The sequence below is a fragment of the Phragmites australis genome, chromosome 13 (genome assembly GCF_958298935.1).
Source record: "Phragmites australis chromosome 13, lpPhrAust1.1, whole genome shotgun sequence".
NCBI classification, from domain to species: Eukaryota; Viridiplantae; Streptophyta; class Magnoliopsida; order Poales; family Poaceae; genus Phragmites; species Phragmites australis.
The window spans coordinates 93,977-166,065 of NC_084933.1; the positions used below are offsets into that span (position 1 = coordinate 93,977).

Sequence of the window (72,089 nt, forward strand, 5' to 3'; positions counted from 1 at the left end):
TGTTTGAAAAAGATTTTGAAAAGGTTTTTACAAAACTCTGTAGTAAATTAGTTAAGGGTCTTAATGGTTGGAATTAAAAATCTTTGAATTCATCATGTATTCAATCCTTGATTATACCTGATCCTTTTCTAGTTCAATTGAAATCTTATCCAAATCCTTGTTTAAAGCCAATCTCTCCTCTTTCTCAAATTCTACCCAAATTCAAATTCAAATTCCGTATCTACTCTCATTCTTGTTCAATCTCATTTTTTTTCGTTTCTCTCAAATTCACTCAAGCTGAATTCAAATTCATATCCTATTCAAATTTTTTTCGTAAAAGTTTCTTTTCTAGAACCCTAGATATGCCTAAGGTGCCATTGAACCCAATCCTGCCCAAGCCTAAGCTCTTGGGCGGCACACAAGTCATCTAGGTGGCCCAACACAAAAGATCTCCAAAATCTGTGGATATTCGCGAATTCCTGGATAGCCTCATCTTCCGATGCAGTTTCAGAGTTCACGATGGTCTCATCGTTGCTGATTATATTGTTGATCATCGTATTGATAGTGATGCATTGGTTAGTTTGATTAGTATGTGTCCATGGAAATTATACTTTAATGGCTTAGCTTGTAGAGAAGGTCAAGGTGTTGGCATTATTTTAATTTCACCTAGAGGTATTATTTTTGAAATATTGGTTTGCTTAGAATACTTTTGTACCAACAATCAAGCCAAGTACGAAGCTCTTTTGTTAGGAGCAAAGTAAAAATACTATGGGTGAAGTACATGAAGGTATTTGTGGAACACATCAGTCAGCTCACAAAATGGTATGGTTGTTAAGGAGAGCTGGATTTTATTGGCCGACTATGTTTGATGATTGCTCTACATATTACAACGGATGTGAAGCATTTCAAAAGTTTGGTGATATACAGTTAGCTCCTGCTTCTATGTTGAATCTTATCATCAAACCATGGCCATTCCGAGGATGGGCTTTGGATTTCATTGGCCAAATTCATCTTTCATCTTTCAAAGGTCATCGCATTGTTTTGGTTGCTACGGATTACTTCACAGAGTGGTCCGAGGCTGTTCCCTTGAAGAACATGACACACAAAGAGGAGACAAGATGCCTCGCGCTATTAATGGGAAATACTTGAAGAAATATTATCGAAACATTTGGCAAGATACTTGAGAAGGTATCTATACATGGTTGATGTAATTTACTATCGTTCTAAGATATATCATTGTATGTGGCCGGTGTGAATATCATCGCCCTTAGAACATGCACATATGGCCGATATGTTGTTTGTATCGCCCTAAGTCATAACTTAGAGTAGAAGATGAGGTATTCATGATTATCCAGTGTAAAAATATTTTTTGGTGCGCAAGCTTTACCAAAAAAATAGGGGGGAATGTGTTGATGGTAAAAAATAGCACGGCCAGATTTTTTGTGTACACCGGATAGTCCGGCGATAATGCCGTGTCATCGTCAGACTATCCGATGCTTATAGTTCGATTTCGGCCAGAAGATATACTTCCTAGAAAAAATAGTCCCGTGAAGGGCTCATTGAATGTCAGACTATCCGGAGAGTGGGATGAGAATTTGGTGCAGCAAATCATGCTCTCTGTATAAAATAGTCCGGTGAATGATCTAGTGAAAACACCGGACTATCCGGTGTGTAGAAGGTCAATTTGCACCAAAAACATACTCTCTGGAAGAAATGGTCCAGTGGAGATTCTAGGGTATCACTGGACTATCTGGTGAGAAGAAGAAGGTTTTTAGCTGAAAAAATGTTCTCTGGTGAAAATTGTCCGGTGAGGTCTTTGATGATCGCCGGATCATCCGGTGCGTTCAAAAGGAAAACTTTGCAAAAAAATTGCTGTCTGCAAATATTGTTCCGTTGACATACTCCGGTGAGTATAAATGTGACATCGGAATATCCGGTGTGTGTAAGACCGAGTCTTAGAGTTTCAGCCGAGTGAACTCCCCGGATGGTCTGGTGTTCTGGAGTTTGTTCTCACCGAATCATCCGGTGTTCAGTCCGAAACAAAATCAAAGTGGATTCGTGGATTTTTTTGGATCTCTTTCGTGATTTTGGCCGAACAGACCATGTTTACGGTTAGAATAGAGTCATACTTCGATTCCCTAGGGTCAAGACCATTTATAAATAGTCGAGGGGTGGAGGCCGATTGCATATCCATCAGTAAATCGCATGTATTGCATCTACTTTTCGTTTTGTCTTTACTTTCTTGCATTTTAGGGTTAGTTCTTCACTGCTACTTCAAATCTTTGTGTTTCGAGTGGTAGCTCTTTGTCGATTTGCTCGTAAATTGTCTGGGCAGCGATCCCCAAGGTTGTCGGCCGAAACCTTTGCTTGTTTGCTTGTAAACAAGTCGTGCGTCGCTGAGAAAAGCAACAAGTATCCTTGATGGATCCATGTTGGCGAGGTGTTGCCTCCTCTCCGCACCAACACAATCATCAAAGCAAGGTGAGGACTCCTCCTTATCCTTTCTTACCCCTATTTTACCATCATACTAAGTCCCTAGCCAAGCCCTAGCCTCAGCCAAAGCCCGATCTACGCCGCCACGGTCGTCGCCGTCACGGACAGCCACGCTATCACCGATTGGCATCGATGTTCCCGGCTAACCAAAGGTCAAATTACCATGCCCTTTCACCAGTGCATGACTCGTGATGTTGCCCATGCTCTCACCAACCGAGTCGTCTAGTAGATCAGCCAAACCGTCAGGATCAAGGTCGACATGCCTGCTGTCTGATTTTTGGACACGTTCTGCGCGTGCATCAAGTTTGCTGTCGCGTTCCCCATCAATCCGCAAGCTGTATGGATGTGCCATCTGCTTTTAAGAATGTCCCATGAAGTCTTCTACATGACCCTAGAGCCTTTCACCGGTTGTGCAGTGACACGACCGGAACCATAGCATATGGCAACCGCCACCAATCTCATCTCCGCTGATCGTTCTTCCTCTCAGGGGGTGATCTACCCAAACCCATGATATAGCATTGTGTTCCCAGGACATATGAACGTCTCTATTCAAACGGTTTCTCAAATTTCATAGCCAATCTCCTGGAATGCGAGCGTCTTCGTTGCTGCGTCTGTTCGCGGTCACCACCAAACCTAGCAGCAGCCATTGTTGTTTTGCCGCTACCTCGGATGACCCCTTCCAAAACCGATCATGCCTTTGAGTTATCCTTTCTATGTTTTACACCATGTGTCCCTCATTTCGCTAAAACACCACTGATGCCCAACATCGATGTCAGTGGCCACGTGCCCTATCGCCATCTCTGACGAAACCCAAGCCGCCGCTGCGACGCAGAGTCACTGGTAGTATCTTTAACCCAGAAGCGTAACCTCTAGCCTTTTTGATCCATCATAGGTGGTCGAGACTAGATCTCAGCGTACTCCTTCTTTAACGCAAGATGGTGCTTGCATATCATGCCAAGTCAGCATCACATCATCCTCCTTAGCCAGTCAGCAAAGTCTAGTTAGCCCTATACTTCTTGAACCTTGTGCAATGATGTTGTCAAGCTTGACGTAATGATTGCATGATAATGCCAATTCCCATAGGAAGATAACTCCAGTAAACTAGCCTTTCCTTTTCAACCTAATCCATCTTCCAAAAGTTCATTCTCTTTCATTCTAACTCTTATTTAGGTGATTCTTGCGTCTAAATTCTTCTAAAATCATGCTTATCCAACCATAGTATTGTTAAAGTGTTTTAATATGTTTGGTGTACTGTTCTTAGTTAGTTTTGTTGTGTGCTTTTCTGGTGTGTTTCGAGAGCAGACAAAGAGCAATTCGAGAACCTCTAGGACCAAGTCTTTGAAGAGTCTGAGCAGCAAGTTGGAAGAGGCAAGTGTCCTTGAATATTGTAATCCTAGTTTTTCAAATGCGTTCTTTATTTCAAACATGGATGTTGTTAATTCTGAATCCTATTTATGTAGAGTACCCTGTTCCATGTATTCCTTGTCACCTAGTTGTCGATAGTGGATATGTTGGGTAGCTTATGCTTAGCTTCACACAAGGGTATGGATGGTTTGTTGGTTAAACATGACTAATGAACTATGCAACTATGAGTTAGAAATTCTAGTAATAGTATAGCAATATGGAACCTTAGGCCTTGAGTAAAGTGGTGTTGTTGATGATGATGGTTATGTAGTTGGTTTAGTGTTTGCTCAAGTGACCTAAGTGAGGACCGGTTCGTGGAGCGACAACCCAAGAAATATCGTACCAACCACGAGATCTGGTGGGACAGGTTTGGCCTATTAATTAGTGAATTCTAGTTTTGTGCATGCCAAACGGAAGAGTGGATGTGTGGGGACGGCTAAGGCCAGGATGATTTGGTTAGTGGTATGAGATGTTTAGTGGAAGGGAAGGGTTAAAACTTGCTGAAAACTACAAGGCGCAAAAGGGGGCTTCTCGGTGGAGTGAATACCACTTTGACGGTGGTGAAACGTAGCAAGCATGCACATACCGGATGAAACTTTGTAACGGCTTTGTAGTGATCTCCGGGCGACATACCATAGGCATGTGTTAAGTGCTTGGTCGGCATGGCAACAAGGAAATCACGACCTCTGGGGAAAGCTGTACAACCTCTGCAGAGTGTAAAATCTGATATATCAACAGTGCTCACAGTCATGAGAGACTTGGATCCTCACATGATTAGTTGGTTTTGTTTACTTGGTTTGGTTGGATGGTTCTTGGTTACCTGTGGAGGGTATCAAGTCAGATGGTTTAGAAATCTGAAGTGGTTTTCGAGTTGTTGAGAACCATATGGAGATGTTTCTCAGAGTTAGAAGTCTAGTGATGAATCACATAGTTAAATAAGATGCTTTTATAACTCTTCATTAGCATAGTTGGTATTTATGAAAATTTAACCCATTACAGCTTGTTCCTTTATTTAAGCTTGCATGTTATTTATTTATCACACTTGCGGAGTACGATATGTACTCACACTTGCTATTTCCATCCAAATGTACATCAAACATTTCTCAGACAATAAAGAAGAACTAGACTTCATCGACGAAGATGAAGATTGCTAGGCTGGTGGACCCCCGGTCGAGTGCCTGTGGAAGATGGGAGCTTCGCTGTGTTTTGCTAGTGTATTTTAGTTAAAGACTTTGAGGTCTTTCTATTTTGTTTAAGTTAAGCATTGTAATAACGACACTGTGTGTGATACACTGATGAAGTTGCTGCATGTATGAAACTTGATCCTAGCATACATGTGGTTTACATCTGGTTTTGTCCTTTTATAAAATCGGATATTTCAGACTTGTATGAACTGTACAAGGAAGATGCCCTCGATGTGGCTATAGTCAGAGTGTGGACTCTGTAAGTGACTTATGCATATAAATCATGTTATATGATCTTGTACCTTGAAATTGCACGGCTAACTTCTCTATTTCATATAATAGAGATCCGCGCATGCAGACAACAATTTGATCATAAAGTAGGATTCATCGATCCTGAGCTTGTGAACCAAACACTTGTAAGGGAGAATCCAGACTTCACCAAGAACTACTTATCGAAATATCTTCTTCACCACCAATACAAGAAATTCATACACTTACCCTATAGCTATGAGTACATGCTTGCAAGCTAGGGCATTCTATTTTTATGGGCAACTCGATTCTAGTACTAATTTGCTATGGTGACATAATATTCCTGCAGCTTTCATTGGATCCTCCTTGTCATCCACCTAGACTTGAGCATGACCATTGTCTTGGACTTACAAAAGAGAGCTCAGATGATTTACCAAAACCTCATCAACATGCTAAACAGGTAAACTCGATCATTTCATCGTCTCGACGATTGCATCTAAGTTTAATTGATATTTATATTCACGTAGTACACAAGATACCGTAAAAAGAGTTGTATTCACTTTCCATTCAGGAAGGAGTATAATGTAAAAACTGACTTTTCGGTACCCACGGAATACTCATGTCTTGCATTTCCTACTGAATAAAAATGTTGAATTCATTCCACTGACTAGTCATTTCCTCTTGAAGTGTATGAGGCAGCCACCGACAAGAATCTATGCATGTTTTATGTTCTAACCTTCATGTACGGATTCAGCCCAGACGGAGACACTGTCAGGTTCAATGATCTTGAGGTATAAAATAACATATCAATGCCTTATTTTCAATTTCTACACATGTTCAAGGACTAATTCTGTCGATTCTTCAAATGCAGTGCTCCAAACTACGCACAAAAGAGTTACAACCTGCAGAAATAAATGCCCTTCTAGAACAAATCATCGGGATCTTCATGGAACATGTTATCAACCCAAATGGCGATTTTCATGAACCGATCATGCCGTCGACTGGTGACAAACCTTCCGATTACACCGTACCTTCTGGTACAGAGTATGCAACAAGGAGGAAGTGTACTAGAAGGTTAGACGACTTATATATCGCCAAATGACACCGTTTTAATGAAGGATATTAATTACTATGTATTAATATAGGACATGAATTACTATGTATTAATGAAGGTGTATTTCGGAGTTGGTACCATCAGATGACTCTTCAACAGAATGCCCTTCCAACGATGATGCGAAGGAGGAGCAAGAAGCGGTGGCCTGTCAGTGCGCCCAACAGGAGTTGGAGGAGAGGTTGGCCCGTTAGATGTACGCTACGGAGGAGCAAGAAGCAGTGTCCCGTAAGTGTGCTCAGGAGGAGGAGGACGAGAGGGTGGCCCGTTAGTGCGCTGTGGAGGAGGCCAAATGCTCAAACCATACTAGCATTCAATGATGTACTATTTTGTAGTGATAGTCCTCTACAATCACTACCTGTTGCCCACTGCTGGCTCCAAAACCGGCAGTGAAGGGGGTTTTGGAGCCTGCAGTGATGTACTATTTTGTAGTAGTGATAGTACTTTGGCAACATTAAACTGGATATTTTATTTGTTCCTAGCTGGAAGTAAAATGTCACATTTCGCTCAGTGACACTAGAGCAGCACCTTTCTTATGCTAACTTGAATTTATGATTTTTTGTTGTTGTATTGTATATTTCAGAGATAAATATAATAATTAAGTAATTGTGTAGATTTTGACTGGTGTTGTATTGACTAGAAATTTTCTTTTTGATGGTCATATTTCGCAAATTGGTGGTTTGTCAAGAGCCCACATACATTTTATTTTAAGAGTTCACATACATTTTATTAAGTAAGTCTATAACCATCATGTTGACTTAGCTCTTACAGTAAGGAGTAGATGGTGTTCTGCTGAAGCCATCAAGCTTTTGATTGAAAAGTACTGTAGAGAAATGCCATACTTCGTTGATATCTTGGACTTTTGGTATGATGCCACCAACCATATCTGAAATGCTATAACTGATCTATAACTTATAGGTCAATAGTATTGTTTGAAGGGCCTGTACTGATAACTCTGCAGACTTTTAGAAGATGGTTGATATTTGGCAAAAAAACTGGAGTAGATGATCATGAAAAATACTTATTCGAGGTTATGTAATTGATCTAATTTCTTTAATAATAATATGGTTTACCTTTTTTTCTTTTCCATGCATGTGTGTCGTATTGTAAATACAAGACATCTTAGTACCTTTCTTATAGTCTTACCTCCTTTTATGTTCTGAAATTCAGAATTTCTCTTCACTTCTGAACTAAGAGGATATGCATCTGGTCCCCTGCACCAGAATCATACCGCCTCCTCTACTCGAATAGGGGAATGCCTCCTCTGTTGCAAAACAAAATTTGATTTCCATGTACTTTCATTAAATACTTGCGTGGCATAGTTGGAAAATAAAAGGAAATATCGAGAATTATTACTGTAGTTGATGGAGCCTTACATGGCTTAGTGCTCTTTTTTGTTATAATCCCCCAAAAAAAATACGGCCACGATCCTAGGTGATTGGTGATTTCATGGTTGATTACACGGCTTGATTAGTGCTCTTTCCTTATATGGCTGCACTAGTGCATGTGAAATTCTTATCTTTTTCCTTCTATTATGTGGACATCAATTTTCATAGTATCAATTAGTTGATTTTTTAACTTTATGATTGGTTATTTCACGGTTATCCTTCCATCTAATTTGTGTGCTCCTCCACTACAGCGAGTTGCAACACCACGGCAACCGGATCCATGGTGACTCAGATCCATGGTAGCGGTGACTAGGGCGTGGAGCTCTGGAGGTCAACGATGACACCAATCATTTAGAGATGATATCCGACAGCTGCTCGTCCATCTCAAAGAAGGGTACCCGCCGGACAAGGGCCAAGTAAAGGTGTTGCTTTCCTCCCTCCTCTCCGTGCCTCCGCCGAACCTCCTGGTAACTGCCAAACCAATTTCTCTTCTATGAAGAATCTTGAGTAGCCTTGTAATATATTTTGTGCATGCATTGTGGATCTAAATCTTGAGTAGCTTCTTTGCCTCCTGGTAAAAATCTCTACAAGAGTAGTGCATTACTAGCAGCTCCAATGTAGTAGTACATGGGAAAGCTAGGCAGTGGCCAATTTAATCCTATAGTAGCCTATGCATTTGAAGATATCTTGATTCAATTTTTTTTTCCAAACATTCAAATTGGATTTGTAAGGCCACATGCAAGTGCACTTGGGCTAGCTACTTGATGGGACACCTCGTAAATTTAAAGCACATTGCACCAAATGCAAATTAGAACTTTGCTAAAGGCCAAGAGGAATGCATATGACACTTGAAATCGAGACAATGTGCCACTGTCATAGGGTGTTGTTTCTATGCAGTTCTAATGAAAACTATAAGCCTTTTATGTCCACTTATAATTGTTTTTACTAAAAGCTGGTTTCAATGTGCATTTGTACCTAAGCTTCTAAAGATTAATCTCAGATTTTCCATTTTTCTTTTCATTCTCATATACTTCAGTAAAAAGGTTGGATTTAAAAGAGTGGTCTATGGCATTTGAAGCTCTTGGCAAGGTTTGAGAAAAGGCAGCCTATCACAAGGAAATATTGGAGTAGCTGCTGTAAGTTATTAATTGGTTCTGTTGGACAAACCTTTGATATCTTCTGACTTCACTTGAACATGCCAGTGGTATAATATTACGAGATCTCTCCAATTAATTATTTTATATGAATTATTTCAATTCCCAGTTCCTTTGACTTTATTTGTCAATAATTCAAATTTTGCTATCTGTAAGACAATGCTTATGACTCAGTTGATCAATGGTCTGTATTGTCATTCAGGTCTGTATTGTCATTCAGATATATGCTATTTGGCATTCCCTTTACAAACTATAAAGTCTCTCAGAACATCTTTTGTCAATTGGTACTTTAGCTGATCTGATATACTGCACACAATGATGAGGGCACGGCTCCCTCGGATACACACAAGGTGAATTCATCCCTTATTGTTTATATTTTCTTCATAAAGAATAGAATACTACTAAGTTTTTGTGTTATTTTTAGGAATATGGGAGAAGCATCATAATCCCTCGTCATCACTCGAAGGCCAAGTCTACTTGCAATCAAAGTCGAGTCCTAGTCGAACTCCAAAGTCTACTCGGAGTCCCAGGACATTAAGTCAGTAAAACAGGCATAACTCTCGCATACGAAGTCCGATTGAGACGATCTTGGATATTTTGGAAAGCTTATGACGATCCCTTTCCAACGGCGAAGTCGGAGTCCAGGTTGTGTACGCCTCTTTCCACGGCTGCACAACCCTAGATCGACCTCCTCACGTCCCCCATATGTATACACAGTAGCCATCGTAGTTTAGGCTCGGATTTATCTTAGATTATTCTGTTTTAGACAGTTTCACTGTTTATCAGTTTGTTGAACCCTAACTCGAGTACTTCATTAGTAATTAGCAATATTCAGATTGCATCTACCTATTCTTGCTTGTGTTCTTGATTTGCTTGTAGAAAAAGCCTTCTTGGCGAGATCAACCATGTCTTGGCATGGTTGATAACCATAGAGTAGTAGTGTAGTAGTTGCGAGGGTTCATGATCTGTTATGTTCGGAGTCTTTCGATCATCAACGTTGAAGCTCCACCAATTGACATATCATATTACCTTTCAGAAGATCGGACAAACGTGCAGCAAGTGGTATCAGAGTCTCGGTTGCCTGTTAGGTAATCTCAGTTATCCCCCTTGTTTCGTCATTTTCCATTACCTAGAGTTCAGAAAATTGCCCCACAAAAATATTTATATCTTAGTTTTTCCACTGTCCAAACCACTTTGAGCCTTCACAATTTTGTTTTCGGTATTCGTGTCGTTGAGTTTGAGTCCATCGTCGGTGTCTTTGTTGGTGGTCGAGTCATCATGTTCTAGTTTCTAGTGTCGAGTCTTGCTGCTTTAGTCGTCATGTATCTCAGTCAGGCCTTGTTTGCTATAGCCGAGGCCGTGTATTTACTCGAGTTCGACCGCTAGTCGAGTTGACCATCAAGTCATGTTCGACCACTGGTCGCTTTAACCATCTACTCGGGTTCGACAACTATTTGAGTCGACCATCAAGTTACATTCGACCACTAGTCGCTTAAACCATGTACTCGAGTTCAACCACCAGTCGAGTCGACCATCTACTCGGGTTCGACCACTAGTCGCTCCGACCACCCACTCAGGGTCATGACCAGTTATTCCGACCACTCACTCGGGGTCCTGACAAGTCACTTCGACCACCTAGTTGGATTCAACTATCCACTCATTTTTGCCTCCACAACCTAGTCGGAGTCTATCTATTTCTAGCTGCTCTCGGACATCCTATGAACTCATCATATCGAGCATTGTCCGACAAAGTTTTAGTATCACTCGATAGCCCAAACAGAGGTAGCCAAAGTTTGAGTATCATCATATCTTTTTATTACCTTTATACCCCTGCTCTCCAGAAAAAGTTTGTGACCCACATACCTCACTGATCTTAGAAAAAGCAGTAGAAGAGTTTTTAAGTTTGTTTCACATTCAAAAAAAAAGAAAAAAAAGCAAGCAAGAAGCAAAGAGTGCCAAAAAAGAAGAAGCAAAGAGTGCAAAAAAAAGAAGAAGCAAAGAGTGGAAAAAAAGAAGAGAGAGAGAATTAAAAAAAAGAGAATTAGTTTGCATTGCGAATTTTGTTCTATTGTGCTTGTGTCTATTATAGTTTTTGACTTGCTTGAGCTAGTTCTAGGAACATGTTCGAGCCAGCAACTGTGATGAGTATTTGGACTTTTATTTAGCTTTACTAATCTGATTTCAATTATTGTCATTCCTTGCTACTAAATATTGCCTATCCAAGCTACACCTTCTCTTGATCAGAACGGTTTCTCCCCTTGCAACTACTTCGCTTGCACCCGATAAGGTATCACGAACCAGCCACCAGTTGTGCCAACTGCAATGATTGGTAAGAACACTTGGAAGAGCGTGGTAAGACACTTGAGAGTGCGTGGCTCCACCTTCACCACCTAGTAGTCGATAGGGATAATTTATCTTTCATTGTTTTCTATTTTCGTCTAACCATGGCAGGAGAAGCATCGAATGCGAAAGAGTGTGTTTTGAGGGAAGAACTCACAATGTTGTTGGATGATCATCAACAAATTATTAATGAAGACATCGACAAGAAGCTTGTGGGAACCAATATTGCATTGCAACGACTTAATGAAACCATTGCAATGCTCAATACATGCTTTGATCGATTGGTTAATCCACCACCGAATAATAGTCGAGTGGATCCTCATGGTGCAGCTGATGAACAAGAGGAGTCTATCGCGGATGATGAAATTTTGAGACAAGAACGTGATGAATGACAAAGGAACCGATTGAACTTCAATCATCAAGATATGAGAGATAATAATTTTTAGCAACATAACCCACATATTAATGATGATCCATTTGCTAAGGTTAAGTTTACTATACCATCTTTTGAGGATGCTTATGATGCTGAAAGGTATTTAGATTGGGAGATGACAAAGGAACCGAGGACTATATATTGAAGTGTATTCTGGAGCTACAATTGAAGAAATACATATGTTTGCTCTACCACTTTGGGTATGTGTTTCCCTTCATGAATATTCTACTCTTTTTGAGCAATACATAGTTAGAAATTAGGACCAACTAACCTATGGTGACCTATGTGCAGTTATCACTGGATCCTCCTTGTCATCCAGCCAGACACCAGGAAGATCGTTGTTTTCGACTCACAGAATAATCCAAAAGAAACCTACCAACCTGTCATTGACTTGCTACAAAGGTAAAACCCGACCATTTTGTTATTGCTCTTGTAATATTTGATTATATTGAATCTAAATCTACTTACAGTAATAATCACACACATGCAGAGTGTACCTACAATACATCAAGAAGAGTGTCAGACATCGGCCATGCACGAAAAAATGGATTATTCGATATGACTTTCCTTGTAGGAAGCAGGGCCTCGACAATAATTTATGTGGTTTTTATGTAATGGAATTCATGCACGGATTCAATGGAGATGTGTCGTACCACGTGGTCGATGCTGAGGTATGCGACATACATCTTGATGACTAATTTTCAGGTCCGACACGTGTTCATAAGGATTGATTTCTTCAATTGTTGAAATTGCAGCTCCTCGCGCTATCCAGAGATCGACTCATGGTCATTGAAGTCATCGCACTTCAAGAACAATTTGTCAGGTTCATCAATGAGCAAGTCATCAGTCCAACCGGTGGGTTCCATGAATTTGGCTCCTCTCTCTCGTTACCTTCATCCAACAAGAAAAGGCAGAGTTCGGAATCTTCCATTAGCAAGAAACCTTAAACTCTTTTTCATTTTTTAATGAAACCTCACATGTATACGGTGTATATATATATATTGTGATAAGACTTATGTTCTAGGAATGAAATTTATATGTGCTTGTGTATATATGCTGTGATAAAACTCGACGTCTCGTAAATTAAATTTATATATGTGTCTATAAATATACCATATACTATTGCCAGCAACTGCCAAAATTTGAAAATGCCACGGAATTGGCGGCAACCGCCACATTTTGAAAATGGTGGGAAGTACCTTTCAGTGCCAGTTTGTGGATCGAACCGGCACTGATAGTGATTTTTAGTGCCGGTTCCATACTCGGCATTGATAGTCACGGATTATCAGTGTCGAGTCCAAAACCGACACTGATGAGGTTTTGGAACCGACACTGTTTACCTATCATGTAGTAGTGCTAGTTTCTCTTTTACACACACCCACACACACATACACACACACACACACACACACACACACACACACACACACACACACACACACACACACACACACACACACACACACACACATATATATATATATATATATATATGAAATCTCAAGGTAGCACCAAGATCATTTCATCTGACTTGAAACCTCCACATTCTGGTCCGGCAACAATGAAATAACAGGTCATATATATAAGCTCTATTTTTTCAGTTGTTGATTGAAATAATTGAGACTAAAATATATTCTGTGAGATAAAAAAGCTCTTTTCTATTCTAAACGGAATAACAAAACTTTTACAGCTAGCAATTGTTATTGGATCAAAGCTAAAGTCAAATAAATCTGGTGTAATCTTGTTCACACTTTTTTTATTCATTCAAGTCAAAATTGTCCTATCACAATTAGATCAAGGGCGTGTGTGTGTGTATAGACACACATGTTGCATTTTTACATTAATGAACATGTTTAAAGAAACAAAAGTGCATTCCATTCAATTACATAGGTGCTAATTTAACATGAATGAGTAGCACTTATATGTGTGCAAAATTTCAGCTACAAAAACACCATTGTTGATTTATTATAGACCTTAACACATATAGAAGCTTGAGCTAAGTGTGGAAGAGTTGAGCATGCATCACCACAAATCATTAATTTGCAAGAATTTAAAAATTGCATGATTGAAATAACAGATCAATTCATCATGAAAAAATCAGGTGCTCAAACAGCCAGATGTTGTTAAGACACTCCCTTAAAAAGACTTACTTCAATGCCCCATTTTGCTAAAAGAAGTGATATAAACATTAGAAGTACTTATGAAAGGCAGGTTTCTTCTTGCAAAAATATTACAAGGGTAAATATCCCGTGATAATGTGTTCAATAAAATCAGGTGTAAAAGTTTAAAAAATCTAAAATAGGAAAAAAGGAAAAGGCAAATATTAGTGATGTTCACTAATATTTGCCTTTCCGTGTATCTCAAATGCAGTTATGTTTGGTCTTGACATTTTTCATGGTTATATATACTTGTAGGACATATCCGTGTTTGGGAATTTTGGGAAGTTCCACACTGATTTTCAGAGAGTTTGCAACATTTAGCAAAATTCAACATATGTGCACCGAATTATTAATGGCCTAATAGCAACCTAAAGGCAAGTAATCGCAATGCGAAGTTAAATAACCTTTTATTGAGATCAACCAGACCATAGTTTCACAGCTCAACATCATTACAAGTAAACATCGGTAATCCAGTATCCTAGATTCATTAAACAACACAGCATAAGTAATTCCTTGTCCTAAACTGAAAAAACAATACGGAGATAGTCAGGGTGCTGGTATCCACGCGTAGGAGACCTTGGATGCAATCGGGTACAAATTGTTTCACATTCATCCAATCAGAGACCCATGGATAAACAAAGCGAAGATAAATAACATTTTATTGAGATCAACTAAATTATAGTTACACAGCTCAACATCATTATACAAGTAAACGTTAGCGATCCAGTACTCAAGATTCAGTGAAGCACAGTGGGCCAGAAGAGCATTTTGGGGTGGTAAGGATGGGGGACTTACCAGATGGGGCGCAGCGGCTTGAGGCGCACCGGCGGCGGGGGATGGGAACCGCCAGAGGGGGCACAATGATCTTGGAGGCGCACCGGCGGCAGGGGATGGGGACCGCAGAAGGGGGCGCATCGGCTTGGAGGCGCACCAGCGGCGGGGGATGGGGACCGCCGGAGGGGGCGCAGTGGCTTGGAGGCGGGGGGACGCGCACTGGCGTCAAGGCGAAGGAAAGCTCACCGGTGGGGGGCTCACCGGTAGGGAGATCCAAGGAACCGCCATGGAGGAGTCGTCGTGGAGGAGCACGAGACGGCTAGGGTTGTAAGGAAAGAACTTGATGGTGGGTTGGACAAAACAGAATATATAGAGCATTAGTACAGACGGGTCATAACTCCTAGCCGTCTGTACAAATAGTACAGACAGGTTATAACTCTCAAACATCTGTACTAATATCATTAGTACAGACAGCTTTTTAGGAAATACTATCTGTACAATTAGTACAGACGGGTGATAACTATGACCCATCTGTACTAATACCATTATTACAGTTGTCTTTAGTATAGAACCGTTTGTATATTTTATTTTCCATAAATCATTAAAACTTGCAAATTTTTAAATAATACATGCAAACTCGAAATGAGAAGAAATTTATATTAAATTTATGATTAAATATGTACTATCACATGGTGTAAGTATCATTGATGTTACTATAACAAAAAATTTAACTTTAACATTAAACTTAAATATTAAATTCATAACTAATTCACTTTTGCATATTACATTGCAATATATAGGTATATAACAGTCGACTAACATCATACAACTTTAACCAATCAGCCATTCTTGATGATCGACGCGTAGATAGCAAGCGGCCCCGGTTAAAAGTTGTTCTTCGTTAAGGGCGATGCCATCTCCAAGAGGGTACTCATCAAATTGATTGTACTCTTATTTGTTCACGACATTCTCAACTCCGACAATCCTTCTTTTTCCCTGAAGGACTACGTGAAGCTTTGGATTTGCCGGGTCTTGCACATAAAAGACCTGGATAACTTGCTTGACGAGTACAAATGGTTTGCCTTTGTATGCGGCACATTTGAGGTCAACAATAGTCATTCCGTGCTTGTCTACCTTAACACTTGAGAGTGCAACCCAACGGCACCGAAAGAGGAGGATCTTGAAACGTATATAGTCGAGTTCCCAAATCTCCTTTATGTACTCATAGTAAGCACATACCACACGTTTGTCCTGGAAAGCATCTATGCGCACACCGTTGTTCTGTACCATACTCTTACTACCACGTGCTCTGGTATAAAAGGTGTACCCGTTTATGTTGTATGCTTCAAATGTCACGACTGTGTGACTTGGCCATCTAGCCAACCAGCCAATATTGTCTTCTGTTGAACTATTATTACTGACTTGCACTGCCAACCAGCTGTTGAAGCTACGGTTATACTATTTTGTGATCCAAGCCTCCGTACGGCCTAGATTCTCTCTACGTAGCACGTCCTTATGCATGTCGATATACGGGGATACTTTAGTCATATGTTGTAAGACCGTGAAATGGGCTTTAGATAACATGGCAAAGTCAGCAATGATTGATTTTCTACCTATGGTCCCCTTCCCATCCAACCTCCCCTCATGGCAAGACATGGGCACACCTATTGGTTTAAGCTGCTCCATGTAATCGATGCAGAACTCAACTACCTCTTCGGTTGTGTAACCTTGGATGATGCTGCCCTCCAAACGAGATCGATTCCGAACATGCTTCTTGAGAATTTTCATGTACCTCTCAAATTGGTACATCTGACGTAGGAATACTGGGCCGCATATCTTTATCTCTTTCACGAGGTGAACGATAACATGTGTCATGATATCAAAAAACAACGGAGGAAAGTACATCTCAAGATGACATAGTGTCTTCACCACATCGGCCTGTAAAACATCAAGTACTTCAGGATCGATGACCTTCTGAGAAATTGTGTTAAAGAAGTAACACAACTGGCTGATTGTATCTCGGAGATAGATAAGCTGGATATTTTGGACTGTAATAGGAAGCATCTGTGTCATCAACACATGGCAATCATAGGACTCCATGCCAAGTAATTTCAAATCTTGCATCCAAACAAGTTTCGAGATGTTGGTGGAGTAACTGGGCGGAACTTTCACACCATGCAAGCACCGGCACAGTTCGGTTCTCCCGGCCTTTTTTAGATTATAGCAAGCAGGAGGAAGCCTCATTCTACCTTTTTTGGAGGGCTCAGGTGCCAACTTGGGCCTGATCTTCAAATCAACCAGGTCAAGCCTTACATTGAGGTCGTCCTTTGTCTTCCCTGGAATATTAAGTAAAAGACCAACCAAGCTTTCGCAATGTTCTTCTCTACATGCATGACATCGATGCAGTGACAAACTTCAAGGTACTTCCAATACGGTAGCTCTCACAATATCGATCTCTTATTCCACATGCCACCGGTATCCTTAGATTTTTTACTCCCCTTTCCAAACACAACATCGAGATCTTTAACCATATTATGCACCTCTTGATCATTGTAGTGTCTTGGACATAAATCTCTCTCCCTCGTTCCATCGAATTGTTCCTTCATGTTGCGGTACAGGTGATACCTGTTAAGGAACCTACGGTGGTGCATGAACACCATTTTGTGCGAGTGGGGCAGCCACATACTCGTGGTACCATCTAAGCAATGAGGGCATGCCATGTCTACTTGTTTACTTTGACCCGAAAGGTTATGTGGTGCAGACAAATCATTGATCATGCAGAACAGCAGGGCACGTCGCATGAAATTCTCCCTTTTGTACACATCCCATATTTGTGCCCCTTCGTTCCATAATATTTTTAGATCTTTCACCAATGATCTTAGGTACACATCAATATCGTTCTCAGGTTGTTTCGAGCCTTGGATAAGCAGCGAGATCATCAAGTACTTCCGCTTCATACACAACCAAGGAGGTAGGTTGTAAATACTGAGAATAATTGGCAAGTGTTGTGCCTGCTACTCATGTTCCCAAAAGGATTCATCCTTCGTGCTCAAAGCAAACCTTATATTCCTCGGTTCTACACCAAAGTCATCGAAGATCATGTCGATGTTTCTCCACTGGGGAGAATCGGCAGGGTGCCTTAGCTTTCTATCTTGCTTGTGGCACTCTGAGTACCAGCACAACAATTTGGCCTCTTTTTTATTCGCAAACAAATGCTTAAGACGCATAATTATAGGCGGATACCACACCACATTAGCAGGAATTCCTTTCTTCACTTCGTCGTTACCTGATTGACTCTTACGCTTGTATCGAGATACTTTGCACACTGGACATAAATGCAAGTCTGATAGATCTTTACAGTAGGGGATACAGTCATTCGGACATGCATGTATCCTTTCTACATCCATCCTCAATGGACAAAGAACCTGCGTTGCTTCATATGTGCTTTTGGTCAGCTCATTTCCATTTGGAAACATGCCCGATAAGAGTTCTAATAGCACCGTGAAACTCTTGTCTGACCAACCATCGCTTGCTTTCAATTTAAGCAGTTCAATCACGGATGACTACTTTGTGTATTCCGGTTTGCATCTAGGGAACAATGGCTTCTTCGAGTCCTCGATCAAGCAATTGAAAGGATCTAAAGACCCTAGAGGGGGGGTGAATAGGGCACTAATAAAAACTTAAACCAACTACCGAATTCTAGAACAAAGAGCAATCTTCGCCTAGAATGAATAAAAGCAACTAGACGACTTAGCAAGCTAGAATGATAAGTACAAACATACAAGCATATAGAACATAAGTAAAGTGCGGAATTGAAACTTGCATGAAGGAAATGTTAGAAGTAAAATGCGGAATGTAACAAGAGTAGGGAAAGGGGACACCGAGTTTTTCCAGAGGTATCGAAGAGTTGTCACTCTCCACTAATCCTCGTTGGAGAATCCACACAAGGATGTCGCTCCCCCTTGAGTCAACAAGACTCAAGTGCTCACTAGTGATTGCCACTTCTCCATCTCCGGATTGGCGGGCATCAAACCAAGTACACGAGCTTCCTGGGGCTCCCACAAGACCTCCAAGAGCGCACCGAGAACACCTCCAATCTCCACCACTGGCTATGTGTTGTCAACCACCAAGAGTAACAAGCTAACTGGTTCACTTGATCCCTATCAAGCATAAACAACAGTTAGATGCACACTCGCTACTCTTAAAACACTAATGAAGTCCTTAATCTTCATTTAAGAACTTGCAAATCACCTCAAGTGCTCTCCCTTGCTTCTAAATAACACCAACTGTGTATGAATACTTCTGGGTTGCAAAAAAGACGTATGAAGTCAAGTGAGGGGGTATATATAGGCTAGAGGTCCAAATCTAGCTGTTACCCAACCACTCACATTTTCTATGAACACCGAATGGTCCGGTGCACACACCTCTGTCATCACCGAACAATCCGGTGAGACTACTTTTCTTCACGTGTTGTCTGTCATCTGTCAGTAGCCGTTGCAAAATGGTCCGGTGTTCCTTCACATAGTATCATCGAACAATCCGGTGACTTATAAATCATTTCCTCCAAAAATACTAAGTCACTGTTAAATAGTCCGATGATAACTCCCTTATGACACCAGACAATCTGGTCAGTTCAACTTGGATTTTCTCCAGAAAAATAGTGCTTCTGTTAAATAGTCTGATGTATGCGTCCTTCTAATCACCGGATAATCCGGTCCATTCAACTCGGATTTTCTCTGAAAAATGACTCTTCTGTTAATGCTCCGATGCAAAATTCCTCTAATCACTAGATGATCCGGTGAGGTCATTTGAACCCTTCATAGAGAGGAAAAATAGTCTGGTGAGTTTAAACCTTCTCATACCGGACAATCCGGTGAGAACAAATTTTCTGGAACTCGTCCAATTTAATCGATTTTGAGTTCTCACTTCTCAACTTCTCATCCATGGGCTTCTATGAGCTACCTAGTGCTAGATTTTCGCAAGTGTGCATTCAACCATGTCTAGACTCAACTAGGTTAAGCTACAACACTTATCCCCACTTTATAGTATGGTCAAAAAGACGAAAAGAGACCTATGTCTACTCTAAGTTTCCTTCAACACCTTGTGACACTTAGAACTAGAAGATCCTTAATCTTGACTCAAATGTCCTTTTGATCGACCAATAGAATTTCATGAGGGGCCAAGAAAACCCATTCAATCATTGTGAACTAAAAAACTTGATTCCCTTCAAAACATACGCATTAGTCAAAATGATACGGTTGTCATTAATCACCGAAACACTTACCACTTACCTAGGGGCCTAGATGCTACACACATGAATTTGTTAAAGTCTCTCTGAGTACTCAAGTTCATATCTGCATCGCACAGCATCTGATCCAACCTATTATCGTCACCTGCAGCACCATATCCATCATGATTTGCACCAAATTTCTCATCATCTTATCTTCTTACTTGGACTTCAGGTTCTTCGATGATACAAACATCTTAATGTAACACATTCTGCTCTTCACCATGTTTGGTCCAATACGTGTAGCCCGGTTTGAAGCACTTGATAATCAACTGCTCTTGGATCTGTAGGGTTGCGCTCTGTCTAAGAAGGATATTTCGTTTCTACAATAGCAACAAGGACAATATATAAATTCAACACCCTTCTCCAATCGATCCTCCTGACAGCTGCCAGAAAAGCCATCACACCATCAAGATACATTTGGTTATGAGAACCGTACATCCAGCCACGACCCATCTACAATGTACAAAGTAAATTAATATCAAATCAACCTAATAAAAGAGAGCAACCAAGCTTTTTGTCGAAAAAATGGAGCTACCATACATGCATGCATGCATGAACCATATAAATAACAATTAATTCTAAAATAATTAATGATTATCATTATATTATATATACATGAATACCTAAAAATAAGGGCAAACATTAATTCAAAACTTATCGTTAAATACTATAGTTATTGATAATTTTATGTTTATATACCAAAAATCCAAAATTTATCTACAACACTAGATTAAAGCTAGTCATTTATAGTATCACATAATTAAACCTTCATCTATACTTTGAGCTTCATATATACCTAAAACAACTAATATATTCTAGATCATCGTGAAAACAAATCTAAGTCTAGATGTAGATATAGTTGATCTCTCAAGACTAAATTAGAACACCAATCTACATCATCTAATGAATACAACAAAACTATGTCATTATGGAAAAAATCTAGATCTAGATCTAGCTAGCTCTCCAAACCAAAATAGAACATAATGTTTACTTTGGAGAAACAAATGCCAATGAATCTTCAAGCTTTCACCGAAATCTAACAAATTTTTTGGTCAAAATCGCCCTCTCCCTCCACTGCTCTTCTTACTGTTCGTGCGCCATTGCTCTGCTTCGATCTAGAGGTAGCAGATGATGTACTGTTCTAAAAAAATACATATGGCTTCATATTTGGAGCCGTCTGTAATAAAGTGTCCCACCTCCCCTGGCTATTTTCTCAGACAGCTCGTATTTGGAGCCATCTATATTAATTATACAGACGGTTCCTGTTTGGAGCCGTCTGTGATATTATTTTTATTACATACGGCTCCAAATACGAGCCGTGTGTATTTATATTACAGACTCTAATTTGGAGCCATCTAAGATACTGGTTTTATTATAGACAGCTCGTAATTAGATTCATCTATAATATTAATACAGATGGTTCCCAACAGAAACCGTCTGTACTAAAATAGTCCCACCACTTTCGAATGGGTCTTGTCATTATCATAGACGGTTTTTCATTAGAGCCGCCTATGATAATCTTTGTATACACGGCTTCATAGAACCATCTGTACAGGGACGTTCCACAAAATTATTTCTGTAGTAGTGCATGCTCATGCTCGTGCTTCTTCGTATGCATGATTTCATGTTAGTAGGATGATCTGATGGTTAATTAGAAAGCCTTAGGATCTCGATTACTGATTCTCATGGGTTTGCTATTAAACCTTGAAATACTCTAAAGAAAATCTACAATTGATACCGTGCGCTTGGGGCATAGAATAAGTGTATTTAGAAGTCATCAACAGGTGGTCCGTGGCGAGAATGCAGTTCGGTGCGACCCTGCACGACGGCGAGGGAGAGGCTACGCGAATGGTGCCGGGCCCGTCATTCCTCTCCTCTCTCCTCGGCGGCAGGAGGTAGCCGGAGTTTGGCACTGCATTTTGGTCTGGCCAAGCCGGATTGGGTGGCGAGATGGACGAATGACGACGAGCTTGTGTGAGGTCACGGGTCAGGATGGAGGCGCGGATGGATAGCGCGCTTGTGGGTGGTCACGGTGGCGTCAGGCGTGGATGTGGTCAACAACGAGCTCCTTGACGACGACGAAGAGCGCCAACCTCTCTGCCGACGTGGTTTCTATGATGTCGGCCTTCGTGTCATGCATTTGCTTGTATGCGGCCTGCATGCCACGTGTGTGCATGGCAACGGCCACCGACGAGGTCTGTGCCGGCGGCGCATAGGGCTTTCTTCTATCTTTTTTTCCTTTCCTTTCTTCTCCATTTTTCTGTCGTGGTTGTGTCTGGAAGGACACTGCTGCTAGTGAGTTCTGTGGCAGCGGCTGCTCGCCAACGTGCGGATTGGCGACGAGGATAGCCGGAGGAAGAGGAGAAAAGGAACAGGAAGGCAAGGTCTGAAGACAAAGGCCAGAGGCGACGGGACCTGTGACCTGCGCTCGCGCGAAGATTCCAGAGGACATGTTTTTTACTATATATCGTAACTTTGGGCATGTTTTTTACCATCCGTTAGAGATTGGACGATGGCTGTCTAAAAAGATGACGTGGCTCAATGGGAAGACAGCGAAAGCGACATCGATTGGAATGTTAGAGATTGTTATAGCTTGGTTGAATTAATTAAGTATCTTGATTTTTGCTTAGCTATGCTAACCTTTCATAAGGAGAAGTATTCGATCAATTACTCGAGGATGAGCAAGATCTAAGTGTGGGGGTGTTGTTGGCATCGCTTATTGTATCATTTTATGTATCATTTCATGTGGTTATTTGATATATTTTGATCACTTATACCAATCAACGCCTAACGATTAATATGTTGTGTTTTTGGCCAAAAGTAATAAGTTTCAGAAGAAGAAAAAAAGCACGTATTTCGAGAAGAAATAGAATATATTTGGAGATTCAATTTAAAGATGAAGAAAAAGCCCAAAAATGAGAAGAAGGACCCTAGAGTCATGGGCTACGAGCCCTGATAAAGTGGGCCCAGGAAGCCCAGGGCACCCATGGGCGTGTGGGCCCCACAGAGGCGGTTCAGAGGAATCTTCTGAAAGATTGAAGAGCAACCGACCTTGCCTCGAATTGGAATGTTTCCTTGGCGGAGAAGGCCAGGAAACATGGATAATCAAGACTTACAATTATGAGACTTTGCCGATCCCCGACTATATAATTGGTGGCCCTCCAAGCCAAATCAGTGAAGAGTTTTCAGAAGCAAGTAGTCGAAATAGGGTCGAGACATCGAGAGGAGGGACCTCGAAAAAAGTCATCGAATTTGCTTGAAGTTTAGAGGGCACCCATGGGCGGCTCCTAGGTGACCATGGGCGTTCTCTCCTCTGTGTTCGGGCTCTACCTCCCTCTTGGTTCTCGTCAACTAGGTGTTGATCTCATGCAATCTCCCCTGTTTCTTGCGATGATCTTCAAAGGTTTGATGGGGTAAATTGCATGTCTTCCTAGGGTACTGGGGGAAGCTCAACATGTAAACTCTCTTTATTATTATGATATATTATTGGTGTTTGGTCTATACAGTGTTTGCTTATGGCTCGAGACATATGCTTTTAGTAGGTTAGATGGAAATGTGGTGTTTGGATTTAGGTTTGCCAATATATTGTTATAATGCGCAACTAACCTAGTTACCGTGACAGGGTAAGAGATGAAAGGTTATCAGTTTACTGTGTAACCGCCATAATCTAAGTCTTCTAATCTTGCTTAGAGAGAGGGAGCATGCGAGTGAACCTAAGTCCTAGGGGAGATAGTCTCATATATTGTTCGATCCTTAATCGTAGTTTGATCCTTAACCGTATTTTCTCCTTTCGTTCTACTCTTCTTAGTCTTGTTCTTCCTTAATCATCTCTTGATCTTTGTTCTAGCTGGTAGTAGAGTCTTTAGATTGTCTAGCTCAACTCCCACTTGTTCCTTGTAGATTCGATATAAAACCTTGGAATACTCTGAGGGAAAGCTACAACTGACACCATGCGCTTGCGGTTTACTTTAAATGTGCATAGAAGTCAACAACAGTTGACTTTCTAGCCAACCTCTTGGTTCCGAAATCCAAAGACACGGATGTTGTACTTGGAAAGGGCTAGTCAGCAAGGGCAATAGAGTAATGAAATATACTAAAGGAAGTACAATACCTAGAAGCTACACTTAGATCCCAACAGTGACTGTGAAGAACTAGTACCCTTCCTCAGAATTAAGATATGCATCAACGAATCTCCAGGAATGAGAAAATTGTTTCAGATAGAGACTGATCGTCAGATCGAAAGAGTAAACTAGATTCTTGAAGGGGCAAGAGTTCTAAAAGTATGATACTAGTTGGAGTAAAAGTCTTACATATGCAAAGTTCATCCACAACCCTCATTTGAAGCTTTGGAAGGCAGGAAGTTTGGAACAACCTTGTTCTGAATGAAAGCTATGAAGAGTTAGGTCTGTGAGACAGAAGTTTCACGAGGAGCCAAGAAGCAAATCCAAGTGATTTGGGAGGATTCAAAGACTGAACAAAAAAGGCAAAGAGTATAGGGTCATCATTGAGGCATGCAAGTTTCTCAATGAGAGATGGTTCACACAGACAATTGCTTAGAAGAATCATATACCATGGTTTCAAGCAAAGGCCTCGATGAGAAATGGTGTCCCAAGTTCACATAGATTGTTGCCAAAAAAAAAATCATCACACCACTACTGGAAACGATGTGTATGCTGAGTGCCTACGTGTATGCCGAGTGCATTATATCAGGCACTCGGCAAACAACCACCTACGCCGAGTGCCCGACCAACGCACTTGGCAAACAATTAAGCACTCGGTAAATACCTCAACAAACACTCGGCAAACAACAGCACTCGGCAAAATAGAGAAAAAACACTCGGCGAATTCGGGCACTCGGCAAACAACGCGCCACGTGTCCCTCCGTTCGGTGGCTAACGGCGAGTCGCCCCTTTGCCGAGTGTCGTCTAACGGACACTCGGCGAGTGCCCGATATGAAGCACTCGGCAAAAGATTTTTTTTCTTTGTTTTCTTTTTGGTTTCCTTTTGTTCTCTTTTCTTTCTCGTAATAACAACCAACCAAAGGCCGCCACACATCGATTCCAGTACTACTACAGTATGGTTTAAGGATGATATTGTTATGAACTTAGAATTCAGTCGTGCTTCAAGATTGAGATGCAGCAGATGTGGACTCCTGGGAGCGGCCCTTGGAATCAGTTGTGCTCTGAAGGAGAATGACAATTCTTCTTCCTTGCCTTAAAAAAGGAATTTCTCACCAAGCTGCCCTTCTGATATATGGGTTTTGCTTGGTTCATCGTTAAGTGCATCAGAGAAGGTAGCTGGTAGCATAGTGAGAAGTGGTGGAACAAAAAAGCGACTTCATTTGGCGATTCTTGGATGGATAACATGTTTGCTATATTCCATTGAAATCTAACTTTATGGACAACTCTTTTTCATAAGAAATTATTTGATGGATATAAGTCAAATTTGATCTGCAAGTACATAAAATAACGAACAAAAATGGGTAGAAAAACATGAGACTTGCCATAGTGTCATGATATGATACGTAGAGGTTGAGATAAAAAAATTGAGAAGGTTTCGCAAAAGTTGTCACGTACGATGCTTAGAAACCGAAGCATCTCCGAGGAAGAATCGTGGTCTCGAGAGGGAACGGATCAGGTTTGAACCTGAAGTGACGTTTGAATCGTCATTTGACCTTAAAACTTTTTCTACACTCAACATACAACATAGCATATTCGATGTTAAAATTTGGCATTTTTCTGGGTCCGTTTGCTATTTTTAATTCATTAAGTGCATTTCTAGGCTTTTAATGGATATAAGTCAAATTTGATCTGCAAGTACATGAAATAATGAACAAAAATGGGTAGAAAAATCATATTCATGTTGTTGAGTCTATTTTTAGGCCTTACCCAAGAAATGAAAAGAATTTTGAAATATCTGGGCGGCAACACTCGACCAGCAACATGTAGCTTATTGGTTTTTTAATTCTAAAAAAAGCAAACGAAGTCAGAAAAACATGAGACTTGCCATAGTGTCATGATATGATACGTCGAGGCTGTGATAAAAAATTGAGAAGGTTTCGCAAAAGTTGTCACGTACGATGCTTAGAAACCGAAGCATCTCCGAGGAAGAATTGTGGTTTCGAGAGGGAACGGATCAGGTTTGAACCTGAAGTGACGTTTGAATCATTGTTTGAGCTTGAAACTTTTTCTACACTCAACATACAACATAGAATATTTGATGTTAAAATTTGGCATTTTTCTGGGTTCGTTTGCTATTTCTAATTCATTAAGTGCATTTCTAGGCTTTTAATGGATATAAGTCAAATTTGATCTGCAAATACATGAAATAATGAACAAAAATAGGTAGAAAAATCATATTCATGTTTTTGAGTCTATTTTTAGGCCTTACCCAAGAAATGAAAAGAAATTTGAAACATCTGGGCGGCAACACTCGACCAGCAACATGTAGCTTATTGGTTTTTTAATTCTAAAAAAAACAAACGAAGTCTGAAAAATATGAGACTTGCCATAGTGTCATGATATGATACATAGAGGCTGTGATAAAAAATTGAGAAGGTTTCGCAAAAGTTGTCACGTACGATGCTTAGAAACCGAAGTATCTCCGAGGAAGAATCGTGGTTTCGAAAGGGGACCAGATCAGGTTTGAAGCCGAAGTGACGTTTGAATTGTCGTTTGACCTTGAAACTTTTTCTACACTCAACATACAACATAGCATATTCAATGTTAAAATTTGGCATTTTTCTGGGTCCGTTTGCTATTTCTAATTCATTAAGTGTATATGTAGCCAAAAAAAAATTTCAGGTGTTTGCTGAGTGTTCTTGCTTTCACACTCGGCAAACACAGTTCTTTGCCGAGTGTCTTGCTTTTACACTCGGCAAATAAGTTCTTTGCCGAGTGTTATAGATTTGACACTTGGTAAAGTCGACACTCGGCAATTTACCGAATATAGGGTTTCCCCACCCCGCGCGCGGGGACAGATCAAAAACTATCCCGCGCGCGACTTCCCTCCTGCCGCCGCCACCTCGGCCCGCCCCCGCCCCCCCTCCGCCGCCGCCTCGGCCCGCCGCCGCCGCCAGCGCCCCCGCGCCCCTCCGCCGCCGCCTCGGCCCGCCGCCGCCTCGGCCCGCCGCCGCCGCGCCCCTGCGGGCCGCCGCTGCCTCGGCACGCGCCCCTCCACCGCCAGCACCGCCACCCCCCTCCGCCGCCGCCTCAACCTGCCGCCGCCGTCGCCGCGCGCTGCCTGACGCCGCCTCCCCCGCGCCGGCCAGCGCCACCCCGCGCCACCCCCCTCCGACGCCCGGGTACAAGGTACCGCCACACGCCATGCGCCGTTGAAGCCATGTGCTCCTCCCTCCTCCGGCCACCCCCCTCCTCCGGACAGTATTGCCATGAGGACTTCATATGTGACTCATGTCATTGTGAGCATGTGTTGCTGGTAGCACATGAAGTAGATCATATGGAGTCCTCGTGGCAATACTATCCGGGGAATGGGTTATGAAAGTTGATTCATATTTCAGTTTGGGTTGTCCTCTAATTAGTCTTTAGATGGTTGTATCATCCATATTTGTCATGCCTGTGTTGTTGTGTTGTTATGCCTGTGTTGTTATTCCAGTTTTGCTATTTATTACAAAGGAGGTGCCGCCGAAATTTTGAATTTTGGCTAATTTAGGCTTTAGGATGTGCATGTCGCGTAACCTATGCGTCTCCCGTTTGAAAGAGTTATGGTTATAAATATGCAAGTCTTTGCATATCTATAACCGTAACTGTTTCGAATTGTCCACATTTTTTGGACAGCCCGAGGATGTGTAGATTGGGTTCGTTTCAAAGCTCTACTCCGATCCGAGACAGAGTTTCGGCAGCGTCTCCCCGTTGTTCTCCGGATACACATTCTCTTGGCTTGTTGCCGAGACGTATATTTGGAGAACAGCGGGGAGGTGCTGCCGAAATTCTGTCTCGGATCGGAGTAGAGCATGGAAACGGCCCAATCTACACATCGTCGGGTGGGATTAGGACCTATCTTTACCTATTAGATAGTTTGATGCATGCCGATTCCCTCTTATGGTAAAACACAAATATTTGATGGAAATAATTAATTGTATAGGTAGATGAAATTGATTTTTATATTACTTGCTGAATAAAAAATATTATATGTGTATGTTTCCCAATATGTTAGGGGATGGATGATCGTGAGTGGATGTACACTGGCCGCTCTAGTCAGGGTTTTTTGACCGATGAATGGATCCAGAAGACCGATGCATTCTTGGAATTAGCATTTGCTAGGCCTAAGGGACCTCGTGGAACTTGGTGCCCCTGCAGTATTTGTGCAAACGCGCGTCAACAAACAAAGGAGGTCATGGGTCAACACCTTTGTAAGAATGGGTTTATGCCACACTATACCCGGTGGACCTACCATGGTGAGTCCGAACGTGCCAGAGAGGATGTGGTGCGTCAACGCACCAACGACTATGATGTCGGGGTCGGAGACATGCTAGATGACTTTCATGACGCACATTTTAATGAAGCACGTATGGAGGAAGTGCCGGAGTCAACCGTAAAGGCCTTTTATGATATGTTGTCTACGGCGCAGCAACCCCTTCACGGGCATTCCAAGGTTTCTCAACTGGATGCCATCGGACGCCTAATGGCTATCAAGTCCCAGTTTAGCTGCAGCCGAGAAACCTTCGATGCAATGCTGACAGTTGTTGGTAGCCTTCTCCCGGAAGGTCACATTCTGCCAAAGAGCATGTACGAGTCGAAGAAAGTCCTCCGTGCACTTAAGATGCCATATGAGCAGATACATGCTTGTCCAAAGGGATGCATCTTATTTAGGAAAGAACACGCGGACACAAAGTACTGTGTGAAGTGCAATTCCTCTAGGTATCTTGAGGTAGACTCTGGTGATGGTCAGAAGAGGCAGCTCACAATCCCCGTGAAGATCCTTCGGTATCTTCCATTCGTACCGAGAATCCAACGGCTGTATATGACTGTGGAATCTGCTAAACAGATGACATGGCACAAAGATGGGCGTCGATACAATCCTGACAAGCTGGTACATCCATCGGATGGTGAAGCATGGAAGAGGTTTGATCTGATTCATCATGAAAAAGCTCTAGAGGCTCATAATGTACGAATTACGCTCGCAACTGATGGGTTCAATCCATATGGTATGACTTGTGCCTCATACAGCTGTTGGCCCATGTTTGTTATTCCCCTCAATCTCCCCCCCCCCCGGCGTCATCTTTCAACGACTGAACATATTCCTGTCGCTGATAATTCCGGGGCCTGAATACCCGGAGAAGAATATGAGTGTGTACATGGAGCCGCTGATGGATGATTTGGTCCGTGCTTGGGAGGATGGGGTCTGGACATACGACCGAGCTACAAAGACAAACTTCAAAATGCATGTTTGGTACCAGTACTCCCTGTATGACCTACCGGCGTATGGGATATTCTGTGGCTGGTGTGTGCATGGGAAGTTCCCATGCCCAGTATGCAGGGCGGCTCTGATGTTCATTTGGTTGACAAAGGGTGGCAAATATTCTTCCTTCGACAAGCATCGATAATTCCTTCCTCTTGACCATCCATTCAGACAAGACATGCAGAACTTTACGAAAGATGTAGTTGTCGAAGGCTTAGCACCACCTAAGATGACCGGTGCCGCGGTTCGTGCTCAGTTAGACGCTCTCGAGGCCAATGCCCAAGGAGATGGATTTCTGGGATATGGTGAGCAACACACCTGGACTCACAAGCCATGCTTGTGGAATCTCCCCTACTTCGATGATCTCCTTCTTCCACATAACATTGATGTAATGCACACTGAAAAGAATGTCGCTGAGGCCATTTTTGGCACAATCATGGACATTCCTGAGAAGACGAAGGATAACGTTAAGGCTAGAGTTGATCAAACGAGATTATGCAATAGACCAAAGCTAGACATGGCCCCTCCCAGAGGCGGGAAATCGTGGACGAAGCCAAAGGCCAATTTCGTTCTTACAAGGGCCCAAAGGAGGGAAGTACTTGAGTGGTTCCAAACCTTGATGTTCCCTAATGGGTATGCAGCGAATCTGAAGAGGGGAGTGAATTTAGCTACTTTGCGAATCAACGGGCTCAAGAGTCATGACTATCACATATGGCTTGAGCGGCTACTGCCGGTGATGATTTGAGGCTATGTCCCCGAGGATGTTTGGCTAGTGCTTGCGGAGTTGAGCAATTTCTTCCGCTAGCTTTGTGCTAAAGAGTTATCTCATACCGTGGTAGCAGACATGGAAAGACTGGTGCTTGTGTTGCTCTGTAAGTTGGAGAAGATCTTTCCACCAGGCTTCTTTAATCCGATGCAACATATGATTTTGCACCTCCCGTATGAGGCACGAATGGGGGGCCCGTGCAGGGCCGTTGGTGCTACTCAATTGAGAGATTCCAAAAGATTCTTTGAAATAAATGTAAAAATGAATGCAAAATTGAAGCATCCATAGCCGAGGCATACATCCTGGAGGAGGTGTCAAACTTCACAACAAAATACTATGCTGACAATCTTCCCAGTGTGCATAATCCACCCCCTCGTTACAATGCTGGCAACCCCGAAGATGAATCAAAGCTTAGCATCTTTAGAGGGCAACTTGGCAGTGCAAGTGGTGCGACTAACAAGACCTTGCAACATGAAGAGTGGCGCACTATTATGTTGTATGTCTTGACCAACCTATCCGAAGTGGAGCCGTACATGCAGTAAGTGCTCAATACATTATTTCTCAACTAGTCACAAGTTTGTGTCCAACTCCGCTTCTTCTCATTGTTATAGGGAATTCAATGAGCAATTCTGGCATGAATCAAGGGAACCTACCCTCGAGGAAGCTTCGGCCCTTCTTAGAGATGGTGTGGGAAATGACATGCCCGATTTCATTTCTTGGTTCAAACAGAAAGTACTTTCTAACTTGGCTATTACACCAACTTGATTTCATTTCTAACTTGATTTCATTTCTTACATGCGACTAATACACCAAGCTATCCCGCTTAAACTTGTAGGGAACAACCGACGAGTCTATGAGTGCCGACTTGAGACAAGTTGCTGATGGTTGTGCCTATAGGGTCAGGTCATTTAAGGCTTACGACGTGAATGGATATCGCTTCCACACAGCAAGCCACGAGCAGAGTCGGCCCAATCATAGAACAACAAATACCGGAGTTTTTACTCCAGGCTTAGATGGGGCTGAGTACTACGGAAGAATTGAAGAAATATACGAACTGAATTTTGATGGGAGCAAACCTCTGAATCCCGTCATATTCAAATGCCATTGGTTCGATCCAGGAGTAGTGAGACGGACCCCTAATCTTGGGCTAGTCGAAATTCGACAATCAACCGTCTTACCAGGAGACGATGTCTATATTGTGGCTCAACAGGCCACGCAAGTTTATTATCTCTCGTACCCGTGCAAAACCGTTGAGCGTCTTAAGGGTTGGGATGTTGTGTACAAGGTACTGCCACACGGTAAACTACCAGTCCCAAACAATGAAGATTACAACATAGACCCCAACACATATGATGGAGAATTCTTTCAAGAAGATGGCCTCGCAGAGAATTTTGAGATCGACTTGACGGAAGCTCAGGGCATGGAAGTAGACAATGAAACTGGTGCTGACGAGGACGAAGAAGACGAGGTTGAGAATGCGAGGGACTTGTAATTACTTGAGCGGTTACATTTAGGCAATGACGGTGATGACGGCATTCCTCCTCCCGAGCATCAGGATGATTATTTCAACACGCGTGATAGTGATGATGAGACTTATGATCCAGCTGATCCCGATGATGATGATTATTTCTAATAACTGTATATTTATTTCTAATAACTGTATGATTTATTCTTTCTCATAGCATGTTTTTTTTAGTATGCTTCATTTATTTACATCAAGTTATAACATCCGTACTAATTGGTTTACTCGTTCTCATAGCATGGGTTTTTTAGTATGCTTCATCTATTTAGATCAAGTTGTATCATCCGTATTAATTGGTTTACTCTTTCTCATAGCAGGTGATTGAAGCATGGTGGGCGGTATGAGGAAGTTAACGTCGCTATACAAAAAGGCGACGGGGAAAGCCACGGATGCAGGTGACGGGTCCGGAAAGAGACCCCGGGGAAGACCTCCAGGAAGGCCGAGAGGCGGAGGCAGGGGTGGAGGAGGTGCTTCTATACCTGCTATTGAGGAGGAGACTGAGTCGCCTCTAGGTGCGGCTGAGTCTGAGTCTGACTCGCCTATACCTACAGCTGCGACTCAGTCTGGGGATGAGGAGGAGCAGGTAGACCAGGGGGTAGCTCTAGCTCTACTTCTTCTCGTGTGTGGCTGCGTGGTCCTTCTAGCCTCCCGAGACGACCGGTGCCAATGGCTAGACGCCTGCTCATTCGACCAGATGGAGAGAAGTAAATGGCTCTCTCTACTCTCACTATTTTTTTGCCTTTGTATCTTCAATATTTCAACACATACTAATAATTTGCCTTTACACTTGTGTAGGAACTGGCTGAAGGTTGGCGAGGGTGACCACTCACGCCATGTAAACGACATCCTTGGACTTTTGATCAAGGAGAAGTTCCCTGGCATGGTTACTTTGGGAGGAGTAACCGAGCCGGCATACACATGGGCCCACTATGCAGCCGCGCCGGACGCCTATGACCGGGAGGGAAGGGTGTTTCCCAATAGAGCCGAGCGGGTGAAGGCCGAGCTGTGGGTAAGTTTCTTTCGCACTACATTAGTCAATACTAATCGCATGGAAATTATTTAACTAATGACTGGATCCGTCACGTCTATATGCAGGATTTTTTTAGATGCGAGCCAGGCTTGGAGGCTAGGGCAGCTGCTGTCGTCGACAAAGCTGCCAAGAAGCTTGTTAAGGATATGCACTATGAGGCGCGCGTCCAGGCCGTGATCAAATTTCACGCGGAACACCTTGGAGCGAAGGTGACAAAAAAAGACGCTAGGACCATATTTCTGACCCGGGAGCAATACCTGCAGGTAAAGTACATTAAAGCTTATTATTCCTTAGATTACTAACACTTAATTTCTTCTTCTTATATATCATGTACTTGATTATTTAGGTGCCTCCGGGGTGGTGCGCCGGAGACCTTCCGTGCTGGGCGGTGATCGTGGACAAGTGGTGCGCTCCCGAGTGGGAGGACAGTCACAATGCTTGCCGGGAAAGGCGATTGTTGATGCCTGGCGCGCCACACCATCAAGGCAACCTCAGCCTAACTGGTTTCGTGGCTAGATGGGTATGCAATAGCATCTGTTGTTCCCAAGCTCAATTCTCCTTAATTTCTGTGCGGCGCCCCCTTTATGAGTGTTATTACTTTTCTGTTGCAGTCGGCAAAAAATGATGGTCAGCCTCTCTCCCAGTTCAAGGCTTACGCTTTGGCCCATAAGTCAAAGGCGATGCACGGGGTTGCTTATGACCCGAATGACCCGGCCTCAGCGTACACCAACGAGAACGTCAAGGCTCGCCTGGATGGATACACATCGATGGCAAAGGAGGTCCACGGCCCAGACTTTGATCCGAGCAAGCATGATCTTGATGGGGAAGTGGTTATGAGGGCGGGAGGAGGCAAGAAACATGGCCGGTTCTGGATTGGCGACGGCACACTCGATACGGCCACCACTCCCTCTCTCTCTCAGCTTAGAGCTCAGCACACGAGCTCAGGTCCGGGTATACGCCCTCGCCCAGAGCCTACACGGATTGCGATGAACGAAATCCAGGTTAGTTCTATTTCATTCATCCTCCACGATCTTTACATGCTTTGCATTGGAACGATGATGAGATTGCGCTGACATACTGTAGGCCCAGCTGGATGAAGAAAGGAGGCTCCGGCACGAATTAGAGAGAACGTTCGAGGAGAGGCTAGTGGCAGAACGATCCCAGTGGTATGCGATGATGACGCCCCTTTATGTTGCAATGGGCCAAACTCCGCCACCGATGCCACCGCCTTCTCGTCCACTTGCTCCACAGGCTCCATACACTCCTGTAAGTTAGTTTATAACCTTGTAATCACCATTATTGCCATTCCTACATCCATAGAGTGTTGTGCTAACTATCTCCTCCTTTGTGCAGTATCCATCAGAGGGATCGAATACGCCTGGAGCTGGAGGTTCTCACTTTGGTACTCCACCTCACTTTGGTTTGTTCTCCTCACTTTGAAAACTTACTTTTGTAACCCTATATCCATACTTACCATTTCTGTTTACTTTCAAATGCATACTTCTTAATTAGCGTTTCTGCTCCTTAATTGATGCAGGTTAAGGTGGTAATCAAGTGTTGAGTCCGTTACGGCCTGCTACATTTTCTTTTTGTTTGGACTATGTTTTGCTATCTTGTCACAACAATTTGTCATGTTTGTGTCACTTGCGATAGTTTATGCGCTGTTTGTGGCATATGTGATGTTTATGCGATGGTTTATGTGATGTTTGTGTAATATACGATGTTTATGTGATGTTTATGTAATATGCGATGTTTATGTGAAGGTGGTAATCTGTGAAATATATATAAATTGTTTTGAATTGCAGCGACAGTTTTGAATCTGGTATGGATCAATTGTCGATCTGGTAAATAACAGTTTGCCGAGTGTAACACTCGGCAAACCGGACACGTGTCGCAAGGCTATTCAATCTGGCATTTTGGATGCCAGTTTGCCGAGTGTGCTCCAATACACTCGGCAAAGAGTGCCACGTGTCGCCAAACTGTGCTATCTGGGCGCTATTCTATGCTCACTTTGCCGAGTGTCCTCCAATACACTCGGCAAACGTGCCGTGATTTGCCGAGTGTATTCGACGGACACTCGGTAAAGTCGGCAAACTGCCCAAAAAAGGGACGATGTGCGAGCGCCACGTGTCCTCTTTTTGCCGAGTGTATCCCTTAGACACTCGGCAAAGAGACCGTTAAAGCCCTGCCGCCGTTAGGTCACTTTTTTTTTTCCGAGTGTCATATTTGGCTCTCGGCAAATATGTTTGCCGAGTGCGCGATATAAAACACTCGGCAAACATCTGTTTGCCGGCACTGTGTATGCCGACAGTGCTTTGCCGAGTGTTACACTCGGCAAACACGTTGCCAAGTGTTTTTAGGCACACGGCAAAGTCTCGAAATCCGGTAGTGCACTAAGTTATTCTCGCTTGGAACCCTAGATAATTTCCTCCAGATACAGTTCCTCCAAATAATGTTTTCCCTAGTAACCTAAATTATTCACCGATGTTCTTGTCACACCCTAATTTTCAATTTTCACAAATTTCTAAAAAATTTCAAGATTAGTTTATAGTTTAAATAATTAGAATAGGAAACCCTATTTTCTAAATTCAAATCCTAAATTGAATTAGGCTATAATTGATTGAAGTGCATTCATGCTGAAAATAGGTATTTAGATTGTTATTTTGACCTTTGGAATTTATTTGGATTTATCTGAGTTTTAGTGTATTTTGTTTAGAGCCATTTGGAATTTATTTGAATTTATTTGTGTTATGTTTAATTTCCAAAAGTACTGACATATTTTAAGGGCTCAAAATTTTTTTATTAGCTTCAAAATGTCTCATAGTGTTTTCTGGAATTTTCCTAGGGTATTTAAATTTTGATTCAAAATGCCCTCGCTCGCCCTGGCCTCCCCACGCGCTTTGGCCCAGTTGCCGCCGCAGCCAGCGCCCGAGAGTCGTCCGCCTTCTCGTCGTCCAACCTGGAGAGCTCGGGCAGAACCCCAATCGAGCACGCCGGACGCCGCCGCCCTCGGCTTGCCCTCTTCCGCACGGCAGCTCACCTATAAAACCCAGGGAAGATTCCCCGTGTGCCCCCGTATCGATTTTGCCGAAAGCTGATGCCTCTCCCGTGCCCTAGCGCCACCACGCCCCCCTCCCTCGAGCACGAAACCTTAGCGCCGCCCGGACCGCGACACATGGCTAGGTGGCGGCCGGCGATGCTGCTGGTACTGGCAGTGGCGCTGGTGGCGGCCGCGGGGTGGCGGGCGGACGCTCTGTCGGTGACGGTCACCGACACCACCGAGTGCATCCACGAGTTCGTGCCCTACGAGGGCGACAGCGTGACGGGCAACTTTGTCGTCGTCGACCACGACATCTTCTGGAGCTCCGACCACCCCGGCATCGACCTCATGGTACTCGCCCGATTCATCTTCCTCTCGCCCAACTTCTTCCTGCGCGTTTGATTTGGATGCGAGGATCTGGGTTTGTTGGCGTTTATGGGTTGTTTGGTTAGGGATCTGTGCGCGCGGGTCGTCAAGTTGAATTGGGGATCAGGTGGAATCGCGGCCCCCTTTCGGGATCTGCGGCTTGGGGGGAAATACCTGTGGCGATTTGGCGATCTCGATTAGTAACGTGCATGGTTTTATTTAGTTCTAGTGCCTAACTTAATTAACTGAGGAGTGCTGATTTTTCTTGGAGTCGATTGGTTAGTGCTCTCGTGCAAAGTCCAGACCATTGGAGGAAATTTCGGTGGACTGCGGTGTCCGTTTGGTATCTGTGGCTTGGTATGCGTGTATTGCGAGTGCATTCGACAGATCAATCGGATTCTACTGCCTGACAATGTGGTGTCTCGCTGCTGATTTCATCGAGATTTGCTTCAGAGATTAGTTTGGGTGGAGGAAGGGGCTTGCGATGAAATTTGATGGTAATTTCACTTACCTTCCAACGGAAAAAACTTGTAGGATAAGGGTCATTCTTTTTTAAATGAGGAAAAGGTTCTTCTGGAGTTCCCTTATCTGTTGGAGAGTCTTTAGTTCTCTAGGTCCTGCTTCTGATGCCGTCGTGCTGCAAATAATGCTAATTTATGTTTTGGCAGGTTTATTTTTATGATTTGCTTTTTCACTTGAGCGCACATTGTGTTGATTATTTCACAACTAGTTTTCTGCATTCTTACTTTCTCGTTATAGAGAAGTTGATGAAACTGCTGTACCTTATTTGTTTTGTTGAAGCGCAGCTAAATTATAGGGGGTTGTTAAACTCTCTTCAAGTCTTCATTTAGAAGAAGCAGCTGAACATATTTTTGTGCTAGTACGTTTCACTACTGTGCTTTCTATGCATGGCGATAAGTTTGTTCATCTATGAGTAAAACGGTGGAGTTTTCTTGTTCTTTTTCATATTTCTGGATTTGGGGCTTCCAAGTCAGTATGGCAATTTGATGTTGGTTGTTTGTTGTTCATGTATTTATTTTACTGGAAAAGGTCCTATTTACTTCCCTCTACTTCATGGAAGTCCATATTGAGTTATTGACCCTCTACTACAAAATCGGTTAATTAATTCACTCAACTCTGAAAACCATTGCGACTTTCACCCTAACAGTGGCATAGATGCAGGGACTTGATTCGTTCTGACAGCAATACGATCAGCCATGCCAGCATGCCACATATCACAGTGAGTCAACAAGTTAATTAATTCCCTCAACTTTGGAAATGATTGCGTCGCCCTAATAGTGACATTGATGCCGGGGCTTGATTTGTTCAGACAGTAAGCCAATCAGCCATGCCAGATGCCACATATCACACATCACAGTGAGTCAACAAGTAAAAAAAAAGGAGAGCCCAGTTTGGACTTTTGTGAAAGTATATGTTGTAAATTGGACTTTTTTATTATATATTAGTTGTTCCATGTTATTGTTATCCTTGATGCTCATACTGCAAGCTGGAACCTTGTTTTTACGGGGTGCTATTATGCGTTTCCCAGTGAAAAATCCAAAAAGAAAGAAAATATCTGTGAAAAATCCAAAAAGAAAGAAAATATCTGTGGAAGAAGAACCCAGTATTTTCCTTGTTCTTGGAATACTAGTATGTTGTTTCTAATGGAAGCCCTTCGATTATTAGGCAATGATCCGATGTAGGACAAAGCAAAGTGAATTGGTGTGTCTCAGTTGACGTAATACCAATTCAAGCGAACCGTGTTGTAGCCCGGCGGTGGGGTCGTGTTGATGCGTCCTCGCCACCCGATTTCAAGCCCTCGCAACTCGGGTTGACCCACCTTTCTCCCAATTATCTGTCGAGGGGCTAGTCCCTCAGCCGTCATTTTTTTCTTTATACCGATTCCATTAGATGATTTAGTTTGTTAGTATCCGTACTAGCTTTACAACTATATAATTAACTATACTATGCTCAACAACAATTGCTAGTTATTGGGAAATACCTAAGTTGATCCTACTTTATCTATTACTAGTGCAGTTTGCTTTTTTTTTTTTTGTCTGGATGTGTCATTTCAGTTCTCCCATCTGAATGTTTATTTCTTTCTTAATAGTTAATAATTAGATTTGGTTCAGAAACTTACCTGTTCCCCTCTTTTCATTTAGTTTGTTAATATCCATACTAGAAGCTAATTTAATATTGTTTTGACATGTTATGTTTGCTTATGAACAATTCCATTGTATAGGGTTTGTGGTTAGTACTGAATTATTTATCATGTTTCACTTAACAGTTGATCCATGAAAGATCCATGAACCACCTTTGCTGATGTTCGATAATGTTGTTTCATGAATATAGGTAACTTCACCAGGCGGTAACACTGTATATACGTTGAAGGGAAAATCTGGTGAGAAATTTGAGTTTAAAGCTCCAAGGGGTGGAATGTACAAGTTTTGTTTCCATAATCCATATGGAGCATCTGAAACTGTTTCTTTCTACATTCATGTTGGGCACGTACCTAACGAGCACAATCTGGCAAAAGATGGTTAGTTTACTGGCTGTGTTCCTTAAGCTCAGTATTATTTCAAATTAGTTGGTTTATAAGTATTGAGCACCGATGGATTTGATTGGATTGTGCGATCTTACGTTTATCTATTTAGGGAGATATCTGTTCCCATTCATTTTAACATTTTCGGTTCCAATTGCAGAGCACTTGGACCCTACCAATGTGAAAATTGCGGAGCTGAAAGAAGCATTGGAATCTGTCACTGCTGAGCAAATGTACCTCAAAGCGCGTGAGGCTCGTCACCGACACAGTAAGCTCGATGAACTTTTGCAAATGATTTCTAGAAATTTTGGCAATCTCGTAAGTACTATTTAACTATGACTGGCAATACATAAATTTTGCCGTGAATTACTCCAAACCACATGTGGTGAGCAACTGAGAATAACTCGTTTTTTTTTTGTTTGTGTTCCATTTAGTACTAAATTATGAACTTCTGTTCATGGTAATTATGGAAAGTATAACCCGCGATTACATAGCTTATTCCTTGGATATGGGGAAATTCAAAAGAGCTAACAGACTAGCAAAGTTTTTTTTTCGCGAACGACGCAGGAGAACTACGTGTCATTATATTAAGTAAAGGAATAACTCGGGAGACGAGTTAGGTTACAATGCCGTTCCAACGGCCGGGTTAGTTATAGATGAATCGACGCGCCACAGACTTAGATAACGGCCTAGACCTAGAAGCTCAACCCAACAAGGCTCGCAACTGAGCCACGCCACCTAAACCCCACAGCCGTGCCTCCTCACGAATATCTGCAAGAAGACCAGCGATCGAGGGATTAGTGCCGTCAAAGACGCATCGATTCCGAAGCTTCCAAAGGAACCATGCCACCAGAATCAGTAAGGAGTTAAATCCCTCGCGGACCTCCTTGGAAGCTACCCTCTGCGCACGGTGCCACCATGTTTGAAAGACCTTGTAGTCTGCCGTTGGTGCCAATCTCTCTAGGTGCACATGTTGTAGCACTATGAAGCAAATCTCTCTAGCAAAGACACAATCTGTCAATAGGTGTTGCACCATTTCATCCGCTTGATCACAGAGCGGACAACTCGGTGGGTGTTGCAAGCCACGCCGCGCGAGTCTATCCGCTGTCCAGCATCTATTGAGAGTCGCCAGCCAAACGAAGAATTTGGCTCGCAACGGAGCCCACGTCCTCCAAATTCTCTTGTATGGTTCAAAGGTAATAGCGCTCGTGAAGAAGCAACGGTAAGCCGAGCATGTCGAGAACATGCCGGAGACCACCAGAGTCCAGCAATGTTGATCAGGACTCCTCGCACGCAACTCAGAGCCCTCAACAGCATCCCAAACTTGCAGGAATTGCAAGATTGCCAGCTCGTTCAGGCTTCCACCAATATCCCTAAGCCAAGCCCAGATCTGCAATGCCTCATAAACAGTTCGTTTAGCCACCGCCCTTTTCGCTACAAAAGGAAGCAGGGTCGGCACCAAAACTTTCAATGAACGACCATGCAGCCATCTATCCAACCAAAAGAGAGTCTATTTCCCATCTCCATCCTCAGATATCATGGACACCGCAAACATCGCTTGCACGTTGCTATGCATAGCCAAGCTGAACATCGACCAAGGTCGGTCTGGTTGCGTTTTCTGCAATCAGAGACATCTCATCCGGAGCGACCACCCCAAGATCTCAAGGTTAGGAATACCAATGCCTCCAAGGTCAATCACCCGGCAAACACAAAGCCAGGCAACAGCACAGTGCCCACCGTGAATTTGATGTCTCCCTTTCCAAAGGAATGCCCTCCGCCTCTTATCGATAGCTTTAATCACCCATTTCAGAATGTCCAGAGAAAGAAGCGTGTATATCGGCAGGGCGGTCAACACCGCTCGCACCAGGACGGATCGACCAACGGTGGTCAGCAGCCCGGCCTACCACCCTGGCAGCATGTCATCAAATCTGTCGATGAGTGACTAAAGGTCCATTCTTCGCAACTTGCGAACGGAGAGTGGTAAGCCCAGGTATTTGCATGGAAGATTGGCAACCGGGTATGGCAACTCCGAGCATATGAACTCCAAGTCAGACTCCTGGTAGCGGATAGGAATGATTGAGCTCTTGAGCATGTTTGAGTGCTGCCTTGAAGCTTCGCCAAAAGAGCTGAGAATAGCCTTGGACATAGAGAGATCACAGGCATTTGGATGAAGAAACAAAACGACGTCATCCGCATACAAGGAGAGGTGATGCCCGACTTCCCTCCTCGCCAAAGGCGACAACAAACCTTCCTCTACAGCCTTGAGGAACATAGTGTTTAACAGATCCATCACAAGGATGAAAAGCATCGGCGAGAGCTGGTCGCCTTGTCGGAGGCCGCTGCGATGCACAATGACCTTCCCCGGGCACCCATTCAGGAGGATACGAGTTGAGGAGGACAACAAGAGCAGACACAGGATGTTCATCCAACGAGGGTCGAACCCTAGATGCGAAAGCACCTCCAAAAGAAACAACCATGCGATCGAACCAAAGGCCTTTGTAATGTCCAATTTGAGAAGAATCCAAGGCATCTTTTGATTATGGAAGTACTGCGCCATATGTTGGACTAGGAGGAAGTTGTCATGAATACAATGACCCTTGAAAAACGCACTCTGATTCACCGACACCATAGCCGGCAACCTCGACGCCAGCCAGTTAGCCAAGATTTTAGTAGCGAGCTTCGCGAAGCTATGTACCAAACTAATTGGTCTGAAATCCTGCAGGTGGTCGACGTCCGGAGCTTTGGGGATGAGGACAAGGAGTGCCGAGTTCAGGAGGTGGAGATTTCTACCATCTCCGTCGTGCAGGGCCTGTAACGCCTCCAAGACGTCATCTTTAATAACCAGCCAGCACTCCTTGTAGAAACTACCCGTGAACCCGTCCGGCCCCGGTGCTTTGTCCGGCGACAAGAGTTTTATCGTTTCCCACACCTCGGACTCATGAAATGGCACCTCCAGCTCGACCAAGTCAAAACCAGCAGGATGGAAGGCCTGAAGGCATAGAGTGGATTGTCGAAGATGTGGTGATCCGAACAAATCAGTGAAGAAACCCCACATGGCCTCCTCCTTATCCTACTGAGAAGTCAACACACGATCATCGACCTTGAGAGCGGAAACAAAGTTCTTCCTTTTTCTATATCTGGCATGTAAATGGAAGAAAGACGTGTTGGCATCGCCATCATGAAGCCAGTTGATCCGCGACCGGGAACGCGCGATGGTGCACTATAAGGAGGACGGGGCCAGGTAGTGCCTCTTGATACGACACCTCAGCCAAACTTCCAGAACGGATAAGGGCCGGCCATCTTGCGCCATGTCGAACCGGTGAAGGAGCTCTTGGGCTAAATGGAGTCGCAAGTTGACATTGCCTACTGTCTTCTAACTCAAAGCCTGCAGCCCCCTCGCAAGGCTACTGAGCTTAAGAGCGAGACGATGAAGTGGGCCCACATCGTCCACCGGAGCCGACCAAGACTGGAGCACCGTCTCTTGGAAGCCGTCGAGCTCTGGCCAGAAGCATTCAAAGTGAAAGCGCGCCTTGCCCCTTACGTTGTTTCTCAGCCCCAAATGGAGAGGGCAATGATCGGATACCCCCACCGCGGAGCTCTGTAGCAGGCAATTAGGAAAGAGCTCTTCCCACTCGGCCGTGCAAAACACGTGGTCAAGGCGGACTAAAGTCGGCGAGGAGCGCTCGTTCGACCAGGTGTAACGTCTGCCCAGGAACTCAATTTCATGCAACTCCATATCATCAAGCAAGCGCCTGAAGCGGCCCATCATGACACGATTGACGTTGGAGTTCTTATCAACCGATCGGTATATCAAGTTGAAATCGCCGACCAAAGCCCATGGCCCCGGGCATCCAGAGCGGACATCCCTAATCTCCTGCATGAACTGGAGTTTGTCAGCATCAAGCTGTGGCCCATAGACGCACGTGAGTCACCAAGATCGCCCATCTGCATTTGTGAACTGAGCCGACACCGAGTGGGAATCAATGCGGGAGGAAATGGCCATGCAAACGTTCCCTTTCCACGCCATTAAAATCCCCCCGCGCGACCCATTCGTCAGAAGCACCACCTTGTGGTTGAACTCGGGACCGAGAGTAGATAAAAGGATTGTGGCCGACATACTCACCGTCTTGGTCTCTTGGAAGCAAACAATATCGTGGTTCACCCCGTCCACGACCACACAGACTGCATCGCGTCGCAATGAAGTGTTCAAGCCTCGAACGTTCCATACAAGGATATTTGCTACGTCCATTGAATATACCAACAACCAGACGACCAAAGTCTTACAAGAGCAGCATACAACGCTCAACACACAGACACAAGGAAGTCCGCGGAACGTACTTCCTCGACGTCCGGCACCACCCAACCGAACAAGGCTACGAGAGCGACCAAATGCGCGCGGGAGAGGGGTCTCTGAAAAAGCATCGCGTATTCATCCAACGCATGCTTATCAAGGCACACGCCCTCATCAATGATCCCTAATTTCTTCATGAGGACCGCCTGTGCACGACGTACCACGTTGGCCTGTGGGCCACGGGCGGATCCAGCTAGCCGGGCGCTTCTCCTGGTCGGCCTCGCGGAAGGCATCAGGGGCTGCGGCCGACGCGTTTGCACGGGAGAGGTCTGGAGCAAGGATGAAGTGGGCACAGATACTCGGGCCAGGAAGGCGTTCTCCTCCTCCTGGAAAGGCAACATGAGTGTAGATGGTAGCGGCGACAAGGGAGGGAGCAACGCCGAACCCTTCAACAGCCCAGGCGCAATAGGCGACGTCATAGCCGTAGGCGCGGGTTGCACAGGAGGTGGTGGTGGCGACTCAGATCTAGGGGCCACGCGCGAACGGCGCCTCTGATAAACCAGATGACATGCCTTCGGCTGATAAAAACGTAGCGGGCCAGCACACCCATCCGTGACCGAAGGATCAAGAGTGCACTGAGCTGTGACGCTACAAGGCGAGCAAACCTCGATGTCGACCGTCCCAAGGGAACTAGCGTCCCCGTCCAGCCCAAACCCTGGGAAGGCGGGCCCTCCAAATCCACTCCCGCTGCAGATGGACCAGTCACCAAGTCCCTGAAAGGCAGCAGAGGCAACGGCGAGGAGTTTTGCGTGCACGTGACTCCCACAACATTTGAAGCAACACCAGGCAGGTAGGCGACGCGCAGCTGCGCTCCAAGGACGGCTTTTGAAAAGCTGGTAGGGCATGGCTCTAGCAGGAGACCCGCAGCGGCAGAGCTTGGCAAGGCATCACGCCGCACCATCTTGTGACCCGCCGTGCCAGATTCCCATGCAAGGTCTGCCAGAGCGCTCTCATGGACCATCGGATCCCAACCCCAGGATCAGGGAGCAACAGAGCGGATAACCGTCGATTCCATGGTAGGCGAGATGGTGCGGCACAAGGGCTTAGCGCCTGAAGAGCATTCTAGGAGCATTGGGTCCAGAAACTCCCTGGGTGAGGACCGGTCGACCAGGAATTTAGAGCATGGCGCGTCCACAGACGGCGCCCCAAGCCCCAACCGGCCCGTGAAGCGCGGCACGTGAATCAAGACACAAACTCCCAGAACGGAGTGGGGCCTGCTGCGACCAGGTGAGCGATGCGACAGGGGACCATCTGCCACGCTCCAACAGCGCTGGTGGCGAAGCAGTCGACCGGTGAACGTCCATGGCGGCAGCCACGAATGCACCACCCGCCCCACCAGAACCTGCAAACCCTGTGGCACCAGCGCAGCCATCCTCCGGAGGCTCATGGAACCTTGTTCGCTTAGCCACGGATCGGACCGGCCATGATGCTCGAACCCGGGGTAGTCGTCGCCGTCGCTATCCCAAGTGTCCGGCGGGGTGCCGTCGGAGGAGGAATCTGAAGGCAAGCGCCAATCCTGTATCTCCAATAGGCGGATGGCGACCTTGTAATGAAGGTAGGGTTGTTTGGAATGAAGAATCTCTTCCGGGCGGAGAAAAAAGTCCACGCTCAACATACCCCTCCATCGGCTCAGGAATGATGAGGGACGCCTCCGCCGGAATGAGCTTCGGATAGACGCACCAGGCCACCACAGAGAAACGGCTTAGGTCTTTCATATCAACGGATCCCAGCGTTGGCTGAAGAGCAACGCAGGAGGAGCCCAGGATCCGCTCCACCGTGGAGAGACGCCAAGCATGCGCCGGGATGCCCCTGAGCTCTAGCAAGACACGGAAGAACATGCTTCCGGCGACCGCCGAGGACTGGCGCATGTTAAAACTATAGCTCGTGATTACATAGCTTATTCCTTGGATATGGGGAAATTCAAAAGAGCTAACAGACTAATCTATGTCAACATTTTGTTAATTGGGTTGGAGTATGACTAATCTATGTCACTCGATAATGGCTATCAATTCATTTGGAGTTTGAGCTTACTTTCCTCCAGCAAAGCTCACTGGATAGAACAAGCATCTAGTTTTATCTCACCTTAGCGAGTGAATCAGAGTGTGGTTCAGTTGGGACAGGTGACCGCATAATCTTCCATAGGGAAATATCCAACTTTTTTTTGTTTAATGTGCATATCTCAGTTCTCTTTTTAGTTCAAGGAAAGAATTTGCACAAGTTCCTAACGAGATCTTGAGAGAATCTGAGTAATAAATCCCTGCTTAATTCAGCAAAGGACACTCCCCATTAGCTTCGTATTGCTCTGCAGTTTTCACTTCTTTGCTATCTTCAAATGTTTTTTGTGATGATGGTGATTTTATTCATGACCTACTGAATCCAGCGAATGAGAGCACCAGAAGGCGTGTCATGTTCTACACAATGGCTATCTAGCTAACTTTACATAGTACTATCCTATTTGTCTTATTACGCGGTGTTTGGTAGCCAGCCTTTAATTACTGGTTTCCTCATTTCATACGGTTGTTCCTAATACCAAATTTAGCAATATATTTTGTGCTCTTTCCTACAACATGAAAGCATGAACAAGAAAATGGGAAATTGCAAAATTCTGTACTACTATAGACTTGACATGTATCACGGTAAAATTATGATCCGTTGAAAATAGGATTATCAGTGTTGTCATGTCCAGAATTTATCCAGCTTTTGTGTGCTTGTTGCACTCAATATATTTCAAGTAGTCCTACATACTTTTTAAGTACAAGAGCGTAATATAGTTCATGCACCTGATGTCCTAAGGAATCGGAGAGTATTAGACCCAAAAATTGTATTAAAATCGGAGAGAGCATTACAATTAAGGTGACACTACTAACCACACCTGCACTTGATTAATTTATCTCAAAGAAATTTACTAGTAGCAAAGCAAATATTTTAAGCAGTAATTTACTAGTGAGAGAATTAATTAAAAGAAATGCATATTTGGCATAAACCAAACAACAATACTTCTGTAAAAGCGAATTTAATTGCTATTTAAAAGGATACACACCCTTTAATATTATACCATTATTATTATTTGCAATGTACCAAAAAATTTTGGGCGTAAAAAAATTCATGGAGGAAAGTTTTGTAAAGTTTTCGGTGATTGATATAGTTTGATCTCCCCCAAATGTTTAAGCTTATTTAGGAGAAATGTAAATATACAAAATATATTGACTAAATTCTATGTTCATATTAAATTGGATTCATAAACTAAGCACTATATTCCTGCTGATTACACATGACCTGGCCGGCTGATCTGTCTCGAGCTGTCCCACGAGCACTGATCGTTCCTGCACTGCCAAAACGGCAAGTCCTCTTCAGCTCCTTTTTGTGATTGATTGCTCCTCTCGCACTGATGCATGCAAAAGCCAGCAACCGGCCGCTGGATCTTCGCTGGAAGAACGATGGGCCCTGCTTTTGCTACAACAGCAGAAAGACCAGCATCCACATTTTCATGGGCCTTCCCTAGGCCTATGAACAGACGTAGTCACAATCTCAGACGTTTTTTTCCCCTTTACCTGCTCATCCTAACGATGCTCAGGTGGCCAGATAGATTAAATTAAGTGAAATCTATGAGACGAGTAGGTTCAGTCATTAGTCTAGTAGACAGTTTGTCATCCCCATCTGTGATTCCTTGGTGTGAAGTTGTAAACCCCTTGCACGCTGCACCATAAATCCGTTGCAGTTAGTCAAATTTATCAGATCCTGATCTGAACCTAGCTAGGCTCCTTTCGGAGGGTGGAAGACTGGAGAGATCCTTAAAACGAAGCCCCTTAAAATCTGAATGCATTTGACACAAACGTAGTGAAACAAGCTGCTCTTCCTTAACTTGCTCGTTTGTGTCTCCTGCCGGTAGGAGCTCAGCCTTGCCCTGAGAATGGAATTGCCGGGATGGCCGAGATGTACGTTACATTTTAGAGCAAAAATTTATTATCAGCCCAAAAGTATGCGCACAAACCCATTAGTTATGTCGGATTCTTCCTTAAGCCCGTGAACTTGGTTGCCTAACATCAGGCCCAAAATACCAAACAACAGTTGGACCGAAAAATACGGGAGAGAAAAAATGCGCTTACGGTTCATGAGGCAAGCAGCGACTGTGGTTTTCCCGGGGATGCTGTACTGTACATCACGCGTGCTATCACTGAAATTTCAAATCAAATAATGGAATAGTATAGCCTCAACGCGATCGTTTATAAGATGGTGAGTCTTGCTATATAAAAGCGTTCGAGAGTCTCGCCATATACAAAGGCTACTTTGTTAGTCAATTTTAGGAGTAAGATGTTGGCTTGAGAGAATTGAGTTTAATTCAATTAATGGGATTAATTCAATAGAATTAGAACTTTATTCACATCAATTCCAATTTGAAATATTTTCTTTGGGTGTCACTTGGAATTGAAATTCTCTCTATTTTTGAAACAACAGCACAATTGCACGGTTGGAATTTTTTAGCAAAATACCGCATCTATTAGTAATATGGTATCATCTCAAAAAAGATGCAGAGAGCCAGTAGGCACGAAACAAATCTGCATTTGGATCTCTGGCCTTGTTAGTTGTTCCTCACCGTGAACCTTGTCTCACCTGTAATCTCAGGTAGCAATCTGGTTGTTGAGGAGGAAGCCATGAAGAAGAGGTTCGAGGAGTGGATGGCCGAGTATCATCGCACATACAAGGACGAAGAGGAGAAGGTGCAGCGCTACGAGCTATTCAAGGACTGTGCCAAAATAGTTGACAAGTTGAACGCGTTGCCGGATAGAGTGACCTACAAAACAAACGACTTCTGCGACCGTTCCTCGGAAGAGATGCGCTGTTACACAGGGGGCTAGGCCACTGTGATCGATGCCATCGGTGATGGCAAGGAAGTGACTCTTATGGCAGGATAAAAAGGGCACTTGTTGTAGTTTAATTAATACTCCTTATATATTTGCTTTGATTAGAATTCGCTATAATGGCAGAACCTTATTTACGCAAGACAATAGAAGATAAAAGATAACTGCAAACTGAAGCGCTCTAAATCATATTTTAGGCCTCCTTTGGAACGCAGGAATTTCACAGGAATCCTGCAGGAATTTCACAGGAAACAGTTCAATTTCGCAGGAAAAATGCAGGATTCGGGAATTTTTCCCGTGTTCCAAACCTCAAAGGAATGGACTTTGAATTTCAAGTTGATCCCTTCTTCTGTACATCCTAGGGCATATGCCTGCACTCCAGCACTAACGAACCCCTGGTAACATTGAAAGGCGGTATATTAATTACAGAAAGGAATTATGTCAAGAAGAGTTATCAATAATCTCAATGAAAACTAATACTTTTAGGTTATCGCCACCTCCTCGATCAATAACATTCTTATACCGCTTGAAAACGCTGACTGCTATATTATGCGATGAGCGGAATTCCTCATCTGATGAAGCGTTAACATGAAATCGGTGCTGCATGCAACAGAATGCTTCAGATATAAGCAAACAGTGATCAAGATTCATCAATTGGGAGTTCTTCGGAACAAAACATACCTTACCAGCCAGTGCCTTGTAGTTCTCTCGTTTAAGCTTCTATACAGATAATGGCTCGCTTTGGTAAAGCTAAGCTTTAACCTAGGAACAATGTGCGGCTTCTATACATGATGACCTTCCCCTGAATTATAAACCGCACTACAACCTAATAAGATGTTAAGCGGACCGTTGGCATTCTTTGGGAATGATTTCGATTGTTGGTAAGCACCAGGCCTCAAGAACAAGACAGCTCCATGTAGCGTCGCCATGGCTGGATGCTCACCAGGCTGCAGCAAGCTGCTCACACATTTCTCCAACAATAGGAGAGGGTTTCAGAACCTGCGCGTGCAACTCAATCTACAACAGAGAATGCTTCAATCAGCCACAGACAAGGACTAAGGGCACCACAGTTTTTGTTTCCTAGTAAGAGGAGTTGCGATCGGAAGCTTGCCGAATCCACATGAAGACGAGAAGAGAGGGATGCAGAGATTATGGAAATATAAATACGTGGAGGGGTGAGGGGGTTAAAAAACAGCTAGGGAAATCTGAAGAGAAGGAAGGAAAATTTCAATAAAAAACGACTGGCGAGGCGAGCGGCGACGTGGGACCAAAGTTTACAAAACAGTTTGGGGGCACGAAAACTGAGATCAGACGGTAACCGGAAAATCGTGATTATCGCGATAACCGCTCGAAATTCAGCGAGAATTCGTTCAAAATTCACTCTGTCAAATTTGAAATTCGGCGAGATTTCGGACCGAATCGACCGAACGGTAACCGCTCGTTTGCTACGGTTACCGAACGCATTTGTCGATTTATCGAGCGTATTTTCCGCTCGAATTTGCCGGTAACCGTTCGGTTTTAGCAATTTATCGAGCGGTTTTCTTGAATTTCATTGAAATTCAAAAAAAAGCCTCAACATTGTAAAATTAATAACTAATTCATCTGAGCTTCAAATCAAGTGAAACAAATTTTGTTATTTCATTGTAACATGATCTACATGATAAAAGTATTTATACTCATAGAAAAAGTTGACTATTTTCTGTGACAAAATGTATTTTCTAAACCAAGTTAGATGCATAGTTTACTCTTTGCTAATCCAAAAATCGACCTTTGGCCTCCGTCTGAAGGACCGCCAGGACCTTCGCCTGCGCTTCCTAAAACACCACTGCAGTATTCATCAGTGTACAGCCACCAGTGGACTTCGACTCGTCATTCGAAGGGGTACGGGAGATGTTGGGACTGAAATCCCAGACAAGGTTGGCCTTCGGATACAGGGATATCGAAGGGCCCTCAGAGTGACACGTGTTAGAGGTAGAACAGTCTTTCGATGCCCTTTCCAGGTACAGTGTGGTCCTATTTATAGCCCGTACCTGGCCACCACGGGTGCGGTTTACAAATCCTACCCCCTCACCTGCTACATTCTTGGAATATCTGGGGGCATTATGGTACAAATGAGTATAATTACATAATTACAGCCCTACCCCGGACGACCGAAAACGGGCCCACTGTCCCGCAGCGATTCCTGCCTCCGAAGATATATCGAAGCCTTCTCCGCTCGGATGTCCGTCAGATAGCCTTCGTCCCTTGAGCGAAGGTCGGCTCGCATCTTCGCCCGCCGTGATCGCTCCGGACCGCCGGTCTGGATTTCGCCCGTCGGCCGAAGGTCGCCCTCGTCTTCGCCGGTACGGGAAATCGAAGGTGTGGGAGCGCCTACACCCTTCGACCGACGACGCTCTGCGATCTTCGCCGCTTGCAGATGAAGTCCCTAAAACAAAGCCACAACGGCGAGCATGCAGTATTTCCAGTAGACTTCATGGTACCCTCCGTAGAGGGGGGCGGGAGATCATCCCCAACAGTAGCCCCCTACTGGTAAGGTTTATCTTCGATAGGCCGAACCTGTAGTCTGCAAGATGTCTCAACGTTGTCCTCTTCGGCCTGTCGAAGTCTACTGGAGCAAATGCATGTCGTTGAAGATTATTATTATTATTATATATATATATATATATATATATATATATATATTAGATTACCAGACGACTCCTTGGTAACTACCGAAAGGTTCCTTAGTAAATGCCTGCATTTAATGCTCTTGATGTATACCGAAGCATGGTTTTTCCCGCCGGTTCAATTTTCGATGCGGGCAGTTCTAACCGCCACCGCCCTACACTATAAATATCACGTCGCTGTCAATATATTTTACCGCGCCTTTTCTGAAGCCGTCGCTCTCATACAAAGCCTCCTTAGTTTTCTCGAGCCTTTTGGAGGAAGCCCCAGTTTTTTGCTCTTCGCGCAGTTTGTTGTTCGAGTTAGCCTCTTTGAACCAGATGGCGCTGAAGCTCCGATCTTCTCGCCCAAAGACGTACTGGATCGGGCAGTCCAAGGTGGATAGCGAAGTGCTGGCCGGCCTTGTGAAGGAAGGGTTAATTAGTGATGTTTCGAAGGTCCGGCTTCCCGGTCGACAGGAGACACTGGAGCCTGTCGATGATGAAGCGGTTGTGTTTGTCCATTACTTCCGAGCGGGCCTTCGCCTACCATGCGATGACATGGTCATTAAAGTACTAAAATTATTTGAAGTCTATATCCACCAACTGACACCCAATGCAATAGTGAGGATGGGGCTCTTTGCCTAGGCCGCTCGTTCGAAAGGTGTGAAGGCATCCGCTAGGGCCTTCGCCGCCGCACACCCACTTCATCATCAATCCAAACCAGTTTTCGCTCACGGAGTTCAAAGCGAGGCTCACTACGGCTGCTTGAATTTCGCGTACCGCGTTGGGCTAACTACGCCCGTCGTCGTGTACAAGAATAAATGGCCCAGTGACTGAACTCAGTGGTGGTTCTACCACAAGGTGGACACCGAAGAGTTTCCCGTATCGAAATGCGAAGAGGTCAAGGGAAATCGCGCGCCAGACGTGCGATTGAAATCTTCGCAACAGACAGCCCTCGAGGCCTTCGCCAAGTGCGCAAAATATCTTTCTACTCGTGACTTGGTGGAGGAGTTCATAGCTGCTGGGGTTTGGCCCCTCAGCCGGGATTGGACTATCCCGAAATTTGGGGAAAAAGGGCCCGAGGGGCTTTGCCGGCCTCACCCTCCTGTGCACGGCTTCGCAAGTACCCGTTTGCCCGTAGAGCATTCATATATATTTTATGTCTTCGGCCTTATTTGCTTAATGGTTCTGATATTTTCTAGATTTGTCGATGGCCGAAGTGGAGCCCAGAGCTGTGATGCTTGTCGGTAAGTTTACACCGGGTGAAGCACAGTTGTGCGCCGAACAAGGCCTCATTCAAAGACTGAATCGAGTCTTTGAATACCGAGGCCTATCCTATCTTGAAAGGCTGAAGGTCTCCACCGTGCTGCAGGGTGGTAGGGAAGGGTCTCCGGTAGCGGATGCAGGCGAAGAGGCCGCCGGTGGTTCTTCAACGAAAAGGAAACATCCTAAGTAATCGTCGAAGGGAGGTCAGACAAAGAAGGCTCTCGCCCTCCGGAAGAGGCCACGCGAAGCTGCCCCCGAAGTTGCCCATGCAGAAACGTCTCCGGCGCATCGCGTGATGTGCCCAGGTGGGAAACTCCCGAAGGCACCCAGGAGGGCCGGGCTTCGAAGTCTTTGTTCTGCTCACACGTGGACCTTCCAACGCTAATCCTGAGCGATGACGAGGAGGTGACAGAGACGGGAACCGTCACTGAGGCTACCACTCAGGAACCCGAAGCTGAGGGTACCGATAATGTTGAAGTGGTAGCATGCTCTTCGCCCTCTAGTTCGTCTTATGGGACTGAGGCATCGACACCGAGTGCATCTCTCCACGGCGGAAAGGGATTGATGGGCCTCGGCGTGCTGCTTGACGCGAAGGCCATAGCGCCTGAGGCGTTCAGACCTGCCTCTTTCGAACCAAGCACCAGGGACGTTGATGATGCAAAGAAGATTTTTAGCACCTTCGTCCTCCCCGAGATAGAAATCCTGCTCGGCCAGAAACCCGCCAACGAGCTCCTCGACACTTCCGACGTGGCCATTGCGAAGGTATACCGGTATTTTCTGATATTATTGTACTTAGTATTTTGCTCACATGTTTGCGACATTCCAATCTTTGCTTTTATCGCGGGCTCAATGCAAGCAAGCTGAGAAATCCGAAGCCCGGGCTCCGAGCACACACGCACAAATTGATATGTTGCAAAAGCGCGCCAAAAAAGCCGAAGGCCAGAAGCGCGAGTTATCGCATCGAGCGAGGGATGCTGAATCTCGCCTGGAACAGCTTGTAAAGGAACTCAGCACCCTTCGCTCAAAGAAGCAAATTGCTGAAGACGAAGTGAACTGCTTGCGCCAAAACCTGCAGTCTTCCGAGACGCAAGTGTGCGACCTGCAGGCACTTTGTGCGTCAGAGAAAACTAAGGCGCAGCAGCTGCAAGCCGAATTGAGCGAGGTGAAGGCTTTTTTCGAGGATGCTCTTAACGTGATTGGGGAGCTCGAGCTGAAGGCAGTTGCCGCATGCGAAGCCATCAGCCATACCTTCGAAGGTATTGGTGCCTCGGTGACTCCCCCAACAATTGATCTTGTTGGGCTGGGAGGACTTATAGGTTGGATCAATGAAACCAGTGGAAGCCTTCAGCCTGCTGCTCAACTTTACGACGACTTCTGCGCGATGGTCGCTGCCCGAAGTCTCGTGCAATCGATTGAGATGACGGGCTGCGACCATCATACTGCTCTTCAGAAACCTACCTTCCAGTATCCGGTGGACTTGTCGACTTCGGCCATTATAAGGGCATCGAAGAGCACCGCTCGATCATTTACCACCAACTACTAGTGCAAACATGGTCACGAGCTCGCTCTTCGAGAGGCGGAGATGAACCAGCAGAGGGCACGATGCTTTACATTACTTATTCTCTTATCTGGTCGTAGCACATAAATATATATATTTTTGTAATGAAATCTCTTTTTGCAGGCCAAGGCAAGGGATGATCCCTCGTCTAAAGCAACAACTGCGACGGCCAAAGATAATGGAAAGGTGGGATGATTCAGCGGGAAGCGTCGTTTTGTTTTTAGTTTCGCTTTTGTGATCTGGCAATGTAATGCACATTGGTGACGTAATATATTTTACATTTGTTTCGAAGTGTTTTTGACTTGTTGCGCTCCCTGCGCAGGTCATTCGTTCGGACACTACGCAAGTAGCCAAAGAGGTTGTCCCCCTGACCATGATGAGGGACAATTTTTATGTGTCTTGGTCTTGCTAGGAATCTTTTCACCGCCGTCATGCCGATGTCGAGCTGGAGCAGTATTGGCATGCGAAGTGTAGAGCGTATGATCCTATGAATGCTAGGATGAAAACGTTTTGGAAATCCCTTAGCCCTTCGACGCTAGCTAATCGCCCAGCTGAGCGCAACCTGCGTCGTACTGTGAGGGGAGACATCGAAGGTCCATCTATGCTCCTTGAGCCGAAGGTTGAGCCTCAAGACGACGAGCCCCTCCTGCACCAGCCGCAACTTTTCTATCACCATGGCCCTTCTTCGCAAGTAATAGAACAAGACGGCGGCGAAGATGGTCTTCGAGCATCTCCATTGTATTCGACTCATGTTGGGGCCCCATTGGCCCCAACCATGCATTTTCACGTGAGCGAAGGCATTGCTTTTCAGTTTGCTTTCAGTCGGTGGTATAAGGATTTTGTTGATCCTGATATTGATCGCTCTACGGAATAAATTTTGTATTTACATTACCCCTTGTTTTCTTTTGTTGCACTTCGGCGGCACCACGCTCGAAGCAGCAATTGCGATTTGAGACGTTTCCAGGTCTTAGGGGGGCACTTCGGGCACGACGTACTGAACAACGCCGTCCCCCCGATTCTTTGCCACAGGTACCTGCGATTGCACAGGAATTGTTTTTTAAACGCCGTCCCCCCCCCCCCCCAATTTTTGGTCGCAGGTAACTTCGGCTGATAGAGATTTATGTTGTTGATCGGACGCTTTTGCGTTAGTCATTTGTTTTACTTTTCTCTTTTTATTTGCGTCGCCTTTTCTTAGGTTGGACGACTCTTCGACTTATCTTCCGAAGGTTTATTTTTCCTTCGGTGCGGGGGCAGGCACTCTTAGCCCCCGACTTCTACTCGAAGTGCGCCGCCTTTTCTTAGGTCGGATGACACTTCGCCTTTTTTTCCGAAGATTTGTTTTTCCTTCGGTGCGGGGGCAGCCACTCTTATCCCTTGACTTCTGCTCGAAATGCGCCGCCTTTTCGTAGGTTGGACGACACTTCGGTTTTTCTTCCGAAGGTTTGTTTTTCCTTCGGTGCGGGGTAGGCATTCTTAGCCCCTGACTTCTACTCGAAATGCGCCGCCTTTTCGTAGGTCGGACGACACTTCAGCTTTTCTTCCGAAGGTTTGTTTTTCCTTCGGTGTGGGGGCAGGCACTCTTAGCCCCCGACTTCTGCTCGAAATGCGCCGCCTTTTCGTAGGTCGGACGACACTTCCGCTTTTCTTCCGAAGGTTTGTTTTTCCTTCGGTGCGGGGGCAGGCACTCTTAGAACCCGGATGTTTTTTGTACCCCCGTTTTTTTAGAGGTCGAAAGTGTACGTCTTTTTTCGTTGACTCTTCGCACCTCATTTCGTGCCGCCCACGTGCGGCCCTCCAGTCGTCGATTGGTGCGCCAATCCACCCTTAGGTTGGCGTACTTCGACGATAAACTACTAGTACTCGAAACAAGCAGTATTTTCTGGGGGTACTACTAATCAATATTTACATGTGTTCCTGCCTCATTAAAAACCTCACCCCCTAACGAAGGGGTCCCCCTGTGAGGAAAATAGTGCAGTTCCCTTACAATTTGATTACACGAAAAGATTGCATAAAGAAAAATTACATAGAAGTCTTCGTCTTGGCCGCCGAATTTTAGGCGTAGAACTTGCGGAGATTGTCTGCATTCCAGGTGTGTGGAAGCTCCTCACCTTCCATGTTAGCTAGATGATATGAGCCGGGTCTTAACGACCTTTTGACTAAGAAAGGACCATCCCATTTACTCTGAAGTTTTCCCACCGATTTTGTTGTACCGAATCTTTGCAGCACCAGATCTCCGGGGGCGTAGGTTTTTTCGGATATATTCCTATCTCTCCATTTTCTTGTCTCCTGTTGATACCTGGCCAGATTTTCGGCAGCTTGCAATCTCACTTCCTCGAGGGCATCCTTCAATGATGACTCTTCACCTTGCTCTGGTTCGTTTCCGACCCTAAATGATTTGGTTTTGCATTCCTCTAGGGTCATGGCCTCTTCGCTGAAGACGAGGCGAAATGGCGTGAATCCGGTCAGTCTTGCAACCGTTGTTCTTAATGACCATAGTACCTTGGGCAATTCTTTGACCCATTTCCCTTTTGGCAATCCCTGCAGACGCTTTGCGACACCAGCGAAGACGATGCCGTTCGCTCTCTCAACTGCCCCATTAGATTGTGGATGGTATACGGATGCGAAAATTACTTTTATCCCCAGGCTATTGCAAAAATCTCTAAAACCGGCACTATCGAATTGAGTGCCATTGTCTACTGTCACTTCGCTCGGGACTCTGAAGCGGCATACGATATTCTGCCATAGGAATTTTTGTATATTTCTTGATGTTATGCTTACGAGTGGCATTGCCTCCACCCGTTTGGAGAAGTATTCTACCGCAACTACAGCATATCGCAAATTTCCCGGAGCAGGTGGCAGCTGACCAACAATGTCGATTCCCCGCCACCTTAGTGGCCAAATCGGCGGAATGAGCTGTGTCTTCGTCATGGGTCTGTTTGACCCCTTCGCCCAGAACTGACACTGCTAACAACTTCGGACCATTTGATCCGCATCATTCACTACCGTCGGCCAATAGAAGCCCTGCCTATATGCTTTTCTGACTAGAGCTCTTGTGCCCACATGAGAACCACACAACCCGCTGTGAATTTCTTTTAGCGGGTTCTGTCCTTCTGAGATATGCATCGCAAGTATAGTGCACAGACTCCGGCCTTGTACAAATTATTTCCCATAACTTTATAGTTTCTAGCTCTCTGGGCCATACGCTTTTCCCCGACATGATCCTCGATGTTGCTCTGACCACGAAGATAAGCCAATATTGGATAGCGCTAGTCTTCGCTTTCGATCATCGCAACAAGACGTCTTTGCTTCAAAGTGTCTTCAGCGGCTGGTTCACTCAGCTTCTGATAGAAAACGTCTGAAAGCATAGGAAGGTTCTGTGAAGCCGCTTTTGCTAGCTCATCTGCTTTGAAGTTATCATTTCTTGATATACTCTTGACTGTGAATCCCAGGAAGTATTTTTCCATTCTTCCCACCGCTGCTCTGTACTTAACCAGCTCTGGTTCTTTTGCCGGGAATGTCTTGTCAATTTGACTTGCTATGACCTTTGAGTCTATTTTAACCAGCACTCTCCGGGCGCCCAAAGCCTTTGCCTTGCGAAATACCAGGAGGACCGCTTCGTACTCCGCCATATTGTTTGTAGAACGGAACTCTAATCTGGCGGCATATCTGAGCTTTGTCCCCGAAGGTGAGAATAATATCGCCAAAACTCCTGCTCCTGTAGCTCCCCAAGCTCCGTCGCAATATGCGATCCAGACAGGTTCTAACGGTTCATCATCCGGGGCTTCGGTTAGGGGAGTTCATTCCGCCACGAGTCTGCCAATGCTTGCGATTTCAATGATGTTCTTGCCATAAAAACAATCATGAATGGAGCGACCTCTGTGGCCCACTTCGCTATTCTTCCAATGGCTTCTTTGTTTTCAAACATGTCGCGAAGAGGCAAGGAAGTTGGTACTGTAATCTTGTGAGATGTGAAGTAATGGCGAAGCTTGCGGGATGCCATCACTAGTGCATATGCTACCTTTTCCAATTCTGTGTACGTCTTTTTTGGGCCTGCTAGAGCTTCTGATACATAATATATTGGGACTTGGCACAATTTGTTGTCTTCGGGTCTTTCCTACACAAGTACAGCACTGACTGCCGAAGGGGGTGCCGCTATGTATAACAACAAATCCACGCCTGGATCCGGGCTGGACAGCGCTGTAAGCTTCGTCAGATAGCTTTTTAACTCATCGAAGGCTACTTGCTGCTCCACATCCCATTTGAATGGGTCGAAGCTTTTTAACACTTTGAAGAACGGTAAACTTCGCTCTGCAGATTTTGCAATGAACCTGTTCAATGCTGCCAATCTTCCTGCCAAGAGTTGAGCTTGCTTTCTGTTCTGTGGGGGTTTCATATCTATTATCGCATGTATCTTCTGAGGTTCCACTTCGATGCCTCTCTTCGACACCAAGAACCCTAGTAGCCTTCCAGATTGTACTCCGAAGACGCATTTCTTTGGGTTCAACCTTAGCCCTGCTTTTCGTAGGCTTTCGAAGGTTTCACGCAGGTCTTCGAGATGTTGGCTCCTTCTGGTACTCTTGACCACTATGTCATCAACATAGGCCAAGACATTTCGTCCTAGCTGTGAACTTTGTACTGTCTCCACTAACCTGGTAAAGGTTGCGCCAGCATTTCGTAGGCCGAAGGGCATTCTCATGAAGCAGTATATGCCAAAGGAGGTTCTGAAACTTGTCTTGTCCTCGTCCTCCTTCACCATCCATATCTGGTGGTACCCTGCGTATGCATCTAGGAAGCTTAACATCTCGCAACCAACCGCAGAGTTTACCAGCTGATCAATTCTAGGCAATGGGAAGTCATCCTTGGGACAAGCTTTGTTCAAGTCTGTGAAATCGATGCGCATTCTCCATTTTCCGTTGCTTTTCCTTACTAACACTGGGTTAGCCAGCCACTCTGAGTGCATTACTTCGCGTATGACTCCGGCATCGAGCAGTTTTTTCACTTCAGCCTTCGCTGCTTCTTCTCTTTCGCTTGAAGCTTTCCTAAGCTTTTGCTTCCATGGCTTCGCTTTAGGGTCCACATTTAAGTTGTGCTGAATGATTTCCCGACTTACTCCTTGCAGGTCCTTAGGAGACCAAGCGAAGACATCGTCGTTACCGCAGAGGAACATTATAAGTTGTTGTTGGTCCTCCGCCGGAGCCTCCGCTCCTATAGTGACTTTTTTATCTTGTTTTCCTTGATGTAGTTGCACTATTCTGGTTGCTCCTTCTGGTGCAGCCTTCGCTGCCTTGCTTATCTTCGACTGGCTGTAACTTTCCTCCCGATTCGTCGAAGGGTCTGTTATCATGTGGACATTTCATCTTCCTGGAGCTATTCCCACTTCGATTCGTCTGGCCACTCGCTGGTCTCCCAATACCTTTATGACTCCTTCAGGACCACACATCTTCATGCACAAGTACGCATGGTGCAGTATTGCTCCAAATGTATTGGGGAATCCCCTGCCAAATATCGCATTGTATGGGTAATCAATGTCCACCACATCGAAGGTAATGTCTTCCGTGCGGAAACTGATCCCTTCGCTAAACGACACTGGGATTGTTATTTTTCCCAGAGCGTTGATTGTATTTCCGCCGAAGCCTAGCAACGGTGGTCCAGCTTGCTTTAAGTCGCTTCGTCGCAGCCCCATTTTGTCGAAAGCATCAGCGAAGATGATGTCCGCTGAGCTTCCTTCGTCGATCAAGATCCTGTGCACTTCATTTCCCGAGATGTTTGCTGTAATGACGAAGGCATCTGTGTGTGGGTAGTCTAAGACCCTCATATTCTCTTGTGAGAATGTAATGGGAACGTCTGACCACCTTGAATGAATATGCGTTGGTCCCACTCCGACGTGGTTGACCCTTCGCACATATTCTTTTTGTTGTCTCTTAGATTCTATCTGCTGGTTAGATCCCCCTGAGATGGCCAACACCACGTTGTACCCACGATTTACCGTGTTCACGGATTTGCTCCTTTCTGGTGGTGCTTCGATCGCGGGCCTCGGTGGTGGTGGAGGTAGCTCCCCCTGGAGGTTCATTTGCCTCGTTTGATCAAACTGAGCTGAGGCTGCAGGTGTATACTGCGATGCAGGAATTTGTTGCCACTGGTTCGCAAACGCCATGTTCTGATTGTGGTTTTGCCACCCTTTGCTTCTCCCGAAACTTGCTGCATGGTTTACGGTCCTTGTGTGATCAAGAGACTGCTTCGCCAAGCTCTCTTTCATAGCCACGACCTGCGGGCACTGCTTGGTCCGGTGGCCAGCTCCTTCGCCATGCAGCTCGCAGTAAAAGGTTGCTGGGTCCTGCGTAACCCATCCTCTTCGGCCTCCACGGCCTCTTCCTCTACCAGCTCGGCCTCCCCTATTGGCCACACTGTGAGCTTCGCTTGCTCCCTGAGCGGCTTCGAACGGGCTAGAATTAATCTGATTGACTTCTTTTTGCCTTAGATGGTCAGAAACTTCGGGCTTTCTTGGATGGTGCAATATGTCTCTAGGATTGCTACTGCCTACCTCTCTAGCTGGTGCATGTGGTTTTACTTTGGAGGCTGCCATTTCATTTTTCCTTCGGAGATGATCGAGCTCAGATCTTGAGTACTCTTCCATCTTGTTAAGCAGCTCTTGCACGCTTCCGGGTCTTTTTCTCGTGAGCTTTCCTGCTAATTGCCCTCCTCTGATGCCCTATATTGCCGCATCGATGATTGTATCTTCGCTCAGCCCCTTCGCTTGACAACGTATGTGTACGAAGCGGCACATGTAGCTCTGCAAGGTTTCTGTTGGTTGCTGTTTCAACGCGAAGAGGTCGGTTGCGGTAATTTTGTCTGCTCAATTTACCTGGAAATTGCTGTACAGTGCACTACGCAATTGCTCCCATGAATATATGGATCCCGGGGGCAACACGGAGTACCAGGATCTTGCTATCCCTTTTATGGCCAATACAAAGGCTTTCGCCAAGGTTGTACCATCCCCTCCGGCAGACTCCACAGCCGCATCGAAACTCATTACAAATTCCCTTGGGTCTGACTCTCCATCGAACATAACCACTCTGGGCATCTTGAACCCTAGCGGCCATGGTTTATTTTGCAGATCCATGGCCAATGGGGACTCTGGGTCTCCTGTGGACGACCTCCGCCGAAGCTCCTGCGAAGCCCGTACCATGTCTCCCGGCGGCGTCGCCTGGCGAGATATGCCTTCCGCTTGGTGTAGCATATCGATTTCCTCTTGGATTTTCTCCAATGTTTTCCTAGCTTCATCTGCCCACCTGCGATACTCGGCGGCTTCTCGACTTGCTGCTAGGCCATCTAACATGCGCTTCTTCTGTGCTATCTGCCTTTCCAACTCTTCGGCTTCTAGCCTTGCTATTCTTTCTTCATTCGTTTCTTCCTCATTTTCAAACTCTGCGAAGTCGTCTAGGTCTTCCCATTCTTCATTTCGTGCCCTTTCGCCTTCTTTTGCCGGAGGCTCGAACTGCGTATGATCTATTGGTTCCATGACGCGCATCGGCTCCGCATTAACCCGGACTGCTTCGCCTTGGTGGCCATCACTGGGTCCTTGTGGCGCTATTTCAACTTCGCAATGTTGCTCTCGTCCACCCGAAGCTCCACCGACCGAAGCATTACTTGATCCTGGCATGGCCGAAGGGGATCTTTCTGTTGAAGGCCCAGCTGCGGCTAGAGGTTCCGGCAACGCTTCCACTGTTCCGGCTGGCTTCGATTTCTTCTTGGGTGGTATGTCGTCGAAGGGTTCGATCCCACGGACGGCGCCAACTGTTGGGACCGAAATCCCAGACAAGATGGGCCTTCAGATACGGGGATATCGAAGGGCCCTCAGAGTGACACGTGTTAGAGGTAGAACAGTCTTTCGATGCCCTTTCCGGGTACAATGTGGCCCTATTTATAGCCCGTACCCGGCCACCACGGGTGCGGTTTACAAATCATACCCCCTCACCTGCTACATTCTTGGAATATCCGGGGGCATTATGGTACAAATGAGCATAATTACATAATTACAGTCCTACCCCGGACGACCGAAAATGGGCCCACTGTCCCACAGCGATTCCTACCTCCAAAGATGTATCGAAGCCTTCTCCGCTCGGATGTCCGTCAGATAGCCTTCGTCCCTCGAGCAAAGGTCGGCTCGCATCTTCGCCTGCCACGATCGCTCCGGACCGCCGGTCTGGACTTCGCCCGTCGGCCGAAGGTCACCCTCGTCTTCGCCGGTACGGGAAATCGAAGGTGCGGGCGCGCCTACACTCTTCGACCGACGGTGCTCTGCGATCTTCGCCGCTTGCAGATGAAGTCCCTGAAACAAAGCCACAACGACGAGCATGCAGTATTTTCAGTAGACTTTGTGGTACCCTCCGAAGAGGAGGGCGGGAGATCATCCCCAACAGGAGATCATCCCCCAATAGTAGCCCCCTACAGGTAAGGTTCATCTTCGAATGACCGAGCCTGTGAATCAGATGATATAGCTTAACGACGTCCCCTTTGGTCCGTCGAAGGCCCCTGAGAGCCTGTTTTACCTTTTAGCAGACAGTCCCCTCATATTGTTTATTTTTTCAATAAGGTAACTAAGGTCCTTCGGGCTCCGTGGAGCCGAAGGGTCGAGAACGACACCTCAAATATTTCAATACGCGAAGCATATTTTCAATACATATGCAGTGCATATAGGGCTTTGTAACGTCTATTTCATGTACTTTATGTTCACGTCAAACGATTTTGGCATCTTCGCGCCGAACGGCTCAAAAGTACGTGCATCTTGTATATCGCCAAAGCATTCCTCTCCATATATGTGCTTGACATGACATCTGCGCGTCGAAACGTACCTTTGCTCACTTCGCCCGCAGTCTGCGTTGAGAACGCCATTATTCCATTCGCATGTTTGCGTATAACGCGCGAATTTAATTCTTCGTCGAAACGTTTGCGCTTCGTATATATGATTGTACGTCGAATATACTGGTCCCAAAGCGACCATTCTCGTACGCAAAAATTGCATAAGCGCCGAAGCTATAACTCGTGCGGATTTCATCCTTATGAAGGTTGCTTAACCTCCACGCAAATTTGTCATCCTTCGCATAAACCTGCTCATCTAACCTTTGCAGGTTCTCATGTGGAATTTTTCCCCTATATTATTTAAACAAATCAGAGCACTTTTTGCATATGCAGGATTGTTATCCTTTGTTCAAAAGCATATACAAGTTTTAAACTTCGCTTGTAAAGCCTAGCACGAACCACTTGTAGGAATCTATCCTTTTCTCATGATGAAGCTGAAAATTATTTGCTGACAAAATCCTTCGCCTCTATCTATATTGTTATATTGAAATACTGATTGCACGGTGCACAAGACTAGGGATAACACTTACTCTCGCAAAAATTGTAAGACGAAGCGACGGTTAACCTTAATGAGAGGCAACGCGCCTTCGCGGCAACGAAAAGACGAAGCGTTGATTGACCTCAAAATCGAGATATCACCTTCGCAAAAATTGTAAGACGAAGTGACGGTTGACCTCAATAAGAGGTAACGCGCCTTCACGGCAACGAAAAAACAAAGTGTTGATTGACCTCAAAACCGAGACATCACCTTCGCAAAAATTGTAAGATGAAGTGACGGTTGGCCTCAATCAAGAGGCAGCACGCCTTCACAGAAACAGAAAGTCGAAGGGTTACCCGCCCTCGCTGGAGGCCGGGCACCTCCACACATACACTAAACATATCAAATCATCGAAATGTATTTTGCAGGTATATATGCCGACACACACCCTGATTGTGATGTGTATTTAAGAAAGGTGCGAAGCACCTCTAGTCTCGTAGGATGGAAAGCTGAAGTGTTACTGCCTTTGATTCAGCAGCACATCAATTGGTTCCAAAAACGTGGTAACAATAAACAGGGGAATCGAGAATATCATTTGGCCTACAGTAAATGCGCTACTCGAATCTCCGGTGGTAAGCCTAAACTCGAGCCCCTTGGACAAAAAGGGTGAAAGGAAAAAATCCAAAACTGTAAACACGAGGATAAACATATCATTCTCCCAGTTCAAATCGGGCCTTTGCATCCAACAGTGTGAATGACAAACCAAGTTGTAATGTGCATTAGTTTTTTTTTTACGAGTGATTGATATTGTTATTTATTTGGTTTGATGATCTTCGGTTTTGCATAAGCTTTGATGTGATTTGAATTGATTTGAGATTTCATTTGAGCATATTGATTATGGATTAATTGGAATTAGAGTTAGAGATATGTGTTTGCTTGTCTCATGGTGTACAGGTGATGGATGCAACTTGACGGTCGACGGCGGGATGATCAGGGCCAAGTGAAGTGCTTGGTGTCAAACGATCAAGGAGGCCGGGCGGAGTCAAGGATGATCCTAGCTGAACACATGGAGGTTAAGCAAAGTATTGAAGGCGGATGGAGATGGCGTATTGACAAAGTCAAGCGAAGGAGATGCTGGTGTAAGTAACAAGGCAGCCCGAGGGATCGGGAGCGGGAGAGACTTGCTGGCAGTCAGGATCTCATGACGGAGTATACGCCTCGATATCGAAGCGCTTGCTTAAGGTGTAAGCGAAGCGGTGAGTCACGCTTTGAAAAGCGTGCAGGCGGTTTCGCGGTTTGGCCTCAAAACCGTGGGAAGACTGGAGGAGTATGTGGCACCATCGCTAAGCTTGAATCGAGACGAAGCTAAGTCGTGAAGGCGCCGCGGCCGTCCGATGAATGAAGAAGAAAATAGACCAAAATGCTCTCGGTGGTAGGTAGAAGTGCACTACAAGAGAGGGGTATTTTGAGGAAAAGCTAGGAAACTTAAGGGCCAAATTTTCTAGGCCTATAAATAGAGGGGTAGGGCTAGAGAGAGCTTTGAACCAGCCACTTGAGCCCTCTTGTGCCACCCATTTGAGAGCCTTAGAGCTAGGGTTTTAGAGGAGAGAAGGATGAGTGGTTAGCCTATGTAATAGGTGAGAGTTTTGAGAGATAAATCTTTGTAATCCGTTTAAAATAGGGCTGACTTCTTTGAGTAATTAAGTTTATATTTTTTTCATATGCTTGAATTCCGCTTATTCTAGTTTCTCTCTATTGGTTCCCTTGCAAGTTTGTAAGTGTTTCGGTTTTCGGTTTTGATTTTCGTTTTGGTTTTTGGGCTAAAATTTCAGCATCTTGTGAGATCATTCTTCTTGTTGCTAGAGGCATAAAAACTCACATATGAGTGTATGCTCATGGGTCTTGAGTAACCTTGCCTCTAGACCATCAACTTGGAGAGGTTCCTTTCCCGAAGATCTTTTCTTTGAGCTGCAGTTTTTCACCTTTGCATGATCATTTTTCTTGATGCTAGTGACTTAAATACTCACATACTCATGTATTTGAGCGGATCTTGAGTCCCCTCGCCACTAGACTATCATTTTAGAGGATAACATTATCCGGTGTCCATCTTCTCTAGTTTCTTTGAAAGTTGCGAGTTTCTGTGCACAAAGACATATGGAATAGTCTTGAATGGAACATATGGTTCATATTCCATCTGTGGAGTCATATTTCCATGGAACTAGTCATATTGCTTTGTCTCTCTAATTCTTTTACTTCCGCTTGAGCGTTTTGAGGTACGTTGGGTGAGAAATAGGAAAAAAAATCATCTATTTCAAAAGAAATTTATTGAAGCACCTATTCACCTCTCTAATCGTCGTTGTCTATCCTACAGCGAAGGATAACGCCACAAGTCGAGACATTAACCTTTCGTACAAATAATGTCACGCGAAGGACAGGCGTGCTTCGCCATGGGGCCTCACGCGCCCATGTCAGGCTTCAAATCGAGCTCGCTCAGCCAGACTGGCCTCACACCGCACGCATGAGCCTTCGGCCTTGGATTGGCGGGCTTCACGCGCGGGCCTCCAGCCAGATAGGCTTCGCTCCGCCCGCGTGGGCGCAGACCGGTTCTCTACACGGATGGGCGCCTGAGACTTCGTTCAGATTAGCGTCCATCATCCTTTACTTTTTACAAAAATTTTGCGGCCTGTACAATATAACACGGGTCACGCGATGTAGCATCGACCTTGATCCGTATCCAGTGACCAGAAGACTACCCGCCTGTCGATGCAAGCGGTTGGGAAGTCATTTTATTGTCAGTCATTATATTGGTTTTGTTCCATGTCCACCGTTTACATTTAAAGCCGCTTGTCTTCCACACTAGGTCGCGAATTGCCTACGCCGAAGCTTAATCAGCATTGGGCTTCGGGTTGGCACCATGGCTTTGTTATTTCATTGTGCTTCGTTAGACCTGATAATGCATTTTCTTATTACTGGACCTGTGATTAATTACGTTGTCTGGCACTGCTTAGTTGGTACAAAACTGCCAGACCTCGTTTGTTTGTCTCCCTACCACTGTAGGCTTGAGCAAAGGAACCGTACAGGAGAGAAATAATAATAATAAATAAATAAATAAATAATAGAAAAGTGATCGAACCCTAACAACTGGGTTTCCTCACCGCACGTGTGCCTTCACCGCGCATTGTCACCGTGCATCGACTTTTCCAGGCATAATCAACGCGCGGAGTTCTTCACCGAGCATCAACGTGCGTGGGACTTCACATGTGAGCCTCCAGCGGCGACAACCTTCGCATGAGGGCCTTCACCGGATTTCCTCACTGCGTGTGGGCCTTCGCTACGCTTCATCAGAGCATCTATCCCGTCACCACACGTCGTCAGCACACCTCCAACGGCGATGGCCTTCGTGGCACCAGCGGCATTGGCCTTCGTGCATGCGTGCTGAGACCTCCATCTTGCTGGTCTTCTGGTTCGCACATGCAACCAACACAAACATGACTTCTCAAGGAGCCGTTAAGGCCTTCGCTCGTGGGCTTCGGAGGCAGCAGTTTGGGCCTTCGAGCAAGGTCGAGCCCTTCGCACGTGAGCTGTATCATGCGAAGGTCTGGGACTTTTTGGCCTTTGGGAAGTCATCGACATGCCTTCGGTCCATGCTCCACTTAGTAGGCGTCAAAACTCGCTAGTCAACGAGCTGATCACTTGGCTGTTGAGTGGATCCGAAAAGAAATTTAGTTAGTCCACAGGATAGGAAGTCGAAGTGCCATTAGTCCTTAGGTAAAGATAGTGCACCAATCAACATAAAAGGCTGGTGAAGGCCCAACAAAGAGGACCGAGATACCGCTCAGCTTCACGTAAAGGCAACGCTCCACTCGGACCTTAGACAGTAAGTCTTGAGGACACGACCCTTTGCATTTCGAGAAGCCGAAGATCCTTTCGTATACGGTGCATTGCCGACCACCTTCGTCGACATTGGCTACTACTTCGGCCATGTTGGCACCTTCGACATTGACTCGCCGCCACCTTCGGCATCAGCATCGACTCAGAGAGAGTCGCCCTCTCCTTCAGCTTCGACAACATCGATGAGACTCCGGATAGAGTCCTCGACGTCTACACCTTTGTCGACTCTGACTACGTTGACCAGGGGGGCTTCGGCCGATGACTACGGCCGCTGCGACTACGCCTCCATCGATTCTGACTATGTTGACCGGGGGCTTTGGCCACGACGTCTTCACCTCCATCGACTCCATCTATTTCGATCAGAGGGCATTCGACCACCATAGCTATGGCTTCGTCGACTATGACTATGTCGACCTGAGGAGCTTTGGCAGCGTCAACTTCGCCTCCGACGGCGATGACTACGCCTCCATCGACCAGAGGGGCTTCGGCCGCATTGACTTCACCTCTGATGACTACGATTATACCTCTGTCGACTTCGACTACGTCGACCAGAGTGGCTTGACCGTGTTCACTTTGCCTCCATCGCATTCGACTACATCAATCAGAGGGGCTTCGGCCGCGACGACTTCGCCCACGCCGACTTTGAGTACATCGACCACGTGGCGTCCTTCACCACTCACGAACACTGGTCAAGAAGGGCTACGAGGTGCACGCGGATTAAAATCCCTTCCTGGGTCCCAAGAGTTTGGCCGGCGCATGTGAGCGGAGGCGCGAGGACATCATCAACTTCGGTGGGCCACGACGGCAGACCTCAAACTTAGCTATGTCGACTATGTTGAAGCTACGCCCGCTGAAGCCTCAGCGGCAGTCTTTTCCAAGCATCGAAGTAGTCAGCCTTCACCGACCAGAACGAAGATGTACCTTTGACTTCGGCTGTGGAGGAGGAAGCATCTTCGTGTGGCACCAAAGTCCTCAGCCTTCGCCGAAGACCCCTTCGTCGGGCAAGATGAAGCGTAGTTATATGAGTGCATCTAGCTATAGCAATCATGTAAAAAAAAGAATATGCGTCATGTACGCGCTCTTTTCTCCATGCCCTTTTTTCCCACTGGGTTTTTGGGATGGAGTTTTTAGTAAGGCGTATATGTTAGCAATAAACCTAAGCCATTTCCTAGTTAAAGCTGTTGGCCCCGCTGTCCCATCGAAGCTTATAGCTGAGGGGCTACTATTGGGGAAAGGCCCAGGCCGAAAAAGAAGCCCGTGTAGAAAAACAACCCATGTAAAAGCCTAAGAGTCTCCTTGTAATATTTGTACCCCACCAAGAATTGGAAAGAAAGTTTCACCTCTCTCCCTCACCTATATAAAGAACCCAAGAGGTCAAGGGTAGGGGTTGATTCCTCCCACCTTCACTTCTCTTTTTATCTGATAGAACCCTTCGGTACTGTTTATAAGAATATTTCCCAACAATGGGCTTACAATTTGTTTCCAACTTTCTTTGATTTTTTATATCTCTATTATTTATGTAGATATTGTAGAATTTTTGGCGCCCTGAATGATGTTTTGATTCACTCACAGTATCAATATGATTTAACAGGGTGCTGCCGACCTTGGATTTTGTTTCGCGGACCTTAGAATTAATGATTTTTGTCCGATTGGCAATGTAAAGAAGCAGAAAGGGAGTAAGCTCCTACCAAAGATGGGCCTTTTATTAACATTGAAGATCTTCTTGAGAAATACGACAAGAGATGCCGTGAGAAAGGAATTGCAAGAAACTGCGGGTATAATGTGTATTCACTGCTCTATATGCTTAGTATATTGGCTGCTGATGGGGTGAGGGAACTGGTATGTTTTTCTTTCTCTAATTACTCGTGGCAACTTCTGATTAAATTTTACTAAAATTGATTAACATATACCAATATTTCTTTTCTGGTTTGATGTAGGTATTAGGTTATGCTATTTCATAGGAATTTTGCAAGAAAATATGAGGTTCAGTACCACTTTTGAAAATTTTATGCATTCTGAATTCCTGTGGGGTTCCAAATTCTTTTGTACGTCCATGTGATGGCTAACAACTATGTCTTTTATGTGAGAATTTTAATCTGTTCTTATGTCTTCTTATTGAGTAGGCCTACAATTTTCTATTATAAGATGAACATTGAATCATTTGGAGCAAGCTTGTTCTTTTTAGGTCCACCTGTTCTCAAGTATTCTATTTAATAGATCTCTAATTAATTTGTTGATCAATGACATAGCTAGATTGAAGTTAGCCACCACCGTTTAGTATCCTTGTTTGATACATAATGAGTATGCATATGAAAAGGAGGCAAACAGTATGTATTAGATCTGATGATAGAATATACTAAATAGTATACACCCTCGATGTAGTCATTGTATTAGTGAACTACTCCATTTATTCAGGCTCAAAATACTAGATAATATACTAATGTAGCCAATAAAAGCAATGTATTAGTGAGGCAGATTTTGACCAGAAGTGTAATAATGTGGTTCCACTGTGGTGGTGGCCCCTTCAAATGGATCAGTGATCCCGGGTGGCAGAGCCAACCTTCAAATGGATCAGAACTTTGTATGCACTAAGTACTTAGAAACTAATGACCTAACGTGGAGACTACTACTTATAAGAAAATATTCTTTATTATAATAGCACAACTATTACACAAGAGTGTACATAACTCATTTTCGGTGGCTATCCTAATTCTCACCCTTCTCTCTTGCTCTCACTCTAGCACCCTCACTACCAAGCTCTCTCTTATGTGTGTCATGGCAAGGGGTGGCACCCTCCTTACATAGGCATTCAAAGCCATTGGATGAATGACACTTGGCACGATCCTAGCCATGTCATGTTACAAATATTTAATCTCTAGAAAGTTCATTTGAAATATCTCCATCTAAATAATTCTAATTTCTACCATGGCAAAATAACTCTAGAAGTTTCTAAAATATCTTGACTCATGTATGTGTGAGGGAACTCTAGAAGTTGCCTTGCACTTTTCAACAAAGGGTCCTCCCCAAGGCTTGTTGGAGGATAAAACCAAAGAGAGGGAGAGTAGGAGCGCGCGCACACAGGAGAGGGGAAGTGTAAAAATGCAGTGAGCTTGCCCTTGCTCTTGTCCCATGCATGGGGCACTATATATAGAAGGGGAAGTGAGATAAATTTCCATTCTATCCCTGGATACAAGTACAAATGTGGAGGCAATATGATATTTTCCCCTTGAGTACAATGATTAACCTTAAGGAGTTTTGCAGACTATTTGCACATTTAGGTATAGTAATTTTGTTTCTAAGTTGCTTCTCTTTCCACTAGTGCATAGTAAAGGTCTGTGAAATTCCTATGTTATTTTAGGTAGTACCTTAAGTTAAAGAACTGAATGGCATGTACTTTCACGGATAGGTCACTCATTTTTCTGAGTCAGACGTCTCTATGGCTTGTAATCGGACCGTTTTCTTCTTCTTAATATAATAACGTGTAGTTCTCCTATGTGTTCGAGAAAAAAATGTGTCCAAGTTAATTGTCCATGTTAGTGACAAACTTAATGCAAGACATCCCTGGTTATCAGTATGTACCGAATGGACATAGCATGTTATAAGATGCCAAATACTAGAAGTAGAAACCGGCCTCCATAGACACAAGTCAGGGTCAAAAGGAATCTTCAATTGTGTCTTTCTGCACTTTACGAAAGGCATGTCCTTGTGCACTATCAATACAACTCTAGTTCTGCAGAGTCCCCCCTCCCCCCAGTTTGTATTGCTTCAGTATGTGCTACTAGTAAAATGCAGACAACAAAACAATTAACAAAATATAGACACAAAATGGTGTACATCCATATATTAGTTTAGAATAGATGAAGGGGCTATTTTCTGTTAAATCATATATGTATTAGTTGACAGTAGAGATGAGAATGTAGGGAGAGGACAAGGGAGTATTGTTCTTGGTTTGGCAATAGGAGCTGCTTTCAGTTGAAACAAATATCTGGCCCATGAGATATCGTACCAAAGTCAATTTATGTATGTCTGGAGATTGGTTAAGAAGTCATCTTAACCAAGGACAGTCTGTTGAAAAGTTAGTAGTACAAGAGTGTTCTTTGCTACTTGTGTACCCTAAATGAAACCATGCTAAACTTTGTTTTTTGATTGTTCCCAAAAGGTACCTTACAGTAATATGTTTGTTGAATACCACATGGCTTGGTTCCTTTAGAGGATTGTGTATATTTCTTTTGGCCTAAATCCATCACGTAATATGTTGAAAATGTTTGGCTCATGGCTAAATGGAATAGATAAGAAGCTCAAAAGACAAATTTTTGTGGGGGCAGGAGCTCTTTATTGGGCTATTTGGCTTAGCCGAAATGATATTGTCTTTGATAAAAAAAAAAGAGACATCTCTTTTATGCAGGTTTTGTTCAGGGCAACATATTGAATAAGGTTCTGGGTTCTCTTACAGAAGGAGGAAAGGGATTTGTGTACGAACGAGAATGGCGACTAGAAGGGGGTGAATAGGTGCCTCAACAAATTTCTTTCGAAATAGATGGCCTTTTCCTATTTCTCACCCAACGCACCTCAAAACGCTCAAGCGGAAGCAAAAGAATTAACGAGACAAAGCAAGAAGACTACTTCCATGGCAGCATGACTCCACAGATGGAATATGAACCATAGGTTCCAATCTGGACCATTCCATATGTCTTTGTGCACAAAAACTAGCAACTTCCAAAGAAACTAGATAAGATGGACACCGGACAAGGTTATCCTCCAAGATGATAGTCTAGTGGTAAGGGGACTCAAGACCCGCTCAAATACATGAGTATGTGAGTATTTAAGCCACTAGCATCAAGAAAAACAACCCTGCAAAGGTGAAATATTTCAGCTCAAAGGAAAAGATCACCGGGCAAGAAACCTCTCCAAGTTGATGATCTAGAGGCAAGGGTACTCAAGACCCATGAGCATACACTCGTATGTGAATTTTTATGCCTCTAGCAATAAGAAGAATGATCTCACAAGGTGCTGAAATTTCAGCCCAAAAACCAAAACGAAAATCAAAACCGAAAATCGAAAAACTTGCAAACTTGCAAGGGAACCAATAGAGGGAAACTAGAAGGAGGGGAATTCAAGCATATGCAAAAACATAAACTTAATTATTCAAAGAGGTCAGCCCTATTTTAGACGGGTTACAAAGATTTATCTCTCAAAACTCTCAACTATTACATAGGCTAAGCACTCATCCTTCTCTCCTCTAAAAACCTAGCTCTAAGGCTCTCAAATGAGTGGCACAAGGGGGCTCAAGTGGCTGGTTCAAAGCTCTCTCTAGCCCTACCCCTCTATTTATAGGCCTAGAAAACTTGGCCCTTAAGTTTCCTAGCTTTTCCCCAAAATAACCCTCTCTTGTAGTGCACTCCTACCTACCACCGAGGGCATTTTGGTCTATTTTCTTCTCCATTCATCGGACGGCCGCGGCGCTTTCACGACTTAGCTTCGCCTCGACGCAAGCTTCACGATGGTGCCACGTACTCCTCCAGTCCTCCCATAGTTTTG

At 44.7% G+C, this 72,089-nt stretch overlaps 1 protein-coding gene, 1 long non-coding RNA gene and 1 pseudogene across 2 annotated transcripts; 2 read left to right on the top strand and 1 right to left on the bottom strand.

Annotated features, from left to right (window-relative positions):
* The first annotated feature begins 30,486 nt into the window (after positions 1 to 30,486).
* Positions 30,487 to 31,112, top strand: LOC133889773 (uncharacterized). The gene is made up of 3 exons (XR_009903930.1): positions 30,487 to 30,682; positions 30,756 to 30,829; positions 30,980 to 31,112. It is a non-coding gene; the product is annotated as an uncharacterized LOC133889773 (long non-coding RNA).
* A 4,491-nt stretch (positions 31,113 to 35,603) lies between these two features.
* On the top strand, positions 35,604 to 48,025 carry LOC133889770 (transmembrane emp24 domain-containing protein p24beta3-like). The gene is made up of 4 exons (XM_062330243.1): positions 35,604 to 36,087; positions 38,455 to 38,641; positions 38,805 to 38,912; positions 47,619 to 48,025. Exons 1-4 carry the CDS (start codon positions 35,794 to 35,796, stop codon positions 47,849 to 47,851), a joined length of 822 nt encoding a protein of 273 aa, XP_062186227.1. The 5' UTR covers positions 35,604 to 35,793; the 3' UTR covers positions 47,852 to 48,025.
* Positions 48,026 to 48,096: 71 nt separating this feature from the next.
* Positions 48,097 to 48,783, bottom strand: LOC133889772 (uncharacterized; annotated as a pseudogene).
* Between the last annotated feature and the right edge of the window lie 23,306 nt (positions 48,784 to 72,089).

Coding starts and splice junctions, on each gene's coding strand:
- LOC133889770 (XM_062330243.1), top strand. CDS start 35,794: ATGCCTCTCCCGTGCCCTAGCGCCACCACGCCCCCCTCCCTCGAGCAC. Junction 36,088..38,454: donor ACCCCGGCATCGACCTCATG/GTACTCGCCCGA, acceptor TCATGAATATAG/GTAACTTCACCAGGCGGTAA. Junction 38,913..47,618: donor TGAGGCTCGTCACCGACACA/GTAAGCTCGATG, acceptor CTGTAATCTCAG/GTAGCAATCTGGTTGTTGAG.